Source organism: Sarcophilus harrisii, chromosome 2, assembly GCF_902635505.1.
Source record: "Sarcophilus harrisii chromosome 2, mSarHar1.11, whole genome shotgun sequence".
In the NCBI taxonomy this organism is placed as follows: domain Eukaryota; kingdom Metazoa; phylum Chordata; class Mammalia; order Dasyuromorphia; family Dasyuridae; genus Sarcophilus; species Sarcophilus harrisii.
The window spans coordinates 58,062,168-58,134,256 of NC_045427.1; the positions used below are offsets into that span (position 1 = coordinate 58,062,168).

Below are 72,089 nucleotides of genomic sequence, written 5' to 3' on the forward strand. Positions count from 1 at the left end.
TTCCCTCCCTTTCCCCCACCCCCTCTACTACATGACAAGTAATTCAATATATATTAAACATGTGCAATTCTTCTATACATATTTCCACAATTATCATGCTGCACAAGAAATATCAAATCAAAAAGGGAAAAAAAGAGAAAGAAAAACAATGCAAGCAAACAATAACAAAAAAAGTGAAAATACTATGTTATGGTCCACACAGTTTCCACGGTCCTCTCTCTGGGTGCAAATGGCTCTCTTCATCATAATGATCCATAAATTATAGAGAAGAAAAGATAACTGACAAAACAGAAAGCAAATACAATCTTATTTTGTATCTCATATTGGCTATGTATACATTATATTTTTATTTTCTATTAGCTATCATGTTATTAAAGAGCCCACCCTCAAATCATTGCGGGGGAAATTTTTCTCAGATGAAAAAGGGTTTCTAGTAGAAAAAAAATTAAGAAGCCTACTATAGGAGTTATCCCCATTTTTCAGATGAAGGGACTGAGTCTCAGACAGAAAGAGACTTGCTCACTTTCACACAACTATTAAATAGGAGAGCAAAGATTCACACTCAGGACTTCCTGTCACCAAGGCCATTATTCTTTTCATATTGCCTATTTTTAATTCCTCCCTCTCTTTTTTCCAACTGTCCTACTTCTATGAAAGTGAGAGTGATGATTTTGTTCAGTCCTGTTTCACTTAAATGCAGTTCACTTGCCAGTGAAGACATCATCCTCCTGATGTCACTGGTACCGTTTGAGAACAAAAGATGAACAATAATCCTACCTCCATCCATCCATTCCCTCCTGTTTCCTGTCCTATCCCGTGAGAAGACAAAAAGCAAAGATGTGGGTCTCTACCTCCAGGAAGCTTACAATCTAGTTGGGGAGTGGGGAGGGAGTGCACAGATAGAATGAGAAGAGAATAATCATTATTCAAGACAGGCTACAATCAGACATGCTTCAGACTCTGTGAATGTAACAGTAATGACACGTTTCTAAAGGGTTTTTATCTTTTCTAAACACTTGTAAATCTATTGTGTCTTTGCTTCTCACAATCACTCTATGAGGTATTTAGGAAGTGGATTCATCTCTCCCATTTAATATGTGAGAATACTGAGGCACAGGTGGGGGAAAGTCTCTAAGCCAAGTGAATCTACAAGTGAGAAAGTTTCCATGCTCAAGGAACTAACATTCTAGTAGAGGACACAGCAAATAATGAGGAATCACCGAGAAAGGGAACTTTGGTCTAGCTAGTCCCAGGGATGGTGAAGGGAGCCATAGGGCAACTAAATTACTGTGTTCTTTCTGGTAACCACAGTAATATTGATTTGATTATTAAACCCATTGTTTCCTGAACAAGAAGTGAGAAGACTCTGTGGGATGGGATAGGTTGGAGCTTCCATGTGAGCCAACAGAGAAAACTGCAGGATTCCTGAACTGTTGGACCTTGGTATCTGGATGATTGGTTGGCTAGGAGCCATGACTCCACGTTGCCTCCATGGACTGGGTGTAGAGAGGAAAGCATTAGATCTTGAGTCAGGTGTCATTATGCTAATTATCGAGCTTAACTTTCAGGTAGTTCTTGAAGTATCTGTGTTTTATTAGCATTCTGGCATTGTGGATAGAATGCTGGACTTGAAGCCAAGGTCTGAGTTCAGATCCTATCTTTTATCCTTCTAGTTGTGTGACCATGGGCTAGTCACTTGACCTCATTCAGCCTCAGTTTCCTCACTTGTAAAATGGGAGTAATACTGTGCTATCTGCTGTACCTTGGGAAGTTGTTTATGAGGATCAAATGAAGTATGCATGAAAAGTGCTTCACAAATTTTGAAAGACACCTGGATGTCTCAGTGGATAGAGTACCAGACCTGCTGCCAAGAAGACCTGAGTTCAGATGCTGCTTTCAGACACTTCCTAGTTATGTGATCTAGCTAGCATTCCTTGGTTTCCTCTTCTCTAAAATGGAGGTAATAAAACAAAGAAAAAAAATAGAAAAAAGAAAAAAGGAAGGAAGGAAGGAAGGAAGGAAGGAAGGAAGGAAGGAAGGAAGGAAGGAAGAAAGAAAGAAAGAAAGAAAGAAAAAGAAAGAAAGAAAGAAAGAAAGAAAGAAAGAAAGAAAGAAAGAAAGAAAGAAAGAAAGAAGAAAAGAAAAGAAAAGAAAAGAAAAAAAGAAAGAGAAAAAATATGAACTATCTCACTGGAAAAACAACTGACCTGAAAAATAGATCCAGGAGAGATAATTTAAAAATTATTGGTCTACCTGAAAGTCATGATAAAAAAAAAAGAGCACTTACTCCCAGAGTTGTCATGAATATCAAAAGAGATATTTTCAAAGCACTTGCAAACTTTAAAATGCATATAAATGCCAACTATTTTTATATGTTAGTTATTATCACTAATTTTCTTTCTCTGTAAAATGGGGATGATGGTCTTTGCTCTACCTGTTTCATAGATTTGTAAGGAAAGTGCTTTGTAAATCTTGATATGTGTTATTTCCTATCTGGAAAACAAGGATAGCTGCTATCTCTAATCTGTTCCAGCTTGGGTAGTTGATGTCTTATGAAACGAGCTTCCAAACTTCTTCAAAGGACAATCTCTTTTCCTGGAGAACATTTTCTCTTGCTTTTCCCTGTTTCAAGGTCAAAAATATGGTTCCTGTCTGACTCTGCTCATCTCAATGCCACAAATTCCCCATCTCAGTTGTTATGTAGTGGCTGCAAACCCCAGCCCTCTGAAGTGGAGATCTCTGGGTTTGTCCCACTCAGAATGGGGACCCAACCATTGACGACTCCATCCTTCCCATGAGACTTTGGGCCAAGGGCGGACCTGAGTTTCCTGAGCCATGTTCCAGTGAAGCTTTCTCAGTGTAGTCAGGTTCAAGGTCACAGACAAGGTTACAGTCCCTCACTGTGTTCCTACTTTGCTCACAGTACAAGGTTTAGGTAGGACCTTGCTCTAAGGGATTTGCCATAAAGATTGGATTTGGACACTCTCTGCCATGTAAGAGGATCTCAGGATCATCTGTTGAGAGTGGAAAGGAGTCTTAGATGTCAGACACCTGATTTTACAGCTAGCAACCCTCCCCACACTTCGATTTACCCAAGATCACATGGGGAGTAAGGGGAGGAGCTAAAACACAGCCTCAGGTTCTCTGAATTGAAATCAGGGTTCTTTTCTACCTTATCACCCTTAGATTCCGTCCCAGATTAGAGTGGCCAAAGTAGAAGGGGTGGCTCTTAGAATGGAATGTTAGAGTTGGAGGGAATCTGAAAGCGTGGGACGTCAGAGCTAGAAGGAAATTAGCATTTATGGAATGACAACTATATTCCAGGCACTGTGTTAAGCATTTTACAAATGCTATCGCCTTTGACCCTCACAACAACCCTTGGAAGTTAAATGCCATTATTATCCCTCATGTTTAGAGATGAGGAGATTGAGGTCAGAGTCACACAACTAGCTAAACCATTGAGACTGAATTTTAACTTAGGTATTCCTGATACCAGCCCCAGCACCATCTACTGCACCAAAGACTGTTATTGTTGTTTTGTCCTTTGTCCACCAGCTACCTCTGGGGATCCTAAGACATAGCATGTTAGAACACAGAATGTCAGAACTAGTAAAATTCTTAGAGACTGATTAGCTTTCTTTCCCATTTTATAGACAAGGAAATTGAGATGCACAAGAAAAAGGAAACGAGAAGTATGCCCAAGGTCACATATTGAATTAGTGACATCAGTGCCTTGAGTACCCAGCCAATCCCCAGGGTTTCAGGGCATTCGGTTTTCTTTAAAATATCCTTGTTACAGTCTTTCCCATGCACAGAGATATTTCTAACCTCCTCAGACCCCTCTCTTATCCAACAATCCCAGCCAGATTCTTCCTGACTCCCAATCCTCGCCTCTCTTCCCAGGGAATCCTGCTGAATAGCCATGGATAACCGCATTAAAAACTAGGGGAGGAGAAAAAAGCCTGTTGCCTGCTGGGATTGCCCTACTGGACTGTTACTCAGTAGAGAAATGTGGATGAAATATTCAGTGTTTTCTTTCTAGAGATGGAGGGGGAAGGGTGGAGGGAAGGGTCAGGAAGGGTGGAAGAAGGAGGTTATATCTCCATGTCTCTGTCACCTTCAGCAGCTCTCAGATGGAGTTCTACTCTGTTTCCCTCCTCCCTCCCAGCTACCTAGCTCCATCCAGTCATGGTCAGACATTATCTCTTGGTTATCTCTTTGTTCCAGCTGAATTCATAATTGTGTAAAAGGGAAGGGAGGTGGGGGGTGGGATGCCGTGTAAACTCAGAGAACCAAGAAATAGGGTGGATGGCAGAGCCAAGACTGAGCGGTGGAAAGTCTTTAGGGAATTCTACCCTGTGAACCCTTTCCCAGGACAGGGAACAGCCAAAATCAGAGCCCCCAAGCCCCTGGACCCAGGGACCAGAGCCAAAAGAGCTTGTGGTCAAGCTAAACCTACCCAACCTCAGTGCCACATTTCCTCTAGTTTTTTAAAGCATTTTCCTCACCACAGTTCTGTAAGGTAGCTAGCACAGGTATTATCATCCCCAGTTTTTAGGTGAGGAAAATCAAGTTATAGCAAAATGAAATGATTTCCCCAGAAACCCACAGCAGAGGGATTTACTCAGAAAACCCCCAAAGGTAGGATTTGAACCTGTTTTCCCTGATTCCATGGGAAAGCAGCCAGATAATGCAGTGGGTAAGTCATGGAAAATCCAAGTTCGAATCCCAATTCAAATATTTCCTTGTTGTGTAACCTTGAACAAGTCATTTAATATTATTTGCCTTGGTTTCTCTGATTGTAAAATGAGGATAATAATAGTCCCTACCTCCCAGGGTTGTTAGTAGGAGCCAACGAGTTAATATTTATAAAGCGTTTAGCTCAGCACATAGTAGGAACTTAATAAATGCTTCTTCTCCTCCTACCTTTTTTTCAGTCCAGCTCCATGATCAATGAAGTCATTTTTAACTGCTAGCAGTGGTAGTCCAAACTCTCTGCCTGTCCCAGAAAAAGATCTGTCGAGGAGACTCTAGAACAACAGGAAGCGATCATGGTTAAAGAATCCCAAATGATCCAAATCCTAATCAGAGAAGAATAGTCAGTCTCAGGCTACCCAAGGTTATATGATCTGAAGAAATTGGGGGCCTGGAAGAAATTATGTGAATTGTACCCATTTCTCCTACCCTCCCCCAAAAGGGAAACCCATATTACAGATGGGAACATTTGGGATGTTATTTTATGAGAAGAGAGGATAGCAGAAAGGGGAGGGAGGTGTGTGCTGTGGCTACACTTGACCCTGTTTTCTGTGGAATCACTAATCCTGTCCTGGGCAGCTACAGCTAGTCTAACGATGCTGAAGTTCCGTCCAGCAACTCTAAGGACAGCAATGGAGTGGGGACAGTCAGAGAAGGGAGAATCATGGGACTGGTGATTATGAAGCTGGAAGAGCCCTGGGAGGCTTCTAATAATCCAAGTGTTTCATTTTACAGATGAGGAAACAGAGACCCAGTAAGGAAACTACCTACGAGTCAGCCAGGGAACCTAGCGGGTAGAGTGTGGGACTTGGAGTCAGCTAAAGCCTTCTTGGGTTGTGAATCTTTCATTCTCAGCCTTAGTTTCCTCCCCCCTGGAGCTGGATGGAAAATGTCATAGGACTGGCCATCCCCGTGGAAATACCACCTCTTGGGTTGTCATCTCAGTGGAGACCAGGCTTGAAAGAGCTCAGTTCAGGTCCTGCTGTGGCTGCTTACTAAAGATCCTATCCTGGGCAAAGTAACCTCACCTTTCTCAGCCTCAGTTTCCTCATCCATAAAATGGGAATAAAATAGGAGTACCTACCCCCTGGGGTTGTTGTGCAGGTCAAATAATGCAATGTACAGAAAACTTTTTGCAAACCTTAGTGATGGTTATGAAAATTGAGTTTAGAAACTCTAAATCAGAACCAGTGTTCTGCACCACACGTCCTGGACACACCTGGTATCATCCACTGGAGAGGGGGGAATAAGCGTCACAGGTTATTAGATCTGGGAGGTTCTCCATTCTTAGAACACAGAATATCTATGTTAGAAAAAAGCTCAGAGCTCATCCCCCAGGGGTTCTTACCTGTGCTTGTGTCCTGGATTTTTGGCAGCAGTCTGGGAAAAGCCTACAAGACCCCTTCTTATAACTGCATTATTAAATCATGAAATTAAGTGCAAAGGATTGCAAAGGAAACCATTTATATTGAAAAACAATCATCAAAACATCACAAACCCCGAGTTAAAGAATTCCTGGGCCCAATGACAATGGTCCAATTTCATAGATGTGGAAACTGAGTCACAGAGAAGAAAAGGGACTTGCTGGAAATTACTAAGTAAGGGAACTTGAACCAGGCCTTCTGACTTTGCTTGTATCATTTCTTTTGTGCCTCAATGCCCCCGGTTAGGCCAGCCTGCCGTAGGGTCCCCAATACCCCCCCAGTAAGCTTGGGCTCCAGGCTACGCTTGGGGCTGAGCCCTACCTCGTCCCTTGATATTCTGGGCCCTTTCCCTTACCTGCCAGTGCCACCCATCTGGAAAAAACCCAACCCCAAACCCCAGCTCCCAGTCACACGGCTGGTAATCTGTCAGTGGCTCTCCTGAGTTAGTCATTGGGACTTTTCTTAATTAGAAAGTCAATCAGTAACTAATGAACAGTTAGGGGCAAGCTCTGGTGAGTCAGGCCTCTGTCCTTCAGGCCCAGCAGGAGGTGAACAGTTTTCCTGGACCGAGGCACTCGGACACTGCCCCCAGTGAGCCTCCTGTCCGGTAGCTCTCTCGGAGCCTCCCTGGAGAAGGACCAGCCTGGGAATCTCTCTCTAGGGAAGGGGATAGTAGGTAAGAGTGTCTGTGACCAAAATGGGGATGACTCTTAACACTGAACCTGGGGGGGGAGCAGAAATTGGGGGGCAAATGAGTGCCAGAGGGGGGGCATAAGGCAAGGAGGGGAAGAGGTCAGGTAGAGAGGGAGAGAATGGAGAAGAAACAAAGTCCAGGAGAGGGGGCTTGGAGAGAGCGCTGGGGAGGCGCTGAGGCTTGGAGAGAGATATAGAAGTCAAGAGGGGCATTGAAGGACAAAAGGAAAAGGGAGAAGTGGTGGTTAGGGAGGAGGCTGTCACTAGGGAGGGGCAGAGGTGATGGAGACCAGGGAAGAGGGCTAAGACTGGGGGCTTTGCAGTTCGTTCCCAGGATTAGACATAATCTCCATTCCCAAGAGCTCCAATCTCAAACTTTGGTCCACAAAGTCTTGTTAAATTAAATTGAATGATAGCTGAGTCTTGGACTTAGATTGTATCCTTTGTGGTTCTGCAGTGATTCCAACAGGGTACTGAAGGGGGAATAGACCCACTGAACTTACCAGTCCTTCTAGCATCCTGATGGTGATAGGAGAGGGGGAGTAGATTATAGGGAGGGCAATGGGAGCGGAAAACGAGGTGTGTCATTTTCTGACCATTCTTTGAAGACAAAGTAGCTTAGGGAAGGCTAGGAGTCAGCGAGAGCCCACCAGCAATGAAAAGTTGTTCTAGCACGAGCTTCTGGAATCCACTTTTTGATTGCAATTCTAGAGGTTTGTTCACAGAATTTAAAGTTTTAAGAGAACTTAGAAATAAATAGTTCAACTCCCTCATTTGACATAGAAGGGAATTTTTAAGGTTCAGGGAAGGGAAATAATTTGTTCAAGGTCACACAGATAGTTAAGTGTCTGGATTTGAATTCAGGTCTTTTGATTTCAAACCCAGTTATCTTTCTGTTACCTCTATGCTGCTTCCCTTCCCCTGTGGTATGTGTGAAGATGATTTCTCTGGTTCTGTTCTCATTTTTTATGCCTCACATAATTTGGGGGGGGGGGAGTTTAAGTGACTTCCCAGGGTTACACAGCCAGGAAGTGTTAAGTGTCTGAGGTCAAATTTGAACTCAGGGCCTCCTGATTTCAAGGCTGGTGCTCTATCTATTGCCCCTGCCTCACTTAATTTTGTTCTCTCACTTAAATCCAATTCACTTGCAAGTTCCGGCAAAATCTCCCTGATGTCATGGTGTTCTTCTGGAAGGAAGGACAAGCAACAAACCAATGAACACTTAATAAATGCGCAGGAATTTGACTTGACTTTGGAGCATGTTTTATATTTCAACAACAACCACTAAAAACATTTAACAAGAAACTATTTTTTGCAAAGCCTTCTGGGAAAGAGCAAGATGGAGAATATCGTGTTTGTCCCCAAGGAGCTCTTAAACTGATTGGGGGGCACAGTACCTGTAGTGCAGAAGAGAAGTGCTAAGCAAGGGGTACAGTGAAGTGCCAGAGGAGGAGATGGAGGAATGAGCTCCTAGTGAAGAGATAGGGTTAAGGAAAGAACCCCTAAAATCAGTACCTTCCATATATCGTCCCTTGGATTCTATTAGTGTTAGCTCTGTGACCTTGAGCAAGGTCCCAAGATTACATTTCAGCACAGTGAGGGCTCTCATAAGGCATCAGATGCAATGCCTTCATTTTACAGCTGGGGAAAATGAGGCTGAGAGAGATTGAGTAACTCTCCCAGAGTCACATAATTAGGAAGTATCTGATGCCAGGATTTGGACTGGGGGCTTCCTAACTTCAAGCCCAGGACTATCCATTTTGTCACCTGGCCTTCAGTTTCCTTTTTCTCTAAAATGAAGATTTTCTAAAGTTTCTTTCATCTTGGAATCCTATAATACTATAAATGAAGTAGAAGTAAATTTAAGCAAGGTAGAGGAGTATAAGACATCAATACAGCATGGTAGGGTAGAAAAAAAACAATGAATTTAAAGTCAGAAAACTAAGTTTTACCTTAGCTCTATATTTTATATATATATATATATATATTTGCTTTTGTCAGGTGATTTTCACTCTTTAGTTCTCAGCTTACTTCTCTGTAAAAGGAGGAGTCAGACTAGATGAATCTCTTAGGTTCATTCCAATTCTAAGTCTGTGACCCTATGCAAAGCTTTTACTAGGGTGAGGTAATCAGGGCTTTGTATCAAGGTGCCAAAAATTAGAGGGTATTCACAGTATAATCTGGAGCTTTCTTTTCCCAGGTAGCACCACTGATCCCACCACTTTCTGTCCCCTCAGTGGCTGTGAGTATTCTGAGAGTATAAGAACCTCCTGATGTTGCTGGGGAGATTTCTTCCCTTGGAAACTACACCTAGAAAAGTTTTTCTCTGCCATTCCCAACCCTCCCCAGCCATGATCCTTTCCTTGCTTTAAGTACAAAAATTCCTAGTTAAAACTGTGATCCTATGAGTGGCCATTTATTGGCAAAGGGTATGATATAAGGCTAGAATGGGAGACTTGAACCAGCATGAACACCGAGCCTATTCAGGGAGGCAATAGGACATCATGAAAGTATTTGAGTGGAGGAGTGAAGTTGTCAAGGCTATTCATCAGAAAGCTATATACAGAAATGATCACAGGTACCATTACAAGGCTCCCATCATAGTCTACCTGAGGAGTGATGGATTGGACAATGGTGACAGAGAGAAGAGGGCACAGGGGTGAGATATTGCTAAGATGGAAGTGTCAGAACTCAACAGCTAATTAAATAGAGTAAGTGAGGAAGAAGAAGAAGACAAATTGGCTTTGAGTCATGGCTCTACTTTGAGCAAACCAATTGATTGTTCTGGGTCTCATTTTCTTCTTCAGTAATTTGAGAGTGTTGAATTAGATTAGAGGTTCTTAATCTGAGATCCTTGGACTGTCTTCCCTCGCAGGGGCTCCATGGACAGATTTCAGGACGTCTGAATTTAAATATGAAAAATATATATCTTATTTTTAATAATCTCTAACTGAAATGAAGAATTTCCTTCAACTAATTTTTTTTTGCTAAGGCAATTGGGGTTAAGTGACTTGCCCAGGGTCACATAGAAAGGAAGTATTAAGTGTCAAAGATCAGATTTGAACTCGGGTCCTCCTAACCTCAGGGCTGGCATTCTATCCACTGCACCATCTAGTTGCCCCCTCCTTCAACTGTTTCAAAACTTTATCCTGAGAAGAGATTCATAGACTGTCAAGGGGATCCAGGTTACCACAGGGTACCCCTATAGAGAATCTCTAAGGACCCTTCCAGGTAGAACTCCCAGGATTCTATGATTTTTCCATTTGCAGACAATTACTGACCACTGAGCTCTGGGACCTTGCACAGCCTCGGGAGAAAACCCAGCTGAAGTATTTGCTGGATCTATTTATGGGTCATGGTTAATTCTCACATTTTTCAACGGGAAGTCATTTGGTGCTGAGGGTCTCCCTAGGGTTGCAAGCAAACATGGTCCCACTACTTCCCTTCACCCCTTACACAGTGTCGCTGTCCTGGGAACTCTCTGCACGTGCTGCCTGGATTGAATAGACTATTTTCTAAAGTCATTGAATCCAGTGAGGTTTGGTCAGTGGGAAACAACAAAGAGAAGAGCTCTTCTGGGAGATTTAAACCCCCTGGGCCTCAGTTTTCTCATGTGTTTTTTTTTTAACAGAAAAATGGGATCTAAGGCATGATCTCCAAATTTTTAATTGTGCACATCTGTCAATAGAAAGTATTTGAGCATGCTCCTCCAATATGCATGTATTTTCTTACTTATATATATTGCATCCAAGTATCCATTATATTAATGATTCCATGCAATATAAATACAAAAATAGAAGTCATATTTCTGTTTAGAATTTAAAAATTTTTTTTATGTTTTTGCTGAGGCAATTAGGGTTAAATGACTCTCCCAGGGTCATATAGATGGGAAGTATTAAGTATCGGAGGCCAAATTTGAACTCAGCTCCTCCTGACTTCAGGGCTGGTGCTCTATCCACTGCGCCAAGCTGCCCCTAAGAGGTCATATTTTCAAAAGAATATTTTATTTGTTGACGGTACAAAAACATTTTGCTTTCACCAAAATGTATTTTGTAGCAATTTGCAGATATTTCAGTGAGAGCATTACAAGTAAATGCTTCACTGCTTTTGCTCATTTTGGTTTGATGTTGGGATAGGAGTGATGTCAAAGTTTGGTTTTATAAGTTCAGTGCGTTTCACTGCTTGGCTTTCATGTTTTTTGGCAGTCAAAAACAATGCCTTACAAAGATACACATTTCCAAATAAAAAAAAGTCCTTATTGACCGATCTCACTAAATTGTTTTCTAATACCATCCGCCAACCATACAAAATTATTTTGCGGGCATTTGGCTCATAAATTTCCACCGTTCAAATCAGTTGTTCTTCCAAATTAATCAGATGGTGCTGCATTTTCATATTTTTTAACAAATGGGTTTATTTTGAACCTTTCTCCACTTGGAAGGATTTTAACACAGGAAAAAATTCTGTCTCCAAGTTTTAAGGTAGGCAGATGCGAGGATTTTTATGTGACATATTGACATTGTGACTTAAAGAGGAGAAAGTAAGCAAGAGCAAAAGATCGTGAACTGTGTCAAAGGGTGCAAAAAGGGCAAGAAAGATGAAACTGAGAAAAAAGTCATTGCAGGGTAATGAAAAGATCATTTGGTAATTTTGGAAAACAAATTCTCATTTAAGTGAAAATACAGGAATAACAGGGAGATGGAGAACCTGGGATTCTGAAAGGATAGTGCTGTTCTTGACAGAAATAGGGAAATTCAGAAGAGAAGTGGATTTGAGGAGGAAAAATGATACAATGGAGTTGTCAGTTCAGATCCCAACTCATTCATGTTGGCTTGTCCCATACAATTCACTCTATCCCACAAAAAATCAGTCAGAAGGGCAGCACTTTACCAGACACGGTCCTGTACCACAGAATGCAACCTTTCAGGGCACTTGATACAACTAAGATGTGATTTGGGGAGCCAGAGTGCAGGTGCTCTTTGGGGAGGGGGAGACTTTACTACAGTTACTTGGATTGAGGTTAGATTATAACCACCTAGAGGGGCCAGAGGCGGGCAGAAGGGGAGGAGAAAGGATCCAGCTCCCAAAGTCTGGGAACAGAGGGAGAATGTTTCTTGTTAATAGATGAAGAGAGTGGTTAAGTTGTGTTGGTCAGTGGGATAAGACCTGAAACTGGACATCACTGAGAGGATGGGATGTGACCCCCATCTTTCCACAATCTGACTGATTACCCCTTGGAATAAGGCCATAATTCCCTGGGATGATGCCCGTGGCCAACTGAGCTGGGGTGGGTCCATCCCTCATTTCAAAGACCACTGCCCTTAAGTACCTTCCAACTCTCAATTCCTCTGTTCTTGAGTCTAGTCTTTGGACCAGGAATTTTTAGGAACACTTATCCCTTCTGGCCATTCCATTCAGGAAGAACATTAACATGCTTGAACAAGTCCAGAATATAGTGACTGAGATGTAGGAATTCTGAACCAAACCGTACCAAGATCCAGTTGAGGCAACTGAGACATCCAATTTGTAGAGGAGGAGGAGAGGAAGGAGACAAGAGCTCTGAGATCAGGTACAGCATCGGGAGGGCTGCCATGTAAATCAGGGATTGGATTTTCTTTTCTGCTTGACTCCAGAATGCAGAACTAGGAACAAGGGGTCAAAGTGGCCCAGAGGCAGGTTTAATTTGGACTGGATGTTGGGAATGACTTCTAACCAGCTGCAGCAGTAGAAGGGACTGACTCAGGAGATGGCAGGTTCCCCATCTTTAAGAGTCCTCCAGCAGAGGCTAACTGAGCACTTGTCAAGGAGGACAGTCAGACAGACAGACACACACACACACACACAGAAGGAGAGAAAGAAACAGAGACAGAGAGTCAGAGAGAGGGAACGAGAGAGAGAGAGACAGAGAGAGAAAGAGAGACAGAGAGAGACAGAGAGAGACAGAGAGAGACAGAGAAAGAGAGAAGGAAGAAGGGAAGGAAGGAGGGAGGGAAGGAGAGAGGGAAGAAGGGAGCTAAGGGTAAGCTAGATGATCTCTTAGGTCCCTTATCTCTTTGACATCCTGCCATTTTGTGACCTTTGGTTCATAGGTCTAGAGCTGGAAGGGACCAAGCTAGAGCAACCTTCCATTTTGCAGATGAGGAAACTGAGGCTGAGGGTTCAAGTGGTTTTCCAAAGATCATTTAAATGAAAAGTTTCTGAGGTGGGATTCAAACCTGGGTTAGTCAGTCAACAAACGTTTGCCAAGCATTTATTTTGTGCCAAGTGCTAAACCAAGCTCTTTAGATACAAAGTTTTAAAAAGGAAGGGAAGCAGCATATATTAAATACTTATTATATGCAAGGCACTCATTTAATCCTACAGCAACACTGGGAGGTGGGCGCTATTACTATACCCATTTCTGAGTTCAGAAAACTAGACTTCAGAAAACAGTTTAAGTGATTGAGGTTCACACAGCTCATTAATGTCTGAGGTCGTCTTTGAATTCATATCTTCCTGTCTCTAGGTCCAGGGCCCATCCATTGTGCCTCTTACCTGTTCTGTTCTCAAGAAGTATCTCCTTGAGTCTCCTTGAGAACAGGAGTATACTCCCAATAGGGTTCACAGAATTAAAATAATTAAAAGATAGATTACAGAATAAATGGAAGGAAATCCCAAAGGAAAAGCAACTGGAGGGATTGGGAAAGAAGGTGAGCTTGAAGTTGAATTTTAGCAGGAAAGCTAAGAGGGGCCGGTGAGGGGTACAGCATGCCAGCCAGCCAAAGGCTCTCAGGTGGTGATGGAGCCTCCTGCTTGTCTCGCTGTCAGGAGGCTGGTGATGCTGGATGGCAGGGAGGGTGCAGGAGTGCTGGGGAAGTAGGAGGAAGGAAGGGCCTGGGAAGGAAGGGCTTCAAAGTCAGGGTATGTTAGACTGATCCAGAGAGACTGGGAACCACTGGAATCCACCGAGCAAGGAGGGCAGGGGGAACATGGGTGCAGCAGAGTTTAGAAAAGTTCCTCCTGGTAGCTGAGCATGGGTTGGATTTAGATAGGGAGAGAGCTTAGGCAGGAGATGACTTAGAAAATCACTTGGAGAACATGGGATGGTGGTGGCTTCCTGAGTGGAGATGGAGATGTTGTAAGGGAGACTTGGCAAGAGACGGCGTATGTGGGGAGAGAGAAAGGGGTTAAGGATGGCCTTCTTCTCTTCTCACCCCGTAATCCAGCAGCATCCCCACCTCCATGTCCCTGGCTTCAACTCTCCATCATGCTTGGTCTGGGCCCAGAATGCTCAGCTTCCTCATCCCCACCTTTGGTGGTCTTAAAGCTCAACTCAAAATCGCCTCTCTCTCTGTCTCTCTGTCTCTGTCTCTATCTAGAAAGATAGAGAGAGAACTCTCTGTCTGTCTCTGTCTCTCTATGTCTCTGTCTCTGTCTCCTTCTCTCTCTCTCTCTTCTCTGTGTTTGCATGTGTATCTATCTGTCTGTCTCTCTCTCTCTGTGTGTCTGTCTCTGTCTCTCTCTGTCTTCTGTCTCTTTCTCTGTGTCTATGTCTCTCTCTCTGTCTCTCTATCTCTCTCTCTGTCTCTATCTCTGTCTGTCTGTCTCTCTCTGTCTCTCTGATTTCTCTCTCTCTCTCTCTCTCTCTCTCTCACACACACACACACACACACACACACTTTACTAAAACCTCCCTCAAAAGATCACTGCCCAGCTACACTGTGTTTGCATGTATATATGTGCAAATATGTATATGATATATGTATATAAATGTGCCTCTTTCATGTATATATATATGTTGTGTGTGTTATATAATACATACATGTACACACAGTTTTTAAGTTGTGTCCCATTCTTTGTGATCTCTATTTGGGATTTTCTGGGCAGAGATACTGGAGGGCTTTGCTCTTTCTTCTTCATCTGACAGATGAGGAAACTGAGGCAATAGGGCGAAGCGCCTTGCCTGGAGTCAACAGCTAGTAGGTGTCTGAGGCCAATTACAGCTCAGGAAGATAAATCCTGCTGACTCCAGGCCCTGGGCTCTATCCATTGTGCCGCCTAGCTGCCCCACACTCATATACATGCACACGTAGTATTTATTTACATACGTATAGATGAGGGGCAGGTTGTTTCCCCCATCAGACTGTGTTGTTGCCCGCTGTTGCCTCCCTCGTGCTTAGAAAAGCACTCAGTAAGTACTTAATAAATGCACATTGACCGGTGACGTTGAGGTTGGAGCCTGGGTGCCTGGGAAGATGATGGCGTCTCCAGCAATTGGAGAATTCGGTCTTCAGACTCTGGCCTCCGTCTTTCCATTGTGCTTGCCTCCCTGGCTGGATTTTAGAGGGATAAGACCTCCGGGAGGCAGAGCTGAGAGAGGGAAGGGAAGGGAATTGGGACTGGGAGTATCAGCGAGCTTGAGTCTGGGAGGGAGGTGAGCTGACCCAATCTCAGACCCACTCTCTTTCCTCCAGTGCAGGGTCCGCAGGGATGACTGCCATCTGGCTGGGCATCTTCTGTTCTTTCATCTGCCAGGTGAGTGCTGGGCCCGGCCTCCCCCTGAGGCGGCATGTCCTCACTGGGGAGGGGGGGGTCAGGAATGGCCATGGCCCCCAAAGCCAGACCTCAGGGAGAGGGGAGAATGCTTCAGGTTTGCTCTTTCTTGTTCCTGCAAGTTGGGCAAACACTGAAAGCTGAGTTTGGTCAAACTGAGAACCAGGGTGAGTCTGAGGGAATCGCAGAGACCTGCAGCTCTCCAAGACCCTCAGTTACAAATGAGGTGCCCACTGCATTCGTGGAGAAAATTTCCATATAAAGAATTCCCTATATTGATGAAATAAAGAAATCTCTATGGTTCCTTCCAGCTTTAACCCCTATGATTCAGACTTGGAATTCACAAGAACATGGGAGAGCCAGTTCTCTCTCTTCTAAACCAGGGATGTCATTTTGGTTCTCTTCGAGAACAGTCCCACTGCCTCCCCATCTCAGAGAAGATGTCCCTATGTGCAAGAACCCAGGACTGGGTTACCTTGGAGCTGGCCCTTACTGGGGATGAGAGGCTCAGAGGTCCATTATTCCCCTCAAAATATCCCCTAAAGAGCCTTGGAGGCTGGGGATTCTGGAATATTATAAAGTCATGATGTATAGAGATAGACTGACAGTCTGTCCTTCCTAGAGCGCTTTAAGGTTCACAATTTAATTAAATAAATATTTATAAAGATCCTATTTTTGTGTTAAGTCAAAAGGCAGTATAGCATTATGGGTAGCAAGCTAGCCAATCTCAGTATCAAGTCTTGATACTGACAAGTCAGACAATCAGCATTTATAAAGCACCTACTGCGTGCCAGAAACTGGGAATACAAAACAAAGGCAAAAGATAGACCCTGTCCTGGAGGAGCTCATACAGGCAAACTGTGTACAAAGAAGCAGGATAAATAGAAAACAAGCCAAAGGCATTAGTCATCTTAGTGACCTGAAAAAGTCACTTTACCCAGTTTGCCTCCGTTCCCTCACCTATAAAATAGGAGAAGGGAATAGCAAATCATTCCAGTATCTTTGCCAAGAGAACCCCAAATAAGGGGAAGATGAATCAGATATTACTGAAATGACCCACAGTAAAAGCCCCATTCTAAGGGAAAGGCTGCATGAGTGGAGAAAGATATTGTGGAGATAGAACTGCCAAGAATTGTCAGCAATCCTGTGTGATGGATGGTGCAGAGATAATTGTTCCCATTTTTCAGATGAAGAAAGACCCTGAATCAAAATGGCTTATTCCAGGCCTTCCAGTAGTAAATGTCAGAGCTAAACTCAAGATTTCTTATGTTAAATACTTTCTAGCACACCTGCTGCCTCTCCAGGGCACTCTGGTAATAGAGACCCCTTTCTTACTTTGAGAAGGGAAGAAATTGAGACTTGGGGTCTGCCCAGCTTGATTGCCCTGTCCAAGGCCACACAGGGCCGGCTCTTCTGACCCCAGATCCGTTGCTCTTTTCCCCTTATAACCCCAAGTCATCATCTTTCTTTTTTTTAAACCTTTTGGAAACAATAACTTGGGGTTCAGGACATCTTCCCCCACAGGTTGTACCTGAAGCTGTCACCAGTGAGTTCCACGTCGAAGTTCCAGAAAATTATGCAGGAAACTTTCCTTTGTACCTGAAGAAGGTAACCACAACCTGTTGCCATAGACCTTGAACCAGAGGAAAGGTGGAGAGGGAGGGAAGGAGGGGGACAATCTTGTTTTGTATATATAACTTAATGTGTTTGTAGCTGGAGTGGAGGCAGGGGTTGGGGTAGGTTTGCATTTTAATAGGGGATGAGTCAAATTAAGGAAGGTAGGATTTCAAGCATCATTGAGCTGAGACATTTAGAGGAAGGGAAACTTCTCAGCAGCCCTGAAATCATAAGCCAGTGAGCTGCCCCACCTCCCCAGAACATACATACATGTGTCATGGACTGTGAACCATGACATCCTGCAATATCCCTCCTCACTGAACCAAAGGTAGGCCCTTCCAAGAAGAGCACAGCTCACATACCCTACCCACCCTACCTGACCAAGACCTCTCCTTCAGTCCCAGCTCCCACATCTTCAAAATCCAGGATATTTATCCATCCTTACTCCCAGTCACATTCCCTCTCCATTCTCCCTCCTCTCCTAACCTTTCTCTGTTCTTCTGGCCCTCCCCACCTCAGCTGGACTTGCCCCCTGTGCATTCAGAAGGTCCTGCTCTGGTCCGAGTGACTGGTGATGAAGTTGCAGAAGGTCTTTTTGGGGTGGAATCTGACTCTGGCTTCCTGTTTGTGACCAGGCCCTTGGATCGTGAAGAGCAGGCCCAGTATAACCTTCAGGTATCAGCCACTGGCCAATTCCTGTAGCCCTCAGACAACTAGAAAGACCTGGTTTTGTTTTGGGGTTTTTTTTTAAGTAAATTCAATTTAATTAATTAATTTAATTTAAAGTTGACCTTAAATCCATATTGTGAACAGTCAGCTCTATCAGGCAAGAGCATCAGGCTTACACTTAGTCTGGTTTTGAATCTCTATTCTGAAACAAACTAATGGTGTGACCACAAACAAGTCTCTTGTTAACCTTTCTGAGCCTTGGTTCTTACATTTTTAAAGACATATGCACTGTGTTGAGAGAAAAGTACTTTATGAATCTTAAAATGCTTAGAAGGGTTCCTGGTTCATAGCAGACCCTTAAAAAATGCTCATTATTCATGACTTTCATGGAAATGTTTTGCACAACTACACATGTACAACCTATATCAAATTGTTTGCCTTCTCAATGAGAGGGGGTTAGCAGGGAGGAAGGGAGAGCATCTGGAATTCAAAAGTTTTTAAAACAAATGTTAAAAATTGTTGTTACATATGACTGAAGAAAAATAAAATACTAAATAAATGAAAAAAGTTAACACCAAAAAAATAAAAAAGGATGTTTTTTGTTGACATGGATATGGGGTGTGATTGCTGGGTGAGAGATAGCTTTTTGTTTACTGAGGAGGCAGATACCCCACCAAATCACTCTGTCAGGTGTATGTTGGATACCTATTTGATAAACAAAATACAGCGTCTCCTTCAGAGAACTAATTCATTTCCCCTGGTTTCCATGATGACCTCCCAGGTGACAATCACTGCTGAAGACGGAAGCCTCCTCTGGGGCCCACAGCCCTTGATAGTACATGTAAAGGATGTGAATGACAATGTGCCTCAGTTTACCAACGATGAATACATAAGGACCTTGAGCCAGGGTACCTATGCTGGTAAGTGACAACAGGGTTTGGGGATCAGAGGAGGGGAATAATGGGCAATATTTATATTCCAGTGGCAGCTCATCCATTGTTGCACAGCCCTAGCAGTTACCAGTTCTTCCCCTTTGGGGGTCTGTTACTTTGTCTAAAGATGAAGGGAGAAATGTCCAGGGATTGGAGTAAATGCAGAGGAAGACTTTGAAATATTGATGATTATCAGAACTGGATCAATAAGTTGGGAAACATGAGTGTGTTAGGGGTAAGTAAATAAAGTAGGAATGGTCCTCATGGAAAACCAGGACCCTTATGATGACAGCTTTAAGGTTTGCAAAGGACTTTATAAATTTTGTTTCATCTGATCCTTAGAACAATCCTATGAGAGAATTGCTATTACTGCCCCCATTTTACAAACAGGCTGAGACAAGTTAAATGGCTTAATTCAGACCACATAACTAGGAAGTACCTGAGGGTGGATGTGAACTCAGTTCTTCATGACTGCAAGTCTGTGCCATTCCTCTGGTTTATGGTACAATAGAAAGTAGATTAGATCTGCAGTCAGGATTTCTGAGTTTCAGTTCTGACTCTTCTACTTACTAGCTCTGTGTGACTTTAATCAAGCCATTTTTCTTATGTATATAATAAATATAAAATACAAGGATTGATCTAGATGACTTCACATGTCCTTTTAAAACTCTAAATAATATGATCCCTGGTACCCGGGAGAAGTAGCATATGGAGGAATTTGGGATGAATGTTAAAAGATGTCAGGAAGGGAATTGAAATGTTGTGGTCCTTCTAAGAGCAATCATTCAACCATCACACTAACTTCTCTCTCTCTTTCTTTCCTCTGGTCAGATATACCCTTCCTCTATCTCAGCGCCACAGATGCGGATGAACCAGGTACAGCCCACTCGGACCTGCGTTACCACATCCTGAGCCAGATTCCAGCCCAGCCCTCCCCGGATATGTTCCACCTGGAAGCCACGACAGGAGGCCTTGCCCTCAGTGAGAAGGGTAAGTAGATCCCACGTCCCCCAACCACTCTGATGGACTTGGGCCTTGGAGGGTCTTAGAGGAGAATGTGGAAACATGAGAGCCAGATTTCTGAACTTTACTGTTCTCAGGGAAGGGGCTCCAGGTCCATGGGATGGTAGCAGTAAAGAAGCTCCTTCCTAAGTATTGATCCTGGAGGTACATAATTCCCCCTTATCTTTCATCCTTCTCCTTAAGGTGAATTTTACAAATAGCAATAATTTCATAAGCCAATTGATCCAAACATTAAGAGTCATGAAAACACAGATGCTTTCCCAGGTGGTAATCTCATTTTAAAAAAAAAAACTACTTTTGTGACCACACAAATTATTAAATTTCCTTGGGCCTCATTTTCTTCATCTATAAAATAGGGTTTTGGTTTAAATGGTCTTTGAGGACCTTTGCTGTTCTGAATCTACTATCCTAGAATGCTACAATCCTAGAATTGTATCATTAAGGAGACAAATCTTTCTAGTATTTATGGCTCTGAGGAAATTTGTCCTCCCCCTTAAATCCCAAGTCTAACTCCTGTCTTAGACCAAATAATTTTCCTGATTGCTCCCATCTACATTCATACATTCATCCATTCATTCATCCAAATACTCATCTATGCAGAGATCCATCCATCCATCCATCCATCCACCATTCCTGTATCCATCTCTTCATCCATCCATCTAATCATCTGCATTTACCCAAAGAGCTTATCGCTCCCATAGCTATTTTCTAATACCTCTGATTCCTGTGTATCACAATGTCTCCCCAACAGAATTTGGACATTCTAATCCAGGGGTCCTCAAACATTTTAAATAGGGGGCCAGTTCACTGTCCCTCAGACTGTTGGAGGGCCAGACTATAGTAAAAACAAAAACTTTGTTTTGTGGGCCTTTAAATAAAGAAACTTCATAGCCCTGGGTGAGGGGGATAATCATCCTCGGCTGCCGCATCTGGCCCGCGGGCCGTAGTTTGAGGACCCCTGTAATCCGTCCTGATACCAGGCCCCAGACAGAGGTTGTGAGTTTCTAGTGGATTTGCCTCCACTCTGACCCACAAATAATGACCTCTTTCTTCTGTATCTTGTAGGAAGCTCTGAGCTTGATCCTACTATTGTGAGCAACTACCAGTTGCTGGTGCAGGTAAAAGACCTAGGAGACCAAGCTTCTGGCCACAGAACTATGGCCACTGTGAACATTGATGTGGTAGCGAATACTTGGTTTGTTCATGATTCGATCCACTTGGCAGAAAATCTCCAGAACCTGTGTCCCAATTCCTTCACCCATGTAAGTAAGAGCATAACCTATTTAGAAACCAAGAAATGGCAACCCGGGAAGGATCACTTTAAAATTATTTATATAGAATCCACATAAGAAGCAACAAGTACTTTTGTGGAGATTGTTAATAGAACAGAAGGAGTCAGGAGACCTGAGTTTTAGTCCAGGCTCTGCTATTTACCAATCCCAAGGTCATTATCTACCAGAATGAAATTGGATTAACAGCAACAGCAACGATAATAACTAAAATTTATGTAGTGCTTTAAGGTTTGCAAAGCTTATTACATGTTAACTCACTTGATTCTCATAATCTGAGGCATCAAACATAGCATTCCTGAGTAAAGCCCAAACCAGATTAAAATGTCATTGGAAAATATTTAACCAAATAAAAATACAATAAAAATAGGGAACATTACATTTTAAAATTAAGTCAATATGTGACCCAGAGGGGTGGCCCAGTTTTTATGGGAGTTTCACACCCCTTCTCCTGATAACTCTGAGAGATGCTATTTACAGATGAGGAAACTGAGGCACGGGATGTTTAAGTGACTTAAACACATAGGTAGCAAGCTGTCTCTCCACTTAACCATCTAAGCTACCAATCACTTCTCTCTGATCTTCAGTTTCCTCGTTTGCAGAATAAAGGGCTTCTGCTAGGTAATCACTAAGGGATTTTCTCATTCTGCAGTCCTATGCTGCCATGAATCTGTACTTCATGGTGCAAGGGGTCTGTATTTCTGAGGGTAGATATGGTTCCAGAAGTTTAGGTTGCTCTGTGAGTCTGCAAGTGCACAGTTCCCATTATTACATAATCCAAGAAGCCTACATTTTTATATGTCAGTAGTAGTTTTATGACACTACAACCTGACTATTTTACCCAAGATAACGGTTCTTTGCTCGGTGGTTCTTTGTCACCTCCAATGGTCTCAGAATCCATGATAAGTTCTGCCGTTCCCATTCTCATTACCTTAAACATCCTCTCTTACAGCCTACAAGAGTGCACAGGTTAACAGTAAGGGTCTCAGACTTTGGAGAAAATATGAGTTTTGTCCTCAGGGATTTTATAATCTCAGTAGAGGGTCTTTTCCTTCCTTGGCTACATCCGTTGGAGGGTCCTGAGTAGGCTGCAAGAAGCCAGAGATCTGAAGGGTCCCAGCCTCTCCTTCTACCTCTGGGCTTCCCTGCATAGACAGCCCTTAGCCCCTGCTGGCTCCCTCATGGTGAGAAAACTCAACACCATCTCTAGGGATTCACGCCCACAGACAGGAATGCCTTTCAGAGAGTCTTAGCTTCCAGACAAGAGTCCGGAGGAGCCTAACTAAGCTCCTTCCCCTCCCCCGCAGCACCACCCTCCCCAGCACCATCGGGGAATCCCCTGGAATGCCCCGGGCCAGTAGGTAACTTAAAATAGCCCACTCGGCCATCACCTCCTGTAGGGGGGCCTGGGAAGGGGAGAAAGCCACATACTTGGAGATGTGCGTCACATGGCCCAAGAGACCCCATTCCCTCTCCTCCTCCCCCCAGATCCCCAGACTGCACCGTCCCCCAGAACCCCTTCAGTAGTGACCAGATGAAGGCTAGCTTAACTTAGGAGGAGGGAAGAAAGGAAATACATATTTGTATAAGGCCTACTGGGTCCCAGAACTATGATAAGGATTTTACAGATATTATCTCATTTAATCTTCATAAAAACTCTGGGAGGTCACTGCTATTATAATCCCCATTTTACAGTTGAAGAAACTGAGACAAAAAGAGATCCCAGGGTCACATGGCTAGTAAATGTCTGAAGATGGACTTGAACCTGATCAGGCCTTTGAACTTCACGCGCAGTGCTCCATCCTGCCTCAGATGGGAAGCCCTTGTTCTGGGATAGGACCCCCTTCCACTTACCCTTGTTCTAACTTTCCCCTCCTCAGTGGAAGGGCTGGGGGTCAGCCCAGACTCAACCTTTGCCAATGTCCAATTGCCAGATCTCTGAGGCTTTAATGGCAGCAGGAGAGAGTGAGAGAATACTGGCTGGAGGCAGGACCCCTGGTTTCAGTTCTTCCTAGATCCTTGATCTTGGGTTATATTCTTCCCTTTTTCTGAGTTAGTCTCTTTATCAATATAAGTAAAATGAGGGGGGGAAGACAAGATGGAGTCTTAGGTCCCCTTCAGCACCAGAATTCATGGGATCATAGAAAGGACTTTAGAGATCATCTAAACATACAGATGAAGAAACGGAGGTGTTCAGTGGACAGGTAACACATTCAAGATCACATAGATTAAGTAGATAGGAAAACTGAGGCTTCGATTCAGGCCCTCTGACTCCATCCAGATTCAGTGTTCTTTCCATTCCGCTGTAATGTCTCCATTTAATTCAATTAAACTAATATTAAATTCTCCATTCTCTCCATTTAATTCAATTAAACTAATATTTATGAAGTGCCTACTTTATGCAGAGCACTGTTTAAGGAGCCAGGGGAGATACAAAGTTTAAATTAAATACAATCTTCCTCCATAGAACTTAATGCCTTTTTGGGGATCCAACATTATATTAAAAGGTCTATACAACAGAGATTTAAAATAAAGTGAAGTATGAGATCAAGTAGATAAGCTATTCTCAATCAGGGGAATCTGCCCAGTCCCCCTTCCCTGGGTTGTTCCCTCATCCTGTCTCCAAACTTCACCTTGCCCAGGTGCACTGGAGTGGTGGGGACGTGGAATACCACCTGGAAAGCCAGCCCCCAGGGCCCTTCAGAGTGACCCACGAGGGAAACATCTGCTTGACCCAGGAACTGGACCGGGAGATGCAAGATAAGGTGAAGAGTAGTGGTTGTTGGGGGAAGCCGGTGTTTGGAGAGAGACAGAGAGAGAGAGAGAGAGAGACAGAGAGAGAGAGACAGAGAGAGAGAGACAGAGACAAAGAGAGGAGAGAGACAAAGAGAGGAGAGAGAGACAAAGAGACAGACAGACAAACACAGACACAGAGAGACAGAGAAACAGAGACAGAGATAGAGAGACACAGAGACAGACAGACATACAAAGAGACAGAGACAAAGAGACAGAGAGGTGGAAAGAGACAAAGAGACAGAGAGAAGAAGAGGAAGAGGGATGTGTATGTGGGTGTGTGTGTATTGTGTACATGTATGTGTATGTATGTGCACATATGTGTGTTGAGGGGACTTGGGGATGTTGGGGTGTGGCAATAACCTACTCCTATGCTTTTAACCTCTGGCTACATTAATTTGATGAGGAATTTCATCGTCAATTTTTGATGGTAAAAAAACCCATTTTTACCATCAATGTTATCTTTTATCTTGAGGGGACGCAGAAGAGGTAGTGGTGCATCAGAAGTGTTCCCAGGCTATCCAAGAGCCGTTGGTCTCTTAGACTGGATTGTGGGGGTAGGGACCACTCAGACCAAGCTCCTGGGAATCCAGGGGGCTACAGCAGATGTAGTCTCAGTCTTTAGCTGAAGAATCTGTCTATCTGTCAATCTAATTCGTCTTTGTGTTATGTATATGTATGTATATATGAAGTTTATATTGTGTATATATCTATATATTATGCATGTATATGCATATGTACCCACACATACCTACTTCCATGTATATATGTATGTATATATATACATATATATACACAGACACTGGGGCAGCCTCTGCATTTTCCTTTCACACATACACACCTATGCAATGTATATTACATTTCACACATTATATTACCTCACACATATTTATATATATTGTAAAATAATAAATTATGTGTACGTGTGTGTAAGGAAAATGCAGCGGCCGTGGCTGGGAAGAAGCCCAGCTGTGGCACCTGGGGGTGCAGATCCACCACCCACCCACCCACATGCAGAGCCGCCCCCTCCCCGGCCCTCCTCACCTGGTGCTTTGCTCCTGACAGTACCTGCTCTCCGTGTGGCCCAGGAACGCGGAGGGCCTGGCCTACAGTGACCCTCTGTCGCTAACGGTCCTTGTGATGGACGAGAACGACAACGCCCCCCGGTGCCCCCCTGCCGAAGCCCCGGCGGAGGTCCCTGAGCTCAGTCCGACAGGTGAGCCGGGATTCTGGGACGGATCCAGACACGGCGACTCCCGGGCCTGATCTCCAGGGAGAAATCAGGAGACCTCGACTAGCGTCCCAGTCCAACCACTGTGCCTCTGGCCGCGACCTTTTTCCCCTTCCAGCCCACGGTTTCCTCAGCTGTCTCAAACAAAGCTAGAAATTAGTCACCGTCAAAACTGTGTTCCTGGTTTTTTAAAAAATTGGAAGGTTGATCAGTGGAACAGAGGAGGTAAACATGCCTCAAAAGCAACCAGACACAGTAGGCTGGTGTCCTATAAACCCAAGGTCACAGTCCTGGGGCTCAGGACTTCCCTATTTGATGAAAACTGCTGAGAAGTCCGGGATAAGCCATATTACACAATAAGCTCCAAAGGGATGCAAGTTCTAAATATGAGGGGTCATATCACAAACAAATGAGAGAAAGGAGGAAGATGGATAGAATTCTTTTTTCATCCTTTAAAAAAAGATATTTATTTTATTTTTATTTTATTATTGTTATATTTATTACAGATTTATTTTATTTACTTTGCTAAATATCTCCCAATTAATTTTTTTCATTTTTGAGTTTTAAAACTCTCTCCCTTCCTTTATCCCTTCCCTCACACTTTTAGAAGGCAAGCAATAAGATATTGATTATACATGTAAAGTCATGCTAAACATATTTAGGAGGAGAATTCTTAACTAAATAAGGGATAGAGATGAGTGTGAAAGATAAAATGGTAATTTCCACTATACCAAATTGAAATTTTGTACAAGCAAACTCGAAGCAGTTACAATTAGAAGATATTCACTGATTTTTAAGTCTTTGCAGCTAATTTCTCTGATAAAGTTCTGATAGCCAAGATATATAGGAAATGTATAGCAATGTGTAAATATACACATATTCACATACATACAATATGAATATATAGCAATATTCCTTGATAGATAAAAGGCCAAAGAATAAGGACAGTTTGACTGTTTTCAAAAGAAAAAAAGCAAGCTTTCCAAAACCACATTGAGGACAAAAGGATGGGAAGAAGACAGGGCAGGAAGTGGGTATAAAATAAAAATAACCTTCTTAGGTTCTGGGAAATAAAGAGCCAGAATGAAGGATGGCAAAGGATAGCCAGGGATGGCTTGGAGCTGTTGAGCATACTCAGAGAGAAGTGAAAATGACCTCTAAAGAGAATCCCAAATGAACCATTATGTATTTATGGATCTGTGCAAGGGCAGCATCCTTCTAGTTAAATGGAATCCGCTAGAGGCTGTGGGCTGTCTATATCCCCAAGTTCCAGCAAAGTACCTTGGACACAATAAGTGCATAATTAATATTTGCCAAATTGAATTATTTAATGGGACTATTGGGCAGAAATCTGAGTGAAAATGGGAAAATGCTACCCATCAGACCCTTGTTTCTGGAGTGTCCTGTGGAAAGCCATAGTCAAGTCATGGTTATAGTCAGATTGTGGCCAAACCTAATGAATCATGGACAGACCATGCTTGAGCTATGATCTGGTCAGGATCCACTCATAACTATCATATCATTGACTGAATCTGTGGTCCTACTGCGCACTCCCACTGACAGCTGCTATTTCCCTCCTGTACAGGTATGGAGGTGACCAGGCTTCAGGCCACAGATGCTGATGACCCCAATACTCCTAACTCCCACGTGGTTTACAAGCTTCTCAGCCAGGAACCTCCTGGACCCGAGGGGTCCTCCTTCACTGTGGACCATCATACAGGGGTAATTGTGGTCCAGGACACCCTCATCAGGGCAGGAGAACTCTACAAGTTGTTGGTCCTCGCTGCTGACCTCGCTGGAGAAGAAGGGGGTAAATGTCTGTAAGATCCCTGTCCAAAACAGAATTCATCCACTTTCTCCCCACACCCTGCCCTCTTCCCAACTTTCCTATTATTGTTGAGAATACTACCAATGTCCCAGTCACCAGCCTTGAGGGCATTCTTGCCTTCTCCCCTTCACTCACCCAGCATATTCAAAGTTTATTTTTTCTAACATCTTTCTCATATTTAATTTTTCTCCACTTACACAGTCCCCAGCCTGAAACACATTCCCATCACCTCTCACTTGCACTACCACAATAGATTTCTAAATGTTTAAGTGGCTTGGGTTTCTCCCCCACCAATCCATCCTTCACTCTGCTGCCAAAGGGATTTTCCTAAGGCCTGGTCTGACCAGCCACCTCCCTATTCAATTAACCCCAATTACCTTCCCTATTACCTTCAGGATCAAAGAGAAATGCTATTTGGCTTTGAAAGTCCTTTGTAACTTAGCCCCTGCCTGCATTTCTTACACTGACTCCTCTCCACATACTGGGAGCAATGGGGCTTTCTCACTGTTCTTCCAGCAAGATATCTCATTTCCCATCTCAATGTCTCTTCAAAACTGGCTTTTCTCCATAACTGGATACATTTCCCTTTCACTTTCCAACCCGTTTTTCTTCAAGACTCAGTTCCAATTGCACCTTCTGCAGGAGGTCTTTGCTGGTCTCCCTCTTGCCTTCTTCCCTCTGAGACTACCTCCTGTTTATACCTCCTGTATTTGCCTGCTGTCTCTGCTCATTGAATGACTGAGTGATCTGGGCCACCCCCTAGGATCTGCCCTTAGATATCTTTAGGGAGGGTATTGCCTCCTCTCAGCACTTCCGTCCCATGATATAGTCATGTTTTGTCTGTCCTTTTGTCTGCTGCCTCCTTCTTAGGGCTCCAGCCCCTGAAGGTCCCCTGGAAGATGTGACCTGGAACTTCCCCAAACACTCCATGCTTCCTGGAGTGGAGTGGGTACTGAGGAAGGCAACTAGACGATACTGTAAAGAAAAAACCTGGAGTTAGAAAATTCTGAATTCAAATTTAGTTTCAGACCCTTGTTGTATGATCTTGGAAGAGTCATTTAACTGCCATTTACTTCAGTTTCCACATCTGTAAAAATGGGGATAATTACAGCATTTACAGGATTGTTGTGAGAATCAAATGACATAATATCTGTAAAGTGGTCTGTAACCTTAAAATATTACATAAACGCTAGCTGTTATTAATCATTAGGGAAGGGACAGGGGAAAATAAGCATTTAAGCACCTACTATGTACAAGGCACTATGCACTTTACAAATATTATTTGATCTTCACAACAGTTCCACAGATGCTATTATTATCTGCATTTTATAGATGCAAAAACTGAGGCTTATCACAGTTAAGTGACTTTTCCAAGATCATACAACAAGGGTCTGAGGTTGAATTTGAACTCAATTCTTCCTAACTTTAGGGCCAATGCTCCATTTAGCTGACCCTAGATGAGGGTACCCCAGACCCATTTCCAAGATGGATTTGCTGAACATAGGGATACTTAATCTGGAGAATGAAAAAACTTAGGGGAAACACAATCACTGTCTTCGAGTATTTGTAGGACTATCTTTGGGGAGGGATTAAACTTGTTTTGCTTTTCCCACCAGCCTCAGCCCAGAATTAGAATTGGGAACCATGGGCTGCAGAAATGGATTTAGGTTCTTCAAAAAAGGAAAACTTCCTAATCGTTAAAAATGTGCAAAAAAAGAATGGGGTGCCTGAGGAAGAAGTGAGTTTTCCATGGCTGGAGGTCTTCAAACTGAGACTTAATGGCAATTTGTCGGATTTTATAATGGGACCCTCTTTTCAGGTAGGGATGTGACAAGAGAACCTCTGAGAGGTGTTTTTGGTAATTTTGTGGCTTCTAGGTTTGAGCAGCACCTGTGAAGTCACCATCAAGGTTCTGGATGTGAATGACCATGCCCCTGTATTCACAGCCTCACAGGTAACAAGAGAGGGATGTAGCCAAGAGAGTGGTGTGGGAGGAGCTGGGGAAGGGGACCAGAAACCCAGAGGGGAAAATATCAAATCCCCGGCTATAGATAGAGCACTGGAGTCAAAAAAAAAAAAACTGAGGTCAAATCCAGTCTCAGATACTTACTAGCTATGTCACTGAGGGAAAGTCATTTAATCTCTGTTTGCCTCAGTTTCCTCAACTATAAAATGGGGATAATAAGAGCACCTTCCTCCCAATGTGTTTGGTTGTTTGTTTGCTGAGGCAATTGGGGTTAAGTGACTTGCCCAGGGTCATACAACTAGGAAACATTAAGCATATGATATCATATTTGAATTCAGGTCCTCCTGACTTCAGGGCTGGTGCTCTATCCACTGCGCCACCTAGCTACCCCTGAGAAAACATTTGTAAAGCACTTGGTGCAGTACCAAGGCACTTGGTGCCTTGTAAGGCACTTAATAAAAGCTTATTTCCTTTCTTTTCTTCCATTTTTCTAAATCCTCTTTATCCTGGGGCTGATCAGAGGATTTATAGCCAGAAAGGAACTTAAAGATGATCTAGTCAACCATCCTCATTTTACAAGATTGGGAAACTAAGATCCAGAGATGAGAAATGACTTTTCCCATCATAGTAAAGAGCAGAGTGGGGATTCGAACCCAGAGCCGTGATTGGGTGCTCTTTCCCTTATATTCTGCCTCTCTTGGATGCCCTGTCTCTTGATCTCAGTACGGACCAGTCAGCCTTCCTGAGGATACAGCGCCAGGGACACGAGTAGCCACAGTCACGGCCACAGATGCTGACCTGGATCCCGAGTACACCAGGATTGACTTCTCCATTGTGGAAGGAGACCCCAATGGGACATTTGTCCTAGACTCAGACCCGCAGAGTGGCCATGCAGACATTCGACTTCAGAAGGTGAGGGGCCAGGGGAGGGACAGAGCAAATGGCGCTTCTCTTGGGGGGCAGCTCATTCCCTGCCCCTGGGACTGAGAGAGATCTGGGGGGGGGGGAGGAGGGCAGAGACCTTCCCTGCTCAAGCACCCATCCTGGGCATTTAGGAACAGACTGCAAGAAGTCTAACGAAGGGGGCTGGTGTGTGTGTGTGTGTGTGTGTGTGTGTGTGTGTGTGTGTGTGTGTGTGTAACACAGCAGCTACATGAGTATGGGGTACACCCAAGTGTGACATCCATACAGTCATGTGATATATACTAATGATCACGACTCCCCCTTCACTAGTAGTTTAAGATTTGCTATGTACTGGATAGAGCACTGACCTGGGAGTCAGGAGTTCAAATCCAGCCTCAGACACTTACTAGCTAACTAATAGCTTACTAGTTTTGTGTGTGTGTGTGCAAATGGTTTTTAATCTATTGATTTTTATTAATGACTTAAATAAAGTCATAGATGGCCAGAATGGGAGAGAGAGCTAACATACCGGATGATAAAGTCCAAAAAGGCTGAACCTAATGAAATAAATTCCATAAGGACAAATATAAAGTTTATACATTGATTAGCCACATTACAAGTATAGGAGAGGGAAGGAGTAGCTAGATATCAGTTGCTCTGAAAAAAGATCTGGGGCTTTTAGGGGAGCAATATTGGGAGGTAGATAGTAAAGATACTACTATGTCCATTTTATAGGCAAAGAAATTGAGATTAACAAAGGAAAATTATCTTGTTCAAGATCACACAGCTATAGTAAGACTTGAAGCAAGACTTTAAACTTGGATCTCCTGACATTTGGGTCAAAGTCAAGAGAGGGAGAAAGAAAGGTCATGTTGTCATGGGAGTATACTACAGAACACCTGGACAGAGGGAAGATGTAGATGAGGCATTCAGGAAACAGATCACAGAATGAGAACTGGAAGGGACCTCAGCAGTTATATCCAAAAGGATTCCCCACTATAAAATGGTCATTAAGTGGATATCCAGTCTCCCCTGGAAAACTTCCAAGGAGAGAAAATTTACCGCCCCTTGGGACAGTCCATTGCACTTTTGGACAGTTGTAATTGCTAGGAACTTTTTCTGACGTTAAGCGTACGTTTGTCTTTTTTGGGAATTTCCACCCTTGTTCCTGGTTATTTCCATTAGCGCCAAACACAACAAGTCAAATCTTTCCACATGACAAATACTTGAAGATAGCCATCATTGGGTCTCTTCTGAGTTTTCTTTTCTCCAAAAATCTTAAAAACCAACCAGAGGACTTTATAGTTGCTCCTAGAGCTAATCATGGGCCTTAGGAGTTTATTGAGTAGGAGAAAGGAAAGAAAGAAAGTATTTATTAAACATTTACTTCGTCCAGGCACTGTGCTCATCCTTTTAAAAATATCTTATTTGATCCTCCCAACAGCCCTAGGAGATAGGTCCTATTATTACTTCCATTTTATAAATGAAGAAACTAAGGCACACAACGATTAAGTGACAGTATTTGAATGGAAAGAAAGTAAGGAAGATAGAGAAGGAAAAAAAGAAAAAGAAAAGGAACAAACAAAAAGGAAGGAAGGAAGGAAGAAAAAAAGGGAAATGGAAGGGAGGAAAAACAAGAAAGAAATGAAACAGAGAAAGAGTGGGAGGAAAAAAGAGAAAGAGAAAAAGAGAGTATAAAAAGAAAAGAAAGGAGGAGGAAATAAAGAAACAAAGGAAAGAAGGAAGAAGAAAAGGAGGGAGAGCAGGAGAATGGAAGGAAGGAAGGGAAGAAAGAAAAGGAGAAGAGATGGGAGGAAGGAAGAATAGAAGGAAGGGTAGAAGGAAAGAAGATATAAAAGCAGAAAGAAAAAGAGAGGGAGAAAAAAGAGAAAAAGAGTGAATTAAAAAGAAGGGATGAGGGAAGAAAGAGAGAAAAGAGAAAGAAAATAAGGAAGAAAGAAAGGAAGAGAAGGAAGGAGGGAGGAAGGAAAGTCCTGGTGCTTTTCCCCCTAGGCTATATAACCGTGGCTATATAACCGTGGCAAATCCCTTATAACCTCTCCAGACTTCAGGCAAGTTCCTAGCACTCTAAGTTATATTCAGATTGTGATCCACTTTGGTAGAAGTTTTGTCATATATATATATATATATATATATATATATATATATATATGTATAGGCTAAACTACTCTACTAGGAGAATTCTGTCGATGTTGTTTCGCTAAATTTGAGTGAGACATTTGACAAAGGTTCTAACTACCCTCACAGACAAAATAGGGATTCTTAGCAAAGACAATAGTACAGTTAGTGGTTTTTGGAACTTGCTGAATGATTGGACTCAAAGTGTTATTACTTTATGTCAGCTAGGAAGAAGGTCTGTGGTATAGTGCCCTAGGGAGCTGTCCTTCATTCCATACTGCTTAATACTTAGGTCAGACTTGAATAAAGGCATAGATAGCACATTTATCCATTTTTCCGATGACACTGGATGAGTCAGGATCCAAAAATATCCCAGGCAACAAGAATGATGGGATGAATCAAAGGAGCTGAAGCCCTCTGTAAAATGGGAATAGCACTCTCTGTAGTACTAATCTCTCTGGGTCACTTCTAGGCTCAGAGGAGATAATACCTGAAAAACATTTAAAAAGTCCAAGGTACTCCTATTGATATCAACTGTTACTAGTAGTAAGGGTAATAAGATGAAGCGTAATAGAAATGAATGGAAAATCCCACACAGATTGAAAAAAATAAATTACAAAATTGAAAGATAAGACAATTAGTTTGAAAAAGATGGGGGTAGGGTGGTTAGGGAACTGAAAGCTGACTAGGAGACCTCAGGGTGATGGGGCAGCCAAAAAGTCTTGTGCACTATGAGCTAAGGTTCAGACTGAGGATGGTGCTATCGTCCTCTGCCTTGGTCAGACCTTACTGGAAATGTTGTACTCACCTTTGGCTGGCGCATCTGAGAGATGTCCAAGGGCATCTGGAGGAGACCTCATCCAGGTCTTCAAGACCTTCAAGAGCTGGCAGGGCAGAAAGGGTTTGGCTGGTTCTATTTGACCCCAGAGCTCATAACTAAGCAAAGTTGTAGAGAACTCCATTGGAAAAAAAGATAACGACAAGAGCTGACCCACAATGGAAAGCACTGCCTCAAAAGGCTGTGGATTTCCCTTCCCTAGAGATCTTCTGGCTGATGACCATTTAGGGAGATGATAGAGGGAGGAAAAAGGGGTGGATGGAGTCATGACCACCTGAGTTCAAATCCAGCCTCAGATACCTACTAGCTGCGTGACATTGGGCAAGTCACTTAAACCTGGTTGCCTCAGTTTCCTCAACTGTACAATGACCTAGAGAAAGAAGTAGCAAACCATTCCAGTATCTTTGCCAAGAAAACCCTAAATGGATAACTGAAAATAACTTAAAAACAACAACAAAGAAAGGAAAAAACTATAGCTAGAATGCTGGATCTGGAGTTCAAATTCAGCCTCAGACTTGTACTGGCTGTGTGACCCCAGGGAAATTATTTAACTCTCTGACTGCCTCAGTGTGTTCACCTATAAAATAGGAAGAAATGGCACCCAGCTCATAAGGTTATTGTGAGGATGAAATGAGATAATATTTATAAAAAGCTTAGCACAATGCCTCAAGAAGAGAAGGTGCTTAATAAATCCTTATTTTTTTTTTATTTTTATCTTTCTCTTTATTTCCTTTTTTGAGAGAACATGATCTGTGTTTGAATCCTGCCTCATTTATTTACTACCTATGTAAATCTGAGATATGTTTCTTATCTATAAAAATGGGGATAATAACAACACCCATCTCTCAGGGTTTTTGTAAGGATCATCTGAAATACCACAAGTAAAATGCTTAGCAAACCTTAAGGTCCTTTATAGATGCTAGCTATTGTTATTATTATAACTCCAGAGACACATACATAGGTGCAGATACTAAGATAAATACACAGACTTAAGCAGATAAATTTTGACTTTTATTGCTTGAGTTTTATTGCTTCTTCTTCCCCTGGCACCCGAGACCAGACCCTCTCCCAGGTGTTGGCTCTTTATTAGTCATTCTGAGGAATTACAGGTTTCAGAGGAAACTCTGCCCTTATATTTGATTGTCTCCCAGTGTGAATTTGGGAAATGAGTTCCAATTTCCCCTTGTTAACTACATTAGGCAGTTTTCACCAATGGAATGGTGAGGGAAGGCAGCAGAGCCCAGAGATCACACTTCCTTCCCTCCAGCCCCTTATTCAGCTCACTAACCCCATTAGTTTTAGCCTATGTGAAGCTACTCCCTCACGGACCCTTCCCCCTCTGTTTTGGAGTTTTCTTATTTCTCCAATGAGATTTTGAGGTCCCTGGAGATAAATACTCGATTTGGAGTGCAAAAAATATTTTTGTTGTTTTTTTTTTTTCTTGATAACTAACTATAGATATAAATATAGATGCATTTTAATCTCTCTGGGTCTCAGTTTCCTGATATGTAAAAAAGAGATACCCCACACAGGTATGGGAAGAAACTGAAATTCTCTAGAAAAGTTATTTGCTATTATTAGTGTTTCCCCTCTCTCCTTCCTACTGTGCCCAGGACAGAGTTATAGCTGCCGTATATATACGACAGCTATAACTCTGCCGTAAGGCAGTATATTTGCCTTATTTGTCCTTTGTTCTCAAAGAGGTCCATGACATCTGTGGATTCTGAGTCAAGTCACTCTGCTCTCTGTGACTCAGTTTCCTCCCCTGTCAATGAAGGAGTGGGACTAAAAGGTCTCTCAGGTCCCTTCTTGAGCTATAGCCTCATAGATCAGTCTTCTATCCCAAACGCTGGAGGAAGTCTAATGATCTGATCTCCATGGTAGGTGTTTAGGTACTGGGGAAGTGTTGATCCTCCCCTCCCCGCTCCCTTCCCTGGCTGGAGGGGGGCAGTGGGGAGTAGGGGAAAGCAGCAGGAGTCTCTAGAAACTTGTTTGGCCAAATAAGGCGAAAACTGACTTTCTCCTCCTGGCACATCCTGGGCCCACCCCAAGGTTGGCAGCTGCTCCTGTACCGGCTCTCCACTGGGGCAGGGAGGGGTGGGAGTATGCAGGCATCAGGTGCTGTGGCTCTCAGACCAATTCAGACAGAAGGTGGGTAAAAGAACTTTGGTGGGGAATCTCTTTAGCTGGAAGCCCACAGACGTCTAGTACAGAGGCAGTCATTATCCAGAGGTGCTGTTTGGAAGGAAAGAAAGCTCTGAAGAGAGAGATTTATAGGAAAAAAAGCTCTTTTTCCCTGTTCCTTCCCCAATTCCTAACCCTGAGCCTCACAAATACGGGTTCTGGGTCATGAGGAAAGCCCACTAGAAGGTGGAGGTGATTCTATGTGTTACATCCCCACCACAGTAGGTACAGCTCAGGAGACCCTCCCCAGGATTTTCCTGTATAAAGGAACATACTCCCCATTTCTTCATCACCCTCAGACTCAGAAAATAGTGACTGACTGTTCCTCCAGCTCCCTGAGGAATGACAGTCTTGTAGATTGTAACAAGAGGTTATTCAGACACAAGGAAGAAATGGGGATTTAATTTAGTTGGCAATATTTGAGGAGAAAGTAATCCCTTGCCACTAAACCATTTCCTTGGACTTCAGGACTTTTTCTGGGACCTGTGGCCCTTTCAGAATGTCAATCCAGCTTGGAGAGAGGGACAAAATAACCCTTAGCATAGAGTAACTATGGTAGGAGAGAAAATGACCATCATTTATTAATTTGGTTCAACAAGCCTTTATTAAGCACCTACTAGTGTCAGATAATACTGGACATACAAAAAAAAAAAAAATGACTACAGCCCCTGCCCTCAGGAAGCTTACAGTTTACTGGGGGAGAAAGAACATGTCACAGGTAAGTAAATAGTAAATATGCACAAAGTGCGATTGGGGGTGGCAGGGGAAGAACTCAATTGATGGAATTGATAAAGATGTAAGAAGAAAGTTGTCTGAGTCCTAGAGAGAGCTAAGAATCCCTAGAATTAAAGGTAAGGAGGGAAAGCATTCTGGGATTTTAGGCCCAGCCTGTACAGAGACAGAAAATACTACATATGGCGCATGGCAAATAGACCAATTGGACCAAGGAGGTCAAGGAAGGTTTTTCAGTGCACTTTAATGGGTGGTTAGGAAATTTTAGGAACCCTAGGGACCTTTGGTGACTCCCAACTTCTCCGGTCCCAGAAACTGGACTACACTTCAGCCCCAAGCTATGAACTGGTGATCATGGCTAAAAACCTGGTAGACCTCGTGGGATCAGCGACGGACTCTCCAGTCACAGCCTCCGTGACCGTGCTAGTGGAGGAACCCATATTGCCACCTGTCCTGAGCCAGGAGAGCTATGAAGTCACCATCTTAGACAGCACCCCACCTGGCACCCTCCTGCTGACCATTGGGCCCGAGGATCCCCAGAGCCCATCCCTCAGGTAACAGCCTACCCTTGTCCTCTTTGAACAGGGGGGCCTAGGATTGCCTTCCTGCTCTCTACCCCAGTCCGTCAACACCAAGTAATTTTGGAAGCCCTCTGCTCTCCATTACCAGATTTGTGGATTAGCCATCATTTGAATTGCAAGGACTCCTACATTTAAACGGAGGCAGGGGCACTATGAGACCATCTAGCCAACTCACTTATTTTAAAGATGGAAAAATGACATACCCAACTTTCTACTCTTCAAAATTGAGAATTTGGTTCCCTGATTCCAGATCAAGCGCTCTTGCCACTGCAGTGTATATCACAATATGCAACAGCACAGATGGTCTCAAAACTCAGATAATCCAAAATCATTTCTTTTCATCTTTGGAATGTTCCCTCTGATGATTTCTCTATCCAAGTCTCCAGGTGGAGGGTGTTATTAGAACATATATAGGTATATATGTATATATTCTGATGATTTCTGTATCAGAGTCTGAGGGTGTTATTAGAACATATATAGGTATATATGTATATGTTCTAATCTATATTTATATACATGTAAGTATTCTATTTTATTATACATTTATTTGTTTCCATTGGGTTGGAACCATCCGGCCAAAGACAGATTTGGAAGGAATTGGCTGTGAATATTAGTGAAGGGGTTGGTGGCTGGAGGTAAAAGGGGACGTTAGAAGAAAGGATGAAAATCCTTTGATGCTCTGGGGAAAAACGTTCACTTTGTACCCCTACTGCTTTCTACAGCATCTTACATGTAGTTTATTTTTAATAAATGTTTATTGCATTGAGGGGAGAAAGATTGGCTTCAAGTCAAGAGACTTGAATGAACTAGAATGAAGTCAGGAAGACTTGGATTTAAATGCTGTCTCAGATACTTATTAACTGTGTGATTCTCAATAAGTCCCTTAACTTCTGACTCAGTTTCCTTATTTGTAAAAGGAGAAGGATGGCTGTAAGACTTCTAATGTTTCTTCTAATTCTAAATCTATAGATTCTTTATAGATCCTGTAGGATGGGCAAGTCACTTTTTCTGAACTTCAGTTTCCTCATTTGTAAAATAGGAATGAGAATACTTGGGCTATTTATCCCACAGAATTGTGAGGAACATATTATGTACATCTTAAAAGCATAGATATATGGGTTTTATTATAATTATTCTCCTTCTTCCATGACTGTCCACCCCCTACCCACCCACTCAGTGGCACTCCCCCAGGTGGGATAACATTCTGGTAGACAAGATTGATCCCTCCTAGTTGAGAGAAAGGACATTCTTACCGTGTCAGAATCCCAGGATTTAGAGCCAGAAGTAACACTGGAAATGATCTATCTAACTCTCTCATTTGACAGATGAAGAAAAATGAAGACCAAATGTGATTCAGCTCCGAGTTTGGTTCTGACTTCATGTGATTAGCTCCTTTCTCCCACTTCCAGCCTTCAGCTGCCTATGGCCCATCCCCAGAGCCTGTTTGACAGAATAATATTCAAGTCAAATCAGGCAGCATTTATTAAGTGCCTACTGTGTGCCAGACACTGTGCTAGTAATCACTGAAGATACTAAGGCAAAAAAACAAGTTTTTGCTTTCAAGGAGTTCATAGTCTAAAATCGAACATTTATTTAACTTCATGGCTTGCAAGGTGCTTTACATACATTCTCTTCTTTGATTCTTATAGCAGCCCTAGGATGTGGGTGACACTATTATCCCCATTTTACAGATGAGAAAACTAAGGACTAGAGAGAGGAAGAGGCTTGCCTTAGACCACACAACCAGCAAGTGTGTAGCAGAATTTAACTCAGCTCTTTCTGATTCCAAGATCTGTCCTAAATCCACTCTGCCGTGCTGTCTCTCCCTTCCTCTCCATGTTGATCCATCTTTGTCCTGTTGTTGGGGAATCCAAAGTGTTCATGTCCTTAATATCTTGGCTACAGTCAAATGATCCCTTTGGGATTGTTCCAAGGTCTCTCTCCACTGCACTCCCCCCAAAGCACAGGCCCAGACCACCAACCAGTGATTGGCTCCTTGTTCCAGAAATGATGGAACCTCCTCCCACTCAGGTCCGCACATCCAGAAGTGGATGCTTGATGAATTCATGAATATTTGATTGATGAATTGATGAATCATTGATGAATAATGATCCCTTTTGTTTTTTTCTGTCCTCACCTCACTCTGATTCCCCCTCAACTGCCCTTCACAGAATCTCAGAGGGGGAGGGATCTCAGAGGGAATCTAGTCCAGTACCAACCTCTCAGTAATCTCCTTTGAATCAGCCAGAAAGCAACCACTTAGCTTTCATTGGAAGGCCTCCAGAGAAGGGGAGCCCACTATCTACTCCTAGGGCCCACTGCCCTCTAGAATAGTTCCCATTGTTAGAAAGTCTTGTTTTGTATTCAGGGGCAGTTGACCGTTGGGCAGGAACTCGTTAGCAGTTCTGTGCTTGTTCTTCAGCCCTGCTCCACACCCTTCTTCGATTCTTCTCTACCTACTGGAAGTGGCCATTCCACCATCCCAAGATTCCTTGGGTGGGAAAGTTTGGGTCCGAGAGAAGGTGGCAGTGAGTGCTGCTTCCTACTGCCTTCTAGACTTTGGGGAGGTCTTTGAATCTGTCCAAATCTCACTTTTCTTGTGGGTAAAATAAGAGATTTGGACCAGACAGTCCATCCTCTGCCATTCTCTTAAGGCAACTGGGTGATGCAATAGACTTGGATTTAGAAAAATCTGAGTTCAAATCCTCCCTCTGACACTAACTGGGCTGTGTGTCTCTGGGTAAATCCCTTATTATTTCTTAGTCTTGGTTTCCTTATCAATAAAATGGGGACAATAATAGTACCTACTTCACAAGGTTGTTGTGAGAATCAAAAGAGATAACAGTCCAATAGAGAAGGAAACATGTAGGTACAAGATGCTGACAGTGTGAATGGGAGGTTATTACAAACAAGGAAACAGAGGTCTGAAGAAAACACATTTCCAAGATCATACGAAATATGTGGTAGAACCTGGGTTTGGAACCCAAGTGTTCAGGCTGCAGAACCAGATGATTCTGCCATACTACAAGGGATGGTTTGTAAGGGAGACAGCATGATACAATGGAAAGAGATCTGGATTTAGAGGCAGGAAGATTTGGATTTGAATCCCAGCTCCTCCAATAACTAATTGGGTGTCCTTGGACAAGTCACAACTTCCCGTGCCTCAGTTTATTCATCTGTAAAATGGGGTTGAACCAAATGAGCTCTAAGGTTTCTTCTAGCTCTAAATATATGATTCTATGGTTTTTTCCAGGTTTAGATGTCAGGAAATTATGACAAGTCCCACTGTACAATTGGGGAAACTGAGGCACAGAGAGCAGAGGACAAACTTTCCTCAGAGAAGTTTTCCTAGAAGCCCTTTCTCCCATTCTCTCACTCATCCCCTTCTTTCTTCCAGTCTGTCCCGTGTCACCTCTCCACCCTCATACTAATGTGTCCATAGGTTCTCGATGATGAATGACTCTGAAGGTTGGCTGTCCATTGAAGAACACTCTGGAGAAGTCCGAACAGCTTCAAAACTGGGGTCAGGGCAGCCTAAAGAAACATATATTGTGCAAGTAGTGGCCGAAATCATGGGTAAGGGAGAAACACTCTTTTCTGAGGGACTGAGTCCACACTCTGAAAGATTCAATGTCAGACAAAGAGATTCTAAGAAAAAAGCAAGAAGGGACAGAAAATAATTTTTCCCCCATCAAAGTCAAAAAGTATATGAAGCCCAGAATCACAAAGTCTGAGTTGGAAAGGACCTCAGAGATGGTCTATGCCACCCCACCCCCAAGCAGCCATCCCCTTTCAACATCCCCAACAAGTGATCATTCATCCAGGCTGCTTTCAAGACAGAAATTGATAAGAAATTAATCATGTCCCAAGGCAATTCAATCCATTGTGGGATAGTTCTCTCTATAGATCTACAATCTAGATCTATAAGGCATCATTAGGGATATTCCTCCCGGCACCTGACTCCATGAACAGGGATCCATGACCCTCACATGGACAAAGACCTTTCCCCATCCCCTCTTAGCACTCTCTACCATGACCAGCTAGCTCAACCAGATGAAAATAACCAATGGTTGACCAACCTGGTAGGTCACCTACACCCAGTTGTCTAAAATAAGATATTTCTCCAAAGGCCAAGGGTGGAAAATTAACCCCCATCACTCCCACTCCCATGACTTAGAGCTCCTGACATAAACTAGTTATTGCCATCTTTCTAGAGACAAGAGAGTGCCTTACATCAGCTGGCTACCATTGTGTCCTTAGTGATCAAGGATATCTGAGTAATGGTAGGAAGAGGCAGCATTCTTCAGGGGGAAAGAACTAGGTGAAGGGCATTTGACTGGAACCTCATACTTAGCACATAGTGGCTTTGGACCCTAGGCTTCAGTTTTTTCATATTTAGAATGAGGGGGTTAGATTAGAGACAGGGTTCTTAAACTGTGTATCATGGATTCTTTGTCAGTCCTGTGAAGTCCAAGGCCCCCTTCTCAGGATAATGTCTTTAAGAAGCATAAAGCAAAACTTACAGGATGGTGAAACCAATAATATTAAAATATTTAGATCCAGTTTAAGAATCTTTGAATTAGATCTCTTAAGGCCCTTCCCTAATACAAGGACTTGGGATGAGTTGGGGGAGAAGCTGCTTATTTTCCTGTCCCCTGATGGAGAATCAGAGACTAGAGCTATAAGGAACCACAAAGAGAAAGCATAATTTAGAGATTTAGTGCTAGATTTAGAGACAAGAATTACCTGGGTTTAAGGACCGTCTTTGATACTTACTAGCTACATGATCATGGAGAAGCCCTTTATCAATGAAATAAAGGAAGTTACTGAGATGTCTATCCCAATTCTAAAATCTGTGAGCCAAGAGATTATGTCATCCACTCTGGTTTTAAAGATGAGAAAAATGGAGGCCCAAAGTCAAGGTTCCATAAGTAGAAAATGATGGAACTGGGATTCAAAGCCAAGAATTTTGATCCCAAAAGCCTTCCTCTCCCTGAAGAACAAATGGAAACCCAGTTCCCAATCCCTCGTTAGCCTACTTTCTGGAGAACTCACTCCCTACATAACCAGTCCTACCCACTTTGAAGAGGGGGAAGGTCTTTGACCTTGGTCTTTGATTCTTTTGCAGACCATCCCAGGCTGACTACCACTGCAACCCTGATGCTTTATATAGTGAGGGATCTCTCATCTCATGCTGGAAAATCATCCTCCCTTCCTGCATCTGCCCCCGGCCCGCTCCAGATCCTCTGCACCCCCCAGGACACGCCGCAGGGAGTGGTCATCAGTGGGCTACAGCATCGGGGAGAGCCTGCTGCTGACGACGACCCCTATTCCTTCGCCCTGAGTGAGGACCCCACAGTGCAAAGAGAGTGGAGGCTCCAGGCGCTCAATGGTGAATTTAGGCTTGGGGAGGCTTATTCTTGAATAAGATGCAGTGGGAGTTGAGGAAAGAACATTGGATTTGGAACTAGATAACCTGCACTTGTGGGAGATCATTTTCCCTCTCTGGGTCTCAGTTTCTCTATTTGGAAAAATGAAAGAGGTGAACTAGATAATCTCTAAGGTGTCCCCCAGTCTCAGTCTTGAGATCCCTCCCACACTGAGCCCTGGCCACCTTCTGTCTTCCCCAGGTCTGTCTATCCCCACATCCCACTTTCCCTGCTTCCCTCCTAGGCACCCACGCCTACCTCACCATGGCCCTCAGCTGGTTGGAGCCCCAAGAATACTTCATCCCGATTTTCCTGACACACTCGGCTCAAACCCAGCAACTCCGAATAAGAGGTAAGACCACGTCAGCTCCCCGGGGCTGGGGCCGTGGAGGGGGCCAACCAAGCAGCTGAAAGAGAAGTACAAGATATGGTCCTTGTTCCTTAAGAGCTCGATGCATGGAGTCACTCGAGGCTCCCCTGGCAGACTTCATTTCCTCAGACATGTACAGTTCTGGCCCCTAAAGTGGCCTCAGTCAAATAGAGACCTACTGAGGACCTCAGCTTCAAGAGGACAAGGTCTCCCACTGCATCCAGGGCCATCTCCAGTCATTCTGATCTATATCTGGCCACTGGATCCAGAGGGCTCTGGAGGAGAAAGTGAGGCAGGGGACCTTGCACAGCCCTCCCTCCCTTAAATCCAATACACATGCAAGTCATGATATCTTCTCTCTCATGTCACGGCCCTCTTGGAGAAGGAAGGACAAACAGCAACTCCTGCTACACTAAGATCTAGATTTGTCCTTCCTCTAGTCAAATAAAGTCAGCAAGTATTTATTAAGTGCCTACTGTGTGGCAGGCAGTGTTCTAGCTCTGGGATATATAATAAAGCAAGGCAGAAGCATTGCCTGCCCTCAAAGAGCTCATATCCTGTTCTAATATAGGGCAACCACATATATTCAAGATACATACAGGGTTAATTGGAGGTGATCTAAGAGAGAAGGTATCAAAATCCTTCCCTGGCTCCCTATTGCCCCTCAAGCAAAATCCAAATGCCCCTGCCTGGCACTCTGGGCTTCCTGCCATCTATCACTGCTTTGTTTTGATAACTATTTTCAAACCAAAATGGAGCCCTCCATAACCTGCACTCTCCTGTTGCCATGTTGTTCCCAGGCCTGTAATGTCTTCCCCACTCTTCCAGCTCTTGAATTCATGCCATTTCCAACCTCATCTCCTTCAGGAAGCCTTCCCTCACCCCCTTACTTGGCAACTATGTTCCTTTAAACTTCCCAAAACATTTTAAACTAAACTAATATTTTTTATATTAAACTTCTTGCTTCTTTAACTCAATCATCAAGTTGCTAAAATGATGCAATAGATAAAGTTCCAGGCCTAGAGGCAGGAAAACTGGAGTTCTGATCTAGTCTCAAATACTCACTAGCTATGGGACTCTGAGCAAGTCACTTAACTTTGCCTGAGTTTCCTTATCTGTAAATGAATTGGAGAAGGAAATAGCAAACTACTCCAGTATCTCTGCCAAGAAAAGCCCAAATGGGGAAACAAAAAGTCATCTATGACTGAAAACAAACAATAATTCAATTATCATGTAATGCAGCATAGGACAGCTATCTGTGTTTCTGTCTTATCCCAATACCAGAGTATAAGCTTCTTGAGGATAAGGACCATGCCTTATGTAAATTTTACATCACCCCCAACTCCAGCATCCCACGTGCCTTATGTAAATTTTACATCACCCCCAACTCCAGCATCCCACGTGCTTCTCTATGTAAGAGATGCCCTAGTATCTCTCATATGTGAAGAGTAATCCCAAAGATACAACAAATCCCTTTCACATGTGGGACCCCAGAATATAACCCCCCACCATTTGAGGAATCCTGTGATGTTATATTTCAAGCTCTACATCTAGGATTGCTCACCCACTAATGGCTTATTGCATAAACATATGCCTAACATCCCTCTGGCAGGAGAATGTTAACATTCAGTCAGATTATACAGTTTAATTGGTTTAGTAAAATCATGGTAAAATTAAAAAGTATTGGGCACATAAATATAGAGTACATCTTAAATACCCCCAAAGTTAATACCATGGGGGTATTATTCTGGCTATCATAAGTCTAATGCCAACAAATAATAAGAGAAAGGTATTATTACCCCAAATGCCATTTCCTCCTTCTCATTCAACTTCCACATATCACTTTTCATTTAACGTCCCATTGGGAATGGCCACTGACTACATTTCTAGTCAAGGTAAGAGAGAGAAAACCAGAGAGAAAGTCCTACCTGGGCTCAGTTGTCACTGGCAAATATTCTAATTAGATTATAAGCTCCTTGAGGACAGGGAATGTCTTTTGCCTCTTTGATTTTTTTTTGTTTTTTTCTTTTTTGTATCCCCAACACTTAGCACAGGACAAGGAGATGCTTAATAATTTATGATAACTAAGCATTGGCAAACCCTGTGGAAACACCATCTCCTAGATTCTGAGCCTGTATCCCCAAAGATACATTCTTTATAGCTTCATTCAGTAGGCACTTTAAAAAATGTTTGTTGTTGCATTGAACTGACATGTCATACTGGTCCTAAAATAGGTCACACATGAAAATAGGCTCCACTGCTAAAATGAGATCTGTTTAAAAAGAAAACAATATAAAAGTACTTCCTTCTTGTTGTTTGGTCATTTCAATAGCGTCTGACTCTGTGAAACTACTGGAGTGGTTTGCTGTTTCCTTCTCCAGTTCATTTTACAGATGAGGAAACTGAGGCAAATAGGATTAAGTGACTTACTTATCCAGGGTAATAGAGCTAGTACATGTCAGGCTGGATTTGAACTCAAGTTTTCCTGACCCTAGGCTCAGTGTTCTACCCACTGAGTCATCTAGTAGTCCATCCTTCTCGTTTCATCCTTAAATGTCCTTGTGATAGATAATATGACTTTTTACAAACTTGTTTTGCCCTCCACTATTTCTCACTATTTTACGAGGGGATACTGTTCATAATCCTCCACTATCCTTTGCCATCAGACTTTACAAACAAGTTTATATTCTAAAACAATGTTGGCCTTGGCTGCCATATCTCTCCCTTTGGCAAGAAAAGCGAGTGTTCTCTGGCTAACACTGTTTCTAAACTTTTGGACTTCTCTTTATGGTGATGAATTTACCTCAATTAGATTCTCTTAGGAAATGTGGATAATATTTGGTCTTCTCCTTATGGTGATGGACCTACATCACTTAAACTTCCTAGGAAAAACGTTGAGTCTGTAGAAAAAGATTTTTTTATGGATTTCTGTTTTTAGCATCAACACCTTGCTTGAGTTGCCTCAGTTGTCTGACATATATACATATTTTCATCTCATTTTTATTATTTCTTTCAACCTGGAGTTGATTTTGATTTTTGCTCTAATAAGCCAGGAATCTGACTACCCACACACTAATTCTGAAATAACTACCACATAATAATTGTCCATTTCCTCTCTGTTTAAATGCAATCAAACATTTTTGAGATGTTACTTGGTACTTTCTTTGTCCAATAATTCCCTTCTACTTTTTTTTTAGTGGGATGATACTTACAAGAGGTAGTTTTTTTGTTTTTTTGTTTTTGTTTTTCAATTGATGCTTTAAAGGGGAAAGTGGTCATTTCCAATTTTGATCCCTGCCCTGAACAGAATCTTCCCTTGTAGCAAAGAAAAAATAGTTCAGCATAACCAACTGACAAACCATGTTTGATGGTGCATACAAGTTTTTTTTGTTTTTTAACCACAGACCTATATTCTTTCTTCAAGAGAAGGGATATCTGTTTTAAATTCTAATCTTCAGAACTAAGATTATACATTGCTATTCATCTAAATTCAGTCACTCTTTATGGTATTTATTTTCTTCTTCGTTTCTTCTTTTTTCACTCTGCATCACGTCATAAAAGTCTTCTTGTGTTTTTCAAAATTTCCCATAATCCTCGCTTCTTTATAGTACAATAATATTCCATCACATCCATACACTACAATGTGTTTAGTCATTCCTTCATTAATGGACAATCTTTGTTTTCACCTTTTGCTTCTTTGGCATATATAAATAGATAAGACTTTTCTGTTAGTTATTTACCATCATGGACTTATGCCTATGGTGGGATAGCTGATTTTAGAGTAGCTGGACCAATTCACTATTCCACCATCAATATATGTCTGAATATCTTCCAACAGCACAGTCTCTCAGGAGGTCAGAGAGGGCAACCAAGGCAGATGATGTAAATGAGTATGGCAAGCTCAGAAGGTATAATAGTTATGACCCAGATGTTATTCAAGTAACTGAAAAAGGAGTCAGAAGAAGAACTTAAAAAGATGGACAGAAAGACAGGGAAATTTTCTTTCCTCTAGCTCTTTCTACAGAGAATCTGGAGGTGAGAGATTCAGGAGAGGTCAACTAATCTAACCCATGTTTAAGGTTATTTTCTTATATCCAGTGATATTATGGACCCCTTTTCTAAAAAATATTTTAAAATTTATAATTGAAGAAAATATTAAATTTCAGTTAGAGACAGATGAATTTTTTTCCTGTAATAACAAAAACTAGCATTTATATAGTACTTATTGTATGCCAGGCATTTCCTTTCTCCAAAATTCCATTCCCTCCTCTATAAAACAAGAGATGGTCAGTGAGGATGGCTAAGAGCAGGACGATCCAGCCCGGCCTCCTCCCAGTTCTCAGTCCTATCTCCCTCCCTTTGGTCACAGTGATGGTCTGCATGTGTAACTCGGAGAGGCGCTGCTTGCTCAAAGTGGGCCGGATGGAGGGGATGCCCACGCTGCTGTCGGCGGTGGGAATCATGGTAGGCACCCTGGTGGTGATAGGTAAGTGGTTTCTTGGTCTTGGTTGGCCATGAGCTGTCCAGGTGGGGAGAAAGGCCTGGGGCTGTTTTAGCCGGTGATCAGATTTAGAACTGGAATGGCAATAACATCATCTACCCAGGGAAGAAGAGAAGGAAAATGACCTACCCAGAATCCTTCCGATCATGAGTATCAGGGCATGTTCACTGAGCTCCTGACTTCTGGGAGTCCAGAAGTCTAGTTGATCCTTCTTGAATACAAGTGAATTCCCAACTCCTGAAAGTATTACCGTTAATCAAAACTTCAAGTTCTGTGCTTATGGTAGAAGGTATATACATAGAGGTATAAGGATATTCTATTTCATAAGCACTATGAGTTTTCCATCCTTCCAAAAGGACTTAGAGGAAGACAGAAAAATGGAGAGAGGATGGAGGGGAAGAGAAACAGATGGGGGAGAGAGAGGAAAGAAAGGGAATAAGCATTTATACAGAACCTACTATGTTATGCAATATGGCAAATGTTATCTTATTTGAGGGAAACAGGCCTGCCATTTGGGAAATGACCAAAAGCTGGACAACGTGAGTAGGAATGGTCATGCGAGCCAATCAGCTAGAACCCCTCCCTCAAATTAAGAAAGCATAAATTGAAATATGACATAATCATTTTATGCTTTTTTTTCTAGAAAAAAATGTCAATTAAAATAACAGCAAATATATTAACCCACCTTCAATTCCTAGCAAAGTGCATTGCTCCAAATCAAGGGAAAGCCCCCTGAGACCAATATTCTTGTCTGGCACTGACTGATTCTTTCTTTGATACCCCAGGTTTCTTCTTAATCTTGATCTTCAGCCACTTGGCCTTAGCAAAAAAGACCGAGGCACAACCGCCAGACAGCGTCCCCCTGAAGGCTTCTATCTGATGGGGCAGGATGCTTGGTCCCCTGCCTTCCCTGTAACCCACAGTTTCTATACCTCCAATAGCAAGGACTCGGATTCTGGACTGAGCTGGGTGAGACCAACCCCAGAGTTAAAACATCTCAGGGATGAGCCTTTGCCCTTCCATTCTCAGTGGGCAGAAGGGCCAAACAAAGCCTGCATCTGATCCAACACTGGCTGGAACCTCCTCCCTCTCCAGAGTCCTTCTCTGAAACTCAGGGCTCATGTTCCCATCAGTAAAAGCTAAGACTTTATTTAATGGGGCTAGCTTCTCACATAAATGCCTTCTGGAAGTCTCCCCCAGAGCCACCATAGAATAATAAAACCTGAGTCCAGAGCTCTTGAATTCCCAAATCTTCTGTCCAATGATGTGTCCATCTGTCTCTTTCCATCCTTCTGTCTTTAAGATGAGAGAAGTGGGTTAGTCAAAACTGAGTGAATGGAGAACCTATTCAACCCATATTTATTAAGCGCCTACTTTGTGCAGAGCTTGGTGCTGGGCACTAGGGGCTATATGGGAGTTAGAGAAGACTCTGGATAGTTTGAAGGGCCTGCTCAGTAGGGATGTTGCTCCAGAAACATGGGAGAGGGAGAGGGTCTGTGAGCCTTAAGCTCACAAAGCCTTAAATCACTTTGGTGGTTTCATGGATGAACCTTGTCCCCATCACATATACACATCCCTCAATCCCTTGGGTTTAATTAACTGCTGCATAAAAATAATGTGTGCGCTATAAGGGATATCAGGTGCAGGTCCTTAGGTGTTTTTAATCTGCTTATGTGGTCCTTTCTGGGTGAGTGTATATGAGTATATATGTCAAAATGAGTTCATCCACATGGAGGGACCCTTAATCCTTACGTAATGGAGGGAACACAGGAGCCCAAAACCTGGTTGAAAACTGATCCTTAAATCTTATCACAGATAAAGCTCTACCAACATTCTCCCCACACTCATCACAACAGCTAAGGGTCTGATTAGGAAGGACTGTGATCTAAAATCTGAGTCCCCAGGGACTGCTGAATTTCAAATATGCTGGAATTAAGGAAAACAACCTTTCCCGGTTAGCTGACCTTATTTCTAGAATTATAGATTTAGGACCAGAAGTTACCTCAGAGGTTGACAAGAGGAGATCACCTTTCTTGCTTTTGGATAGAGATTTGGGAGTTATTCCTGTCAGAGTGGAAAGACACAGCATAACTCCTGTGGGTTTAAGTAGAATAGAGTTAGGGAGGACAAATATGACATGCTGACTGATCAAGGTACCCCTCCCCTAAATAAATGGGCTGCTTTAGTGATGTTCTGCCAAGCCAACTTCTCTAGGATCTTCCAATAACAACATCCTATCTCCTCCATCCAAGAATTTTTCCTACAAAGCCTGTGAAGGTGAAACAATAAAATCAGAGAATATTAAAATAGGGAAGGACCTTTGGGTTCATTTGAGCCTGATTGCATTGTTTTATGGAGAAACAAAGTAAGGCATCAAGAGTTTTAAGTGACTTGCCCATCGCTCAGCTTGTGATTAGCAGCACACACTCAAACCCAAGTCCTATAATTCAGCATCCAAAGTTCTTTCCATTTTGCCCAGCCCTCCTCCATCTCTTTGCATTCCTTCTCACCCAGGGGTCATCTTGTACATGTCAGCCCATCATAGAGCATTTAGAACTGAGAAGGATCTCAGTTAATAGGACACAGGACATGAGAGAAGCAAGAGATATTAGAATACAATATCAATACAAACTCAAGTGCTTTATAGGTAGTAGTGGATTGGGACAGAGCTTGAGACCCAGAGTCATGAAAACTTGAGTTCAAAATCTGACCTCAAATATTTATTAGCTATGTGCCTTGGGCATAGGCTGTGCCTGACTCAGTTTCCTAAACTGTAAAATGAGGATAAAAACAATAATAATAATAATAATAATAATAATAATAACTGCTTCACAGGTTGTTGTGAGGATCAAAGGAGATAATATTTATAAAGTACTATATAAAGACTAGCTGATGCTTTCATCATCATCATCATCAACATTCTCTCAACAGCCATGTTAATAAAGTTTGAGAGTTGGAAGGGCTCTTAGAGAAGAAAGTATAGACTGTTAGATCAAAGAATATTAGAACAGAGCAGTCTGTAAAGGGCTTTAAATGACAAACAAAAGATTTTATAATTGATGCTGGAGGTAATACAGAGCCATTGAACTTTATTGAGTTAGGGGGATGACATTTTTTAAACTTCAGTGTCACAGAATGTAGAATTGGAAGGAATAGAGGCCCTCTCATCCAAACCCCTCAGTTTACTGAAGAGGAAACTGAAATCAAGGGATGGGATTTTGTCCATCTTCATAGAGGTAGTTAAATAGGGTAAAAATTTGAACTTTTGTCCAGGTGGCTTGGAGTCAGGAAGGCTCATCTTCCTCAGTTCAAATACAGCCTCAGATACTGACCAGCTGTGTGACTCTGGGAAAGTCACTTAGCCTTTTGTGCCTCGGTTTTCTCATCTGTAAAATGAGCTGGAGAAGGAAAATGGCAAACCATTCCAGTGTTTTTGCCAAGAAAACTCCAAATGGGGTCACAAATAGTCAGACATAACTGAAAAACGGCTGTACGGCTCTGATAACAGTTACTATTCTTTCCACTTTCACAGCACTGCTCCTCATACCTTTCAGACTTCTAGAAATGGGAATTATTAATATAAAGTGCCAAATAAATGTGAGCTATAATTATTGTTATTATTAATAAGAAGAGGCTGACAGGTCTAAGGGGTCTGGCCACTGTCCAGAGAAGGACACCCTGTCGGGGGAGAGTCTGGACTAATGGCACCGAGTCTTACCCTTTGCCCCTGCCTCTCAGCACCCACTGTGAGACTGTGGTGGGGTTGGGGGCGGGGAGGACTCGGGGATATTACTGGGGCCTCCGGGGGGCCAAGCAGGGGGCCGAGCTGGGCCTGTGTCCAATACCAAAGACACTTCCCAATCAGCAGGCACCGATCAAAGGGCCAAACTGCAGTGAGAACAGAGAAGCTCATGTGGAAGGAATGTAAACATCTGGGGGTATTTTTAAACTTTTTTTCCAGTTCAAGTGATTAAAGCACTTCAGCTAAGAGAGACTCTCTCAACCAGGACTCGGGCGACAAGCAAAGGGAGGAGAGTAACCGAAACCCTATTCAAGAGCCGTTAGCCACTTCAGGGACTGACTGAGAAGGGTCCCTCCTCCCACCCTGTCTGTCCTTCCTCCCCTACCCTAATGCAACGGTTTGCTTTGTTTTAGGGGAGCACAAACAGGACCCCCCTCTTTCGTCCAAAGTTGTCCCTCAGAGTCAGTACCAACAGCCCAGCCGGGCTTCCCCCAGTCAATATGGCAGCAGTGTACTGGCTGTGGTCTCAGGGACTGGGCCAGAGGTGGAAACAGCCTCTTAGTTGGCGGTTTCCTTTGCCACTGTGTCAGGGGTTGGCAAAACGGGCTGTTTTGGGAAGGGGAGAACCACAGATGAGTAGCAGAGAGCTACAGGCAAGTATTAGAATCATGGGGGCCTAAGTGGAGCACTCCATTGGAGGGCCAGGTTGGAATCCTGATTTTGCTGTTAACCTCGGATGAGATACAGATGATCCATCCCCATGAGTGGACTTTAGGGCCTGATTTTAAATCTACAGCCTTGCAACATGGAATGGTGAAGTTAGAAGGACCTAGGGGACATGGGGAAGCTAGGTGGGCAGAGACAGAAGAATATCAGAACATAGACTCTGCAGGGGTCCTCAAACTTTTTAAATAGGGGGCCAGTTCACTGTCCCTCAGACTGGGTTGGACTATAGTAAAAAGAAAAAGTTTATTTTGTGGGCCTTTAAATAAAGAAACTTCATAGTCCTGAGTGAGGGGGATAAACGTCCTCAGCTGCCGTATATGGCCCACGGGTTGTAGTTTGAGGACCCCTGCTAGGGTCAGAGAAGGAAAGGATCCTAGATTAGGGAATGTTAGAGTATAAAAATGTAGACTGTTAGAGCCAGAAAACACTTTATATAACAAGTCCAAGCCCTCAAGTTTACAGATGAGGTCATTGAACTCCAAAATTGCCCAAGGTCACACAGCTCGTATGACAAAATGGAACCCAAGGTCAAAAATGTCTCTTCTTCATTGCTATTGTTCATCCTTTGCTCTCAAAGTAGCAAGAAAAAATTGAGGGTGATTGCTGATGAACTAGGATACAGCTGATGACCCTGACCTTTATTTTCTTTTTAATAGACACAATCCTGACCCTGGAGTGAGGAAGACCTGAATTCAAAGCCTAAGGTACCTATCACTTGTGTGACCCTGAACAAGCCATTGAATACCATCTGCCTCAGTTTAACCATTTGTAAGATGGGGATAATAATATTTAATATCTTACAGACTTGGTATAAAGGTCAAATGATATATGTAAAGTTTTGTATAAACATTAGTTATTATTATTAGGGGCAATAGAGAATAAGCATTTATATAGTGCGCACTGAGCTAAGCACTTTAAAAATAGCTAATTTGATCCTCACATAGAGAATAAACATATATATAATGCCTACTGTGTGCTAATTTGATTCTCACAACAAACTTGTTATTATTTCCATTTTATAGTTGAGGAAACTGAGGCAAACAGAGGTTAAGTGACACAGCCAGGATCACAGAGATAATAATTGGCTTTGGACAGATTTGAATTCAGGTCTTCCTTACTCCAGGTCCAGTGCCCTCTAGCTGACCATTTTCATTACTATCATCTTACATCACCGTTACTTCTGAATAACTTGGTCCTTCCCCCTACCCCTATCCCAAAAGGAAACTTCCCTCATTAAAAATAAGTACAAAACAAAACAAACCAACCCCTGTACCCTGTACCCCTGACCCAACACCTCTCTTTTGAGAGATTAGAAGTAGAGTTCATATCAGTCTCCTGAAGTCATGTCTGGGAACCCTCTGTTTAGAGTGAGATCTTTCTCAATCCTTCCTTCCTTTGACAGTTTGTGATCATTGTATAAATTGTTCTCAAGCTTCTGCTTATTTTAATCTACAGCAGTTCTTTCCATTCATCATGCCTTAGGGCAAAGCCCTCTTCTTCAGCAACAGCTTCAATCTCCCTCTCCTCAGGAGTATGAACAGACAAGGAGACTTATCAGGTCTGGGTTCCCAAAGTCCCCCCAGTGTAGATAATAAATACAGCCTGTCCACTGCAGGCAGCCCAAATACTCAAGCCAGGCCCGAGCACTGGATCTCTTTATTCTCCTCATGTTTCTCCTTCTCTGGCTCTGTCCCTTTGTCTCCAGGCTCCCTGCTCTACCCAATGAAAGGGTCAACAAAAAAGACCAATGTCAAACACACAGACTTCTTCCAAAGCCAACTTAGGCCCCTCTGGGAACGGAAATCCCGAGAAAGACCACTTGGGTTCTGCTGGGACCTAGCAGCCCAGATATTATATTTAGCTCAGGGCCCTTCTGCTGGGGTATGTGTGTGTGTATGTAAGGGAGAAGGGGGAGGGAAGGGTGGAAAACTCCCAATATTTATTTTTAAGCAGTTTCTTTAAATGATCCTCAAAGGGCCCCCTTTCTCCACAATTTGTCTTATACTATAGTTATGTCCCTGGTGTTACAGAACTGTAAGCTCCATGAGGGCAGAGAGTATGAGTATGTCTTACCTGGTTCTTTGTACAAGAGGCATAGGGGAATAGGGGAGCTCACATGGGATGAAGTTACCCATGGGCAGTAGGAAGCATTGCTTTGACATTTAAGAGCGAGTGGCTGGTAGGGACAAAGTTAAGGTTAAGGGATAAGCATAATCTTCCAGAGCAATAGGCTTTTATGCTGCTAAAGGGTGAGGGTATAATTATTTACATGACACTTCCTATAGAACTGCTAAAAGACTAGCCACTAGTAGGGGAAATGTGGTATAAAGGCCAGCTGCCCATGTTGGGAAAAGAAACTGACTTCCCATTTCTCTAAATGGTTTTTCTAAATTCTGATACCCTGAAAGCTCTAACCATCCCAACCAAGATTACCATTGTTTCATTGCCCTTCCTTCTCCTCCTTGTGTGTTCTTGGAAAAGTCATTTCCCTAATAACAATAATAGCTTACATTTCAGTTTGACATATATTGTCTTATTAATAAAAAATATTATCCCTATTTTACAGAGGAGCAAATAGATTCAGAGAGATTAACTGAAATGCACAATTTCCTCATCTCTAAAATGAAGGGAGTTAACCAGATGATCTCTCAGTTTTCTCTAACTAACAATCTACATTCTCTTCTACATTTTATATTTTCATTCTAATTTCTCAACTGGCTAATCTGTGCATTTTCACAGGGATGTTAGAGAAACAGAGTCCCACCCTTTGCTATACAATACTGAGGGAATAAGGTTCACAGTGAAAATTTTAGGAAGGTTTTCTAGCCAAAGGACACAGGTAGAGAAAGTTAGGGACAGGCAGAGACTTGAATGCCTCCCAAGTAGCTCCTGAGTGTACCTGCCAATTCATTCCTAGAATAAAACTGGTCCAAATTCAAAGTACTCTATAGGTCCACATCCACTTAAAATCATAGGTAACAAGCCTCTATAAATATTTATTGTTTTTAGTCAATCAGAGAACACAATTAGTTTAAAGCAAATTAATTTCATGAAAAAGCATAATTTTTTTTAAAAAGTTTCAATAAAACATTCCCCCATAAACCTTGTATAAATCCCCCTTCAAATACACAAACCGTCCCTGAAAGGACAACTCATGCCTCTTATGCTGCAAGGCTACCTCTGCTTCAAGAAACATATCTCACTTCTCCCACTGACTTTATCAACCACTGGTCCTTTGTGACTCCTGCTTGATAACATTACATTAATTCTAGAATCCCCATTGATTGCTGCTAAGTATTGTTCCAGTGGCATAAAGTTGTGAAGCTTTTCTTTCAATTTCTGGTGAAGGAAGGAAGGAAGGAAGGGAGGAAGGGAGGAAGGGAGGGAGGAAGGAAGGAAGGAAGGAAGGAAGGAAGGAAGGGGAAAAGGGAGACAGAGAGGGATGGAGGGAAAGAAAAAGGAGAGAGGGAGGGAGAGAGGGAAGAAGGAAGGAAGGGAGGAAAGGAGAAAAGAAGGAAGGGAGGAAGGAAAGAAGGAAGAAAAGGAGGAAGAAGGAAAGGAGAGAGGAAAGGAGGAAGGGAGAAAGGAAGGGAAGGAGGGAAGAAGCTTATGAAGGCCCTATGATGTGCCAGGCACTGTGCTAAGTGCTTTACCAAAATGATCTCATTTGTTCCTCACTACCACCTTGTGAGGTAAATTCCAAGATAGGAAATATGCTCCATTTAGAATCACAGAAGCATGGTTTGAATACTGGTTTTGCTACTTACCTGTGACCTTCCCAAGTCATTGTTAAGAGATAGGAAAGTCATTTTGGACAGAGCTACCAGCAAGAGAGTGAGAAAGCAGAAGGGCCTCTTAGCCCTCATCTAATGGACAGAAAGGGCAACAGCTGAACTGTTGGAGAGTGGGAATGAGATAGGGATGGAGGCAAAAGATGGGAGGAAAAGATGATCAGCAGGGAGCTCCGGACAGGGGCAAGCTGGGCCAGGCTGGTAGCTGGGCTCTTGGTCTCCAGGCTACTTGTGGAGTGTGATGTTATGATTTAAATGTCCAAACAGCTCTGGTTCTAAACTCCTTCAGTATGAAAGAGGGAGGACCTCCCAGGGGAAAGGCCATGAGGAAGGGAGATGGATTATGTCTCCAAAGGACCAGTTTCCATAAAACTAGAAGCTGAGCATAGAAACTGAGCAAATCCTTGAGACACTGACAGGCTTTGGAAGCCTGTTGTGGAGTATTAGCCCTTGGGGAGGAGACTTCTGAGGACCCTGTGACAGGAGAGGTAGCAGGTGGAGGGTAGAAAGAGCACAGGTCTTAAAGGCAAAAGACACCAGCCATGTGATCTTGCACAGGTCCCTTAACTTCTCCATGCCTCAGTTTCCTTATCTGTAAAAGGGGGTAATAATACACTATTCAAACTTATGTTTCTATGAGCAAAACATTTTATGGGTCATAAAGTCAGTCAATAAGCATTTTAAAACACCTGGAAGGGCCTGGCATTAGAGGAAAGGCTTCTGACAAAAGGAGAGATTTTAGCTGACACTGTAAGGAAGTGGGAAATGTCGAGGAGTCAAAATGAACTTCTCTGTGACAAACAGTGTGGACTGAGAGATGAAGAGCCAGCCTCAGGAGCAAAAAATCTAAACTCCAATCCTCTGCTCCAGACTGACTGCATGATCCTGACCAAGTTATCTAACTTCTCAACTTTCTAAGACTTTAAGATGGAAATCTGCATTAGTGGAGCTGTTGTCTCAGTGGAAGTCCCCCATAGCAATAATAGGTAGGTAGATAGATTGTTGAAAGAGAGAGAGAAGAGGGAGAAACAGAGACACAGAGAGATGGATAGAGAGAAGATAGAGAGAAATGGGAAAAGAAAGGAGAAAGGGAGGGAGAGAGAAAGAAAAGACAGGAGAAAGTGGGACAGAAAAAGAAATGAGAGAGAGAAGGAGGAAGGGAAAAGGAGAAGAGAGGAGAAATGAAGAGAGAAAGGGAGGGGGAGCAAGGAAGGGGGGAGAGAGAGACAGAGACACAGAGAGAGAGAGAGAGAGAGAGAGAGAGAGAGAGAGAGAGAGAGAGAGAGAGAGAGAAGGGAAACAAAAAACAAACAACAGTCAAAATAGAGGAGAGCCTGAATAGAGGGGAGTGCAGAACATTATTGTCTCCTCCATTAGATTATGAGCTTCTTGAGGGCAGGGATAATGTTTTTGCTTTCCTTTATATTCTCAGCACAATACATAGTAAATGTTCTATAAGTGCTTGTTGAAGTAGTAGTATTCTATGATCAATTATTATAGACTTATTTCTCAGCAATACAGTGGTCTAAGAATTCCAAAAGACTCATGATGGAAAATTCTATCCACATTTAGAGAAAGAACTATGGAGACTGACTGCAGATCAAAGCATACTATTTTCATTTTATTTAAATTTTTTTGTGGTTTTTCCCTTTTATTCTGATTCTTCTTCCAGAACATAATATGGAAATATGTTTAACATGATTGTACATGTAGAGCCTATACTGGAATGTTTGCTCTCTTGGGGAGGGAAGAGGGAAAAGAGGGAGGGAGAAAAATCTGGAACTTAAAATCTTAGCAAAATGATTGCAGAAAACATTTTTACATGTAATTGGAAAAAAATACCATTGAGAAAAATAAATGTTTGTTGAGCATTAATGTAACGATCAACTATGAAAGACTTAGTTTCTCTGATCAAGATAATGATTCAAGATAATTCCAAAAGACCCATGATGAAAAATGTTATCCACCTCCAGGGAGAGAACTAATGAACCCTGAATGCAAACTGAATGTGTATTTTTTCCACTTTATTTTTCTTGCTTTTTTTTGCAACATGGCTAACATGAAAATATGTTTTTATATATAATTGATATTATATTGTTTGCTTTCTCAGTGGGTAAAGGAGGGGCTAAAGGGTAAAGGAAAGAATTTGGAACTCAGAATTGTTTAAGAATGAATGCTTTAAAAAAACAAGCAAATAGATGATTTTAAAAAGAAAAATAAATACTTGGTGATTAATATAGGACAATATAAAAGAGAATATGGACCATAACAGATCTGAGAAAAAGCCAAAATAAAAGGGACTAGGACTGATAGAGAGAGAAGCATAGGCCAATATAAGAAATAATTCAGAATAGAGCAATGTGTAATCTAATGTGTAAGCAAGCCCCTGGGCCAATATAGATGGAAACATAACTTGTGTGGAGAAGAACATAGTGTGGAAAATAATATGGACCAAAGCAGAAAGGGGGTGGATTAATTGGAGTAGCTAAATTAGTTGCTTCTTGGAACTTACCCGTATCCTATAAGTACTATCAAAAGGATGATCATGATCCAAGAAAGCCTAAGGCTGAAGAAGATGAATGGTGATGGCAAAGATAGGAATGGGCAAATGAAAGCAAACAGCTTCCAGAGAGCCTGAGATTTTCTCTTGTTTCTGCCATGAATCACCAATTTCAGCCTGTCTGCATGCTCTTAGCCACTGGAATGACAGAGACCCATGGACTGCAGCCGCCAACATGTTCTTCCCCTTGAGGCTTGATTTTAGAGGGAAATAATGTAGCCCTGCTAGCCTTGCCCTTGAACTTCCCCAGTGCCCATCTTGGCTGGTAGACGGGGACACCATCGAGGCTGCTTGGGGGATTCCAAGAGTATTCAAAAGGTTGGGATTACTAGTGGGGCAACCAGATAGCTCCAGGCCCTGAGAAAAAGGAAAGCAGGAAATCTACTTTCAGAGTTGACTGTTTCCCCAAGCAATCTTAGAAGGAGGAATGATCAACCCCGGTTGTTTTATTTTGCTAATGAAAAAAACAAAGCTCAAGAGGAAGCAGTAAGGGACAAGATGGGATAGTGGAAAAGCCTTTTAGGTATAAGTCAGAAGCCCTGAGTTTGAATCCCACCGCTGATGCTTTCTAGGCATTTGATTTGGTTTCTTCCTAAAATGAAGACGGTGGACAAGCTGGTTACCAAGATTATTTCCACCTCCAGAACCCATGATCCTAAAAAGTGGTGAGCCATGGTCATCTGACATTAGGACTGGGGCCAGGACTAGAATTTGGGTCTCCTGACTTATTAGTTAAAGATGCAGTGAAAGAACCTAGGAAGAGTTCATCACCATTGAGGGGGACTACCTGATCCCCCAGCCCTGAGGCCCTCAGGGACCCTGGTGCAGCAGTATTTTTAACACTTGGAGCAGTCAGGCATGTTTGTTTTAGCACATGCTGGGGGAGGGAGAGTGGGTCAGTCAGAGCGCTGGGGTGTGAAGCTGCCTATTTTAGCCACCCCAGAGCGGGCTGTTACTATTCTTACTCACCTGGGAGATAGGGAGAGCTGTTAGAGGCAAATCGGGGAACAGAGTCACAAGGCCTCTTATCCAACACATTCCCTGGAAACTTGGCAGTGGAGTCGCCTTTCTGAGGGCCCCAGACCCAGTGGGAATTGTGGGGTCAGTCACTGCCGGGAGCCAGTGCCGCGGGGCAGGAGAGGTAGTCACCACCAAACAGAGAACAGCCGTGAGGAGCCAAAAGGCCGGGCTTCATCCCCTGGCATTGCTGGAGAGCAAGGCTGGCGATGGGGACTGGACCAGTGGCCACGGGAATGTGCAGCCAGAGTGTGAAGGGAAATGCAAGGTCTAACCTGAATGGAAAATTAAACTTGTGCTGCTTAAGGCAGCACCCAACATCACTAGTGCATAAGGATGGGCAGAGCCTGGAAGTAATGAGGGGAGTGGGTTTGACCAAGGGTTCTTTGGGGTTTTTTAAATGTATTTGTTAATTTAAAACTTAAATGTAAAATAGGAAAATAGAAAAAGAAAAAAAGGAAAAAAACAAAAATCATTGTCACATACCCAGCAGAATATCAGGGAGGATTCAAAGCACATAACCATAAAATTCCATTTCAAGAGAGCATATATAATAATAGAAGACACTGTATTCATGACTGTCCATCTTTTCTTTGCTTTCTTGTAGTTTTTCCTTTGTTCTCTGCTGTGCAGTTTTTACTTTATTCTCTTTCCTCTTTTCCTCCTCCAATTCCTCCAGATAGACTACAGTTAAGCATGGATTATTTTTGTATACATACACATACACACACATACATATATATCTACATGTAGAGTGGAGATTCTTAATCTGGTGTCCATGACCTTGGTGGGTTTATTTTTTTTTCAATTTTGATAACTATGTTTCAATATAATTGATTTATTTTTTGTTGTGTCTATTCAGTTGTTCAGTCATGTCCGACTCTTCATGAACCCATTTGGGGTTTTCTTGTCAGAGATACTGGAGTGGTTTGCCCTTTCCTTCTCCAGTTCATTTTACAGATGGGGAAACTGAAGCAAACTAGTCAAGTGATTTCCCCAGGGTCAAACAACTAATAAGCATCTGAGGCTAGTTTTGAACTCAGGAAGAAGAATCTCTGACTCCAAATCCAGTACTCTATTTGCACCACCTACCTGCCCACTTAGAATTCTATGTTATTTTATAAATTTAGACTCTAAGAAGGAGTCCCTTCGTTTCACCAGACCAGGCTGCCCAAAGTTAACACAAGAATCTTAAAAAGCCCCATCACTCTGGCTATAAAATGGTCCAATTCTAGTATCTAGGCCATCTTGGATCTCCAAGATCCCAGGTTCATCTCTTTTGGCTCCATATGGCTATTCCCTGGTGGTCACTCCCTTTCAGTGACAGACCCCGGATCCCCAGAAAGCCTTTCCATTTCTGATATTTTCTCTTCCAATACACCTAGATCGTGACACTCTAATGTACATTTAATGTTCTTATAAGCTAATGAATCTATGCTCTTAGGAGATTTAGAGCTGAAAGGCCGTCCCCTTCATTTTACAAAGCAGCAAACTGAGGCAGGGAAGTGATTTGCCTGGACTCACCCAAGTACAAATAGCAAAGTCTATAAAGGAGAATGCAATGTTAGCATATTGTAGACAGGAAATAAGGCTCTTCCTTCCAATTCATGCACTCCCTTCTAACACTCTTTGTCTTTCTGACTCTGGCACTCTAGGTCCTAACATTCAATGTCCTGAGCATCTGCTGCCTCTGCCATTCTCTGTTCTAACATTCTCTAGCTCCTACAATCTATGTCCTCCAACATTCTATGATGCTGGGCTGTCACACTCTCCCAGGCAGTCCCCTAACCTGCAAGGCAGAGGGCACTCCCACCATGCTGTGCCCTTCCCCCTAACCCTGACCTCCACACTCCCAGACCCCCTCCCAGAGACTGTGTTTCAGTGCTCTTCACCAAAAGAAACCTGCCAGGCTTTGTGACAGGTCCAGTGGCTCAGCCCTCAGCGGCTTTTTTTAGCTGCCCTTTGATTATTAGATATGGAGCTATTGCTGTCCTGGGAGTGGGGACTCAGAGAAATCCCATCAACTTGGACTTCTTAGAGCAGGGTTCTCTCACACCACCCTTGGCTAGCTCTTCCCATGGCTATTCTGCTCCTGAAAATCAGGATGACAAAGATTCCAGGACAAGGAGCTTGAGGGCCAAGAGATTCAAAGGAATTTAGAGCAGGTAGGAATCTTGGAGAATAACTCCTACAACCTGCTCATTTGACTAAAGGAAGCTCAGAGCTAGAGAGAAGAGATTCAATTTCTAGATAGTAAAGCCAACCTGGGACTTAAAAGCCAGAGCTCATTTTACTGCATCATCTTATATTCTGTACTCTTTGGAAACAGTTTCATCTTTAAACTTAGAGGTGTCAGGTGCATACATTCTAGGCTATTTAAGTCAATTCAATGAGACAACAAATATATAATAAGTAAGTGTTTTCCATGTACCAGGAACTGTGGGAATACCAAAAAAAAAAGGTTAAAAATTTGGTACCAAATCTCAAAGAGTTCACATTCCAGTGAAGGAGACAGCAGGTAAATACCTAGGAATATACAAGGTATGTAGACAGTACAAATTGGAAATTGTCTCTGAAATTGGCACTAAGTTGGGGCCGGGAAAGACCTTTTTGAGAAAATGGAATCTTAGCTGAGACTTCAGGGAAGCTAAGAGGCAGAAAAATGGAGGGAGAGAATTCTAGGCATGGAGTTGGTGAAAACTAAAGCAAGTTGCTAAAGAGCCTTAAGATTTACAGACCTTTATACAAAAAAAAAAAAATAGCCATGATTCCCAACCCTCCTTTCTAATCTATAAATCAGCTCTTCACCTATGAAACTCCTCAGAATACATTAGTAGGCAAAGTTTGTCAACAAATTCAGTCCATGAACTGTGCATATCTCTGCATACACACATTGGTGGACACACACACACACACACACACACACACACACACATTAATTTATTGGCCCAACTTGTCACTTAGAAAGGAAGGCTGTAGGAGAATGCCTGGGGAAAAGTTAAGGAAAGGAAAAACGGAAAGAGTTTTGTCATTGTAGCATAATATGTAGCTATTGGACAGGAGAGGAAATAGATGGAAAGTGAAGGAAACTAATTATAATTCTAGTACAGAAGCATGAATTAGGTGTGATGGAGGAACTTCAGTTATGTGGAAATCACAGAATTGGAAGGAATCTCAGCAGTCTGACTTAAAAAGTCAAGTAATCCATTATTCAGATTCATCTAGAGTTCTCTTTGCCAAAAGCAGAATAGCTGATAATCTCTTGATCTGCCTTGATAATAATTTCATCTTCCAAAAGGTGGAGGAATCAACAATGGGGAATTCTATTTTGGATTGGATTCTAATTATCATAGAGGAACTGTTGGGGTAGAAATGACAGGAAGTTTAAGAGGAAAGTGGCCAGTCCATCTCAGAATTTGTGAAAGGGGAGAGGAAATTGGGGGGGCTGTCTGACAAAGAACCTGAGATTTTGGAGGAGCAGATTTCAAAGAGTTCAGAAGGTCAGGCAAGATATTATGGACTGAAGGTCTGTAGGACAAGTGAGTCCAAGAAGAATGGGAAATTCTAAAGAATGAAATTCTAGGGGCAGCTACGTGGCACAGTGGATAGAGCACCAGCCCTGAAGTCAGGAGGACCTGAGTTCAAATGTGACCTGAGACACTTAACATTTCATAGCTGTGTGTGACCCTGGACAGTCACTTAACCCTAATTGCCTCAGGAAAAAAAATGAAATTCTGAAACACTCCAGGTGGATTATACATATGCACTGGACCCTGGAGAGCAATATTAGGAGTAATGGGGGTAGCTAGGAGTTGCTGAGAGGCAGATTTAGACTGAATGGAAGGAAACTTCCCACTAAGTGGAATCCTTCCAAAGGGGAATGGGCTACTTCAGGAAATAGTGGGCTCCCTCTTGTGAGAGGTCTTCAAGTAGAAGCTGATGAGCACTGGTCAAGGAATCTGAGTCAGGGATGATTCTGAATCAGGTCTAGTCTAGACTTGGATCTTTTCTTTCAATTCTGAAATTCTGATTTTATTTGTAATCAATAAAAAAAAGTTATAATAGGGTACCTGGTGGTTCAGTGGTTGGAGCATCTGCCCAGAATCAAGATCTGAGTTAAAATTTAACCTCAGATATGCATTAGCTGTGTGACTCTACCTAAAAAGAAAAAAAAAAGTTAAGAAAGAAAGAAAGAAAGAAAGAAAGAAAGAAAGAAAGAAAGAAAGAAAAGAAAAGAAAAGAAAAGAAAAGAAAAGAAAAGAAAAGAAAAGAAAAGAAAAGAAAAGAAAAGAAAAGAAAAGAAAAGAAGAAAAGGAAGGAAGGAAGGAAGGAAGGAAGGAAGGAAGGAAGGAAGGAAGGAAGGAAGGAAGGAAGGAAAGAAAAAAGAAAAGCAATAAAGAAATGAGTGTATTCTCAACAGAGCTGTGAAAATAGTCCTTTGTGAGGGCTTGAGGCAGTGTAGACATGATTTATAATTATTAGCCTAAGACAGATAATAAGGGGATTTGGAGAGCATTCCCTCCCCTGTGGATTAATCCTTTTCAGTAACGAACATGGACTAGCAGCAACAGATAAGTAATCTGGATTGTCACATGGCTTTTCCCCTCATTACTGCACAAGGTGAGAATTCCCCTTCCAGTAGGGGATATAAATAGGCCCTCTGGCGATTGCCCCAAATCCTGGCCAAGAGGCCAGAGCAACCTGGACCCCAGCCTTGAGGGCTATTCTCAGCAGCTCTTCCGAGCTGGTGTCTATTCTGGAGACCGGAATTCCTTTTCCTCCCCCTCAGCTGAGGCTTTTGGGAAGCCAGGCCCCTTGTGCCCTGACCTGGAGAGACAGAGACGGCCAGGGCAGTGCTGCCAAGTGGTTTCTAAGCCCTGAGCAAGAGGCGAGGAAGTTCTGAGCGGGAGTGGGCCAGAGGGCTGGGTTTGGGAATCTTTGACACAGAGATATGCCCAGTCTGGCCAGGGCTGCCAAGCCAGGGCACCCACCTGGGAGATGGGGAAGGGAAGGGGGCAGGATTGGGCCCAAGCAAGAGTGAGAAGTCCTTCCTATAGAACCACAGAATGTCAGAGCTGGGAGTGACCTTAGAATACAGAATAATAGAACAGAGACTATAAAATGTTAGAGCAAACTAGAAGGGACTTTAACACATCCAACAGTAAAATTCAATGTATGCATTTATTGACTGTTAAGCACCAGGATGTGCCCTGAGAGTATCTGTTCAAAACTGAAGCCCTCCTTCATGTTACAGAATAAAAAACAGAGTCCCTGAGAAAGAAAATTATTTGCTTTAAACCACACAGAAAATTACCATTTATATATCTAGTCCACTTGGATTCTGCTTTCTTCCAACACACAAGCCCAATGGGGCCTAAAGGAGACATAGACATAGGCCCTCTTTCTTAAGCGGAAGTAAAATGAAATTACTCTTAAACCACTTTTCTCTAAAGACTTTGACTAGGATTTCTTGTTGTTTTCCCAGTGAAATAACCCTGCTGGCCAAGAATTAGAACTAATGGGAACAGGCCCTCATCATTCTTAGCTCACAATGTTTTACTTCGATTCTACCCCTACAGGGCTGACCTCCTGGCCTTCTGCACTCCAAAGTCATGCCTGTCCGCTCATCTTCCTACTGCATTGTCCAGGGCTCTCATTTGAGTAGGATTCTTCATATTATTTCCTCAACCCTTCATTCATCATCTATTAAACTGTGGATAGAGATTGTGTCTTATTGGACACTAATAACTGTTCACTGAGTGGATGTAGTAATACATTTCAACAAACATTTATGATGATGGAGATGCAAATGCACATCATCCCTGCCATTGTGGAGTTTGCAGTGTAGTAGGGAAATAAAATCATGTACTGATAGCTAAAAATGATCTCTCAAGATCTGACCTTCCTCTTGGGAAGGTTCCCTTCTGAAATGACGACAAGCAGCCCCGCTTGAGAAGGGGGGGTCTATATCTCACCCCCTCAAGATTCTGGGCTGCCGAGGGACAATGGGTAGATATATTTGAATAACATAAAGTGAGGGAAGAGTAAATGGGGATATTGTAGAAATGGTCCACGAGGTCCCTTAGAAAACAGGCTTTCCAAGCTCTGGAAGTCATCCTCGTTCCGTGAGGCCCTGAGAAGTGAGTATGAATAGAACTAGGGAGAGCCTTAGAAAATTTGATGTAAGGAAGAAAAAGGAAGTCTTTCAGAGATGGGGCTGGGAGGAGGTAGGGGAGGGAAACCTGTCAAGTCTGGATTTAGCATCAAATAAACAAATGGCCTCCCTACTGCCCCTCCTCCCTTCCACACACTCCTCATCCCTCTCTTTGCCACAACTGGAAGGATAGACCTTAAAGTAAAAAAATAAATAAATAAATAAATAAACCAGGAATCTAAAGAATTGAATTTTATCCAAGCTCCACCATTAAATTCACTGCACAAAGGGGCAAATGGGCTTCCCTTCCCTCTAAAATAAGAGAGTTGGACTAAATGAATTTTCTAGCTCTGATAGCCTATTTTTGACTTTATCCAAACTCTATATTGGCCCTACTCTTACCCTAGGGACAAGTCTCAGGTTTTCAGACTTTGTGGAAGTGCCGAATTGTCCTTCTGCCTCATCATCATTGCCTATTCAGTCAGGAAGTGTGGACCCAGACCCCAGAAATGGCCACTCCTAGAACTAGGAATCTGAAGATGATAAAAGGCAAGTGACCTCTTCTCTGAGCTGACTCTGCACATAGTACTATATACACGGCCTTCTGTCTCTAATCCCTGATATTCCACTACTCATTCAAACCTTGAGATTAAGGGCAAATACCCCTAGGATTTCAACACTTAATAAAGTGCCTGTAAGCACTTAAAAATGCCAGTTGATTGCCTAAGAAATAGTTCTATCCAACATGTATCTGATAATCATATCCAAGCACTTTACAAATATTATCTCATTTTATCCTCACATCAATCTTGGAAGATGGATGTTATTATTATCCCCATCTTATAGATGGGGAAACTGAGGCTGGTAGAAGGTAAGTGACTTACCAGCATCACACACATAGCTAGCATGGGTGGAAAGCTAGATTTCTACTCGCATCTTCTTGACTGTACGTCCAGTGCTCTATCTGCTGTGTCACCTATTATAGCGTGTTGATAAAGGGCAGTTGTGTGTCAGAGATAACCTGGGCTTCAATGCTGTCTCTGACAAACGGTGGCTGTATGAACATGAACAAGTCATTAACCTCTCAGTGCCTCAAATACGCTAGAACTATAAGTTACACACAGTAGTTTATCTGTCTGCAGGAGTATACTCTGATTCAACTCCCAGCTAAACAAAATATCAAGTATTTCCTTGAAGATCTGAAATAAGAAAAGAAACCCCTTCCTCCCAAAGTAGCCCATTCTACTTTTTCTCCTCTAAAATTGTTAGGAAGTTTTTCCTTATGTTGAGTCAACATCTATTAGCTTACTCCAAGTTCCACATATTTCCACCTATAATTCCTATTCACTGGACAATCACTGATGAATTTTTTGGCTCTAGAAGCCCCCAAAAACAAAGAAAGCTCCAAAATGACCCTCCATTCTATGCAAAGGTTATTAAGAACCACACAACTTTTAGATTTTTCGTTTTCTTGCTATTCTTCAAACAAATGCTCCATCTCTGAATTCCATGTATTTTCACCAGCCAAGTTTCCCAGTATCTCTCTCGTTGTATCTGTCTCTTTGCTTCCCTATCTCTCTTTAAGTTTCTGCTAAAATTTTTTTACAAGAAGACTTTCCTAGTTCCACTTAATATTAGTACCTTTCCTCTGAGATCTATCTCCAATTTACCCTGTATATATTTTGTCTATTCATAGATGTTTGTATGTTGTGTCCCCCAGTGGAATATGAGTTCCTTGGAGACAGGAGCTGTTTTTGCCATTTTTTGTATCCTAAATACAGAGCACAAGTTCTGGTACATAAGTAAGTGCTTAATAAGTGCTTATGGACTGGCTAACTGACTGAGCTATAAACATTAATTGACTGTTGATACTTTAAATGTGAGATCTTTGTTGAATCAGGAATTGAACATATTAATGGAAGAGCTGAACTATAGCAATCTGGACATATTTATTATAAATGAAACTGGAAGAAGAAGGGATGTCAGCTGAAGGATGGCTCATAGATATCAAGTAGGAATGGAAAGGAAAGAACTGGCAGAATTGGTTTTATTGTATTTTCAAACACATTTCCTTGTAGAGGACAGAATTTTGGAGACGTATACTTGAAACAAGGATACTTACAACAAGGTGTTAACTCAGTGGAATATATGAGATGATGTTTCTTTAGTATACATATACTTAGTACTTAGCATGGTGAGGTAGTGGTTCTCTAGTTCACACATACATAGTGTGCTGTAATGATGTAATCATACCAAGGTATTTAAGAGGTAAGAAGGACTGGAAAAGAGACATGCCATTTTTGACCATCCTCCTGATGGCTCTCCTGCCTCCTTCACTCCTCCACTAAGACCAAGGACTCGGGCTGATTCCGAGGTCCTCCAGAAAGCTAGCCCAAATATTACATTTTCTCTTCTTACATTATAGGGCTTGTAATAAATATCAATTTTAAAAACCCACCATGAAAATGACTATGAACTAATTTATTGAGTCTTTCCAAGATGACTCCTCAAAATAGAAAGGAATTGGGGAGGGAATAAGTCTACAGCATAGGAATAAGGGGTCATGAGCTTCCCTCTCAGGGGAGAGAAGAAAAAGGCAAAAGCAGATGAGAGAGCTTCGAAAACAAAAATTTTACACTGAACCTGGCTCTGGGATGGTTTCCCATGTGATTATTAATATTTTCAGCACAAAGACAAGTAGACTGAAAATGGAAAGAAATGTCTGAAAATAGACAAAATCCTCCATAATCTGGGACTATCAGCCTTAATTTACCTTATTTTCCCCTCCTATATGATTCAACCACCCTCCACTACTTGCCACCCTTAGGAATATATTTCCCTCCTCTACTCTTCTCCTTTGGGCTCAATAAATTTTTATCCATTCTTTATAGTTACACTCAATTGCCACCTCTTCTAAGTTTTCCTTCATCCATCTGAGCAGGAACAACTTTCCACCCCAGGTCTCACATAACACTTTGTTCTGTATCTGTCTAATATACTTATCATGAAATATCGATGTTTGGATTTTATGCCCCTGCCAGATGATAAATTCCAGAAGAACAATGTTTGTGGCACAGTAGATTGGGCACTAGATTCTTCCTGAGCTCAAATCTGGCCTTAGATTCTTATTAGCTGTGTGACTAGACAAATTATTTAACCTCTGTTTCCCTCAGTTTCCCTGACTATAAAATGGGAATAATAATGGCAACTACTACCTCGACTGTTATGAAGCTCAAATGAAATATTTGTGAAGTACTTTTTGAACCTTAGCTGTGTGACTAGCCAGATCATTCAACCTCTGCCTCCCTCAATTTCCCTAACTATAAAATGGGAATAATAATAGCACCTACTACCTCAAGACTGTTATGAGACTCAAAGGAAATATTTGTGAAGTACTTTTTGAACCTTAAAGTGCTATATAGAATATGTATACATATATTTAATATATTTAACATATACTTTAACATATTTAACATGTATTGGACTACCTGCCAACTGGGGAGGGGATGGGGGAAGAAGGGGAAAAGCTGGAACAGAAGGTTTTGCAAGGGTCAGTGTTGAAAAATTACCCATGTATGTTTTGTAAATAAAAAGCTATAATAAAAAATAAAGTGCTATATAAATACTAGCTTTTAGTATAATTAGTATTAATTTTCTATTAACAAATATTCACTAAGCATCTCTATGTACAACATTTTGGTTAGGATCAAAATGGTCAATGTGCTAAGTGACTGAGCCAAGGGGCTCCGATCCATCTTGTCCCAGGGACTTACAGTTCAGGACTGTCTCGGGTATTTGCTTGGGTTTCTTTTTGCAATTCCAAATAAATTCACCCTCCTGTATAAACATTTCATAGGGAAAACAAAACAATTCTGGGTTTTGTCATGAATTTTTCTCTGGAAAGGGGGGTCAGGGCCCAGCCCAATGGCTACTGCAACCACTTTCAAAGTCCTCACTGAGAGAGGTGGGCGAACCCAGCCCGATGACAGTTTATAAAAGAGTGGGGAAAAATCTTGGACCGAGATGCTAATAAAGGGAAAAAATATCCAGCCTGAGCAGATTTAGTGACATAAATTCTCTTCCCAATATAGTCAGCAAGACCCAAGCCCAGCCAGTCCTCATGGATGTGAATGTGAATCATGAGGTGGCAGGGGAAGGAGGGAGGGCTCTTTCAGCACGAGGGGATTCTGAGAGAAGGCATGAAACAGGGCCAGGGGAATGATGGCCACCCCCACAACTGCAGGCTAGAAAGCTTCAGGCTTGGAAATCCTCTGGGGGCCTGCCCTGAGCTCTGTTCTCCCCAGGGAGAAAGGCACCAGGAGGGGCCAAGTGGATCCTCTCAGCTTCTCAACCACTAAATCCAACCAACTTTTCTCAGTACTCATCCTTGACCTCTGGCTTCTGAGATGGTAAACTATTCTCCAGTCTCCCTTCTCCCTTTGCTTTTGCGACACTGCCCTCTCCTGGACGTCCTTCTCCCCATCTGATCATCCTCATTCATCTTGATTTGACCATCATCCATCCGTCCCCAAACTGAGGGCATCACTCCAGGCTCCATGCTGCATTTCCTTCTGTATTTCTCTTTTTCTTCTTCAAGTGTCATCTGGTCAGCTTCCAGGCAATAAATGAGGTGTATTTCACATGAGTCCCCCAATCCTTCTGGGCTCAATCTCCCAGAGGGATGAGATAATGTTGCTAAGTTCTTACCACACTGTCTAGTTACAGGGGTCCTCAAACTTTTAAAATAGGGGGCCAGTTCACTGTCCCTCAGACTGTTGGAGGGTTGGACTATAGTAAAAACAAAAACTTTGTTTTGTGGGCCTTTAAATAAAGAAACTTCATAGCCCTGGGTGAGGGGGATAAACGTCCTCAGCTGCTGCATCTGGCCTGCAAGGTAGTTTGAGGATCCCTGGTCTAGTACATAGAAGGTGCTTAATCGATGCTTTTTTTCCCCTTTCCACTTTGAGGGAGTTAATCCACTTTGACTTTAATGACCTAGGAATGGAGCCCTCTAATTGATGCTGTATTCAGTTATTTTCAATCATATCTGACTCTTTTTGAGTTTTCTTGGTAAAGATAATGGAATGATTTATCATTTCCTTCTCCAACTCATTTTTTACAGATGAGGAAACTGAGGCAGATGGGGTTAAATGGATTTCTAAGGATCTCACACACAGTAAGTGTCTGAGGTAAAATTTGAACTCAGAAAGATGAGCCTTTCTGACTTCAGTCCCAATACTCTATCCACTTTGACACACGGCTTCCCTACCTGTTAGTGAGTGATTCCTAAACCCTTTATCTACCTGTAAGCACTATTGATGGAAAGGGTATAATATTTGATGCCCTACCATATCATTCACAATCCCTGTGGCTCCCCAGACCAAACTCTCTTCCTTAAATATTCATTCCTTAATTTGGGTTATGTTCCTCTACTAGAATGTAAACTCCGTTTTCTGATTAAAATGACAATGTGAAAGGTTAGCTACCCCCAACAAACAGCCCAGCAAAAATATAAAAGGGAACCAGTGGAAACTGATTTAATAGAAATGCTAGTAAGATAATCCAACCAGTCTAGAACTGCCAAAAAAACTTATAAAAGCCTATAGATCTGCCAAATGTGAACATTCCATGGGGCTTGCAACCAATTCAATCACTGATAAATGGAGCCTATAGCCAGTGAGACCCAGGCCCTACCCTTTCAGAATGGCACTGAGGGGTCAGCTAGTCCCTACTAAGTTCTGTTCAGGAAGATAGGGCCAGACACTGAATATCCTCCTTAGGGTCTTCCAAAAGTCCTGAAGCCAGTACTCCAAAAGCAGGGACAGAGCTTTGGTGGGGATTGTTCATAGAGGAAATCAATGCAGTCCCTAGGCAGCCTATTTCAGGGAGAAATCAACATAATATCTTATATACAATCAATATCTGTATCCAAACTAAGCTAAACTAGGTCTTGATGATGAATCTTTTCTAATAACAAGAGCTAACATATAGAGCACTTTAAGTTTTATAAAGCATTTTCTATATATCATCTCATTTTATCTTCAAAATAACCTTGGGGGGAAGGTGCTATTTTACCTCAGTTTACAGTTAAGGAAACTGAGTCAGGCAAAGGTGACTTACCTAGCAAGACAATAGTAAGTGTCTGAGTCTGAATTTGAAATCAGCTTTTCCTGATTCTAGGTCCATATCTCTATCCACTGTACTACTCAGAAGCTGATACTCAATCCAGAAAGCTTTTCCATCTTAATGGGACTTGTCAGAATCATGTTCCTCCTGGGTCATCTCCTTGCCACAAAAAGACTTTCATAGAGGATCAAAGTACATATAAAAGCTTACTTAGTAACAGCAATCAGTCATGGGAGATTGAGGAAGGGGGAAGTCCTTGAGAACAAGGTCCTTACAGATTTTCCCCCCTCATTTATGTTTTCCTTTTTTTTTTCCTTTTTAATACATTTTACTTATTTCATTAAATATTTTCCAATTACATGCAAAAAAAATTAATCATTTTTACATATAAAATTTTTATAATTACATGTAATTGTTTCAAGTTATATATTTTCTCTCTCCCTGCCCTGAGAATGCAAGCAATTTGATATTGATGATACATGTAAAGTCATGCAAAACATATTAGCCATGTTGCAAGACAGACAAAAAAAAAGAAATAAAGAAAAATTATTCTCCAATCTGTATTCATAGTTCCTCAGTTCTCTTTCTATAGGTGGATGGAATTTTACTTATTTTCCTTATAAATTTCCTTTTTCATCACAGACACCAATGTGGCCTCAGTGGAAGTTTGGAATTAAGCAGCTGATAGAAAACAGTGACTCATGATATGGGCCAATGGATCAATACTTCGGAGATGTCAAACACGCAAGACTCTCAAGGACAGCCTGAACCAGAATAAAATGTAATTGTGAAATAGTTAACAAAATAAATAAAAAGTAAAATAGAACACTTCAGTTGTGTTTGACTTTTTATGACTCCATTTGGAGTTTTCTTGGCAAAGATTTTGGAGAAGTTGCAGTTCCTTTTCCAACTCATTTTACATATGAAAAAACTGAGGCAAGCAGGATTATGGAAGTTGAACAGAGTCACACAGCTAATAATGTCAGAAGGCAGATTTGAATTTAGGAAGATGAGTGTTCCTGACTCCAGACCTGGTGCTCTGTGCCCTATGGTGCCATCTAGTGACCCACAATAGAACATAGATAATGTTAATAAAGTTTTTAAGTCAATAGGTGGGTGACCAGTAGGGATCCTTAAAAACAGGACAGTAGCCTTTGATTTTAGTTTGACAACACTGCTTTACAGCATCATCAATAGTTATTATTTTAATTTACAATTTACATTATAATTAATTATTACATACTTATATATAATGTAATTAATTTATAAATAGTAGTTGTTATTTTAATTTATAAATAGCAAAACCTTATGATTTTACAGGTATGGGAAGATAGATTGCAACTGGCAATAATTCGTATTCTTGGGAAATTGTCTGAAGCCCAGAGAGTGCATGCCCATGGTCACGCTGCCAGGTGGTCCAAGGTGGGGTTTGAGTGGACTAGAATTGCCTCCTAACTATACCCAAAAGGCTATAAAATTGTGCATTCCCTTTGATCCAAGAGTTTCACTACTGGATCTGTATCCAAAGAGATCCTAAAAGAGGG

General features: G+C 42.3%; 1 protein-coding gene across 2 annotated transcripts; it reads left to right on the plus strand.

The window, feature by feature from the left end:
- Window positions 1-6,693: 6,693 nt before the first annotated feature.
- Window positions 6,694-47,922, plus strand: CDH16 (cadherin 16). Of its 2 annotated transcripts, none has more exons than XM_031950319.1 (18): window positions 6,694-6,855; window positions 15,326-15,386; window positions 16,929-17,012; window positions 17,541-17,696; window positions 18,472-18,610; window positions 19,454-19,612; window positions 20,711-20,907; window positions 23,577-23,699; window positions 24,793-24,943; window positions 26,544-26,768; window positions 28,664-28,740; window positions 29,476-29,664; window positions 35,861-36,102; window positions 39,572-39,705; window positions 41,258-41,521; window positions 41,803-41,910; window positions 46,298-46,414; window positions 47,215-47,921. In XM_031950319.1, the coding sequence occupies exons 2-18, from the start codon at window positions 15,342-15,344 to the stop codon at window positions 47,307-47,309; spliced, it is 2,505 nt and encodes an 834-aa protein (XP_031806179.1). In that variant the 5' UTR covers window positions 6,694-6,855; window positions 15,326-15,341; the 3' UTR covers window positions 47,310-47,921. The 2 variants fall into 2 exon arrangements, with proteins under 2 accessions (XP_031806179.1, XP_012395746.1); XM_012540292.2 differs by having other exon boundaries at window positions 6,737-6,855; window positions 15,331-15,386; window positions 47,215-47,922.
- The last annotated feature ends 24,167 nt before the right edge of the window (window positions 47,923-72,089 follow it).

Excerpts from the sequence above, each read along its gene's own strand:
- CDH16 (XM_031950319.1), top strand. The coding sequence starts at position 15,342 with ATGACTGCCATCTGGCTGGGCATCTTCTGTTCTTTCATCTGCCAG. Across the intron at positions 20,908-23,576 it reads GTCCCAATTCCTTCACCCAT|GTGCACTGGAGTGGTGGGGA; the intron begins GTAAGTAAGAGC and ends CACCTTGCCCAG. Across the intron at positions 36,103-39,571 it reads CCCCAGAGCCCATCCCTCAG|GTTCTCGATGATGAATGACT; the intron begins GTAACAGCCTAC and ends ATGTGTCCATAG.